General features: G+C 39.2%; 1 protein-coding gene across 2 annotated transcripts; it reads right to left on the bottom strand.

The window, feature by feature from the left end:
• Positions 1 to 8,313: 8,313 nt before the first annotated feature.
• On the bottom strand, positions 8,314 to 41,817 carry LOC135223543 (sorting nexin-6-like). Of its 2 annotated transcripts, XM_064262039.1 has the most exons (9): positions 41,664 to 41,817; positions 41,213 to 41,336; positions 40,771 to 40,975; positions 29,400 to 29,515; positions 28,696 to 28,878; positions 18,310 to 18,327; positions 12,341 to 12,404; positions 10,997 to 11,082; positions 8,314 to 10,125 (listed from the first exon to the last, which is right to left on the bottom strand). In XM_064262039.1, the coding sequence occupies exons 1-9, from the start codon at positions 41,813 to 41,815 to the stop codon at positions 10,075 to 10,077; spliced, it is 999 nt and encodes a 332-aa protein (XP_064118109.1). In that variant the 5' UTR covers positions 41,816 to 41,817; the 3' UTR covers positions 8,314 to 10,074. The 2 variants fall into 2 exon arrangements, with proteins under 2 accessions (XP_064118109.1, XP_064118110.1); XM_064262040.1 differs by lacking the exon at positions 18,310 to 18,327.
• Between the last annotated feature and the right edge of the window lie 25,158 nt (positions 41,818 to 66,975).

The following is a 66,975-nucleotide window of genomic DNA, read 5'->3' as shown; positions in this document are numbered from 1 at the left end:
TCAACCTACATCATTTTTGTACAGTATTCACTACTATAAGGTACTACTGTTTTAGAAGGCGAAGAGATTCACTATCTCAAACATTTTTAAGTTATAGAACCACATATGACAGATTATAAAGATACAGCGAAATTTAATGGGTGTACAATTATAGCTTCACAATACCCTCTGTATCAAAGTATCTGGTAGGAGCTCGCTTCTTCGTGTCTCATACCTACATTCCCAGCCTTTGAGTTCGCATAAGAAATTTTGCCCTATTTCACTACACTATCGAAATATCCAGATAATGGCGGTAGTCTAGACTTTCTATTTATAACTGTTACCTTGCTAACAAGAATGGTTTCACTACGGAGATAAGTATAGAGATTTCGTAGCTATTCAACAATGGCATGTGTGTCTGCTATACTTTTACTACCCTAGCTGGTGGTTATACTGGTTGGTTAAACTGACCTGGACATGTCCGTATAAGTGGCCTTTAGGGTGTGGGAGGAATTTGTGGGGCACTCGGGAGTGCCCTACCAACAAACTACGCTTCCCTAATACAATTAGGTCCAAACGACACTCGCTTACATGAGGTACTACATACGGTCGCTGTATGAAGCAAATCCCTACAGAAGCCAAGTCAGTCCACTTTCAATGGCTTTACTCAAAACCAGCACATTTTAATGTAATTAACTCTCCCAGTTTTAATGCTTTTGAAATAAAAGTCTCAAATGGTCATACATAGTGTCTCGTCGTTATAAATCCCACTATGCATTCCAAAAAGATATCAATTAGTGGAGACTAAAATTTACTTCAAAAGTTTTAGTATACTAATAGAATTCAATAAATTCTACCAGAGCAATATTCCAACGTCAACATTAACCTAATACTAGCATGGTTTCCGTTGTCATTCATTCAGCCAAAAGGGTTGAATATTTTCAACCACTACAAAACTCAAAAAATTAAGTACCAATATCACCTTTAATTAAAGAATATTATGTGGTCTGTAGTTTACGTATTTCACATCTAAAAGTGGCTAGTTTAAACACTGCTTCAATATTCATCTCAGTTAACACAAAAATCAAAGATCCTACAATTTTTCTTTAAATAAAAGTTAGCTTATATCCAAAAACTTGCGTCAGTCCTTTCATTACGTTCAATAAACTGCTGAAAGAAAAATTGAAAACTATATCCGATGACTCATGCCGCTGTCACTCATTTAATTAAAACAATGTGCATGATTAACGTATAGTTACTCATATACTTTAAGATCTCCTTTAACAATCAGACGGCTCGGGTTTTCATTAAATCTACGATACTGATATCAGATAACGATCTCTGAATGTTCGATACCCATTAGAAAGTTTACACAAGCTCGTATAAGAGGGGATACCTAATTTTTTTTTTTTTTTTTTTTTTTTTTTGTTTTTTTTTTTTTTTTTTTTACCGTGATTCCTCCGAATCCATGCATCCGTTAAGCAGGCAATGTCAGGTTTATCTAAAGCAACATTCGAGGACGGAAGTATATTTACTACTTTTCACCAGTGGGGTAAAAAAAATGTTATAAATCAGTATTTAATATTCTAAGTCACATGAAATATGTAGTTCAGCTTAAGTGTTACTAACGTCTAATGATCAGTAAAAAAAAAAAAAAAAAAAAAACAAAGCTTACTCTTAAATTGACTCATTTCTCCAATCCATTTTCCTGTTTTTGACTACACACACTTAAGACATTTACTCCACTTGCTTCCATAATCAACAGGTTTCCATGGATACTTAAAATCCATTAAGGAACAATTGTTCCTTTTCTCACGGGGGTGGGGAAGGGGGATAGGATCGGCGGCAACAGTCCCCTTCTCTACTTCCTGACACGTTCAAGTAATGCTATTTGCATCACTCGCTTCAGCCTCTTTCTGGGACAGGGAGGCACCTCCACAAACCCAGCAACAGGGATTTATTTTCCGAATCTCTACTTAAGGAAAACTACTCAAATACCGTAAAGCCTCAACCAATAAACTCAAGTATCAGAATGTGGGAAGTGGACTGTTTCTATAAAAAGTACGTAGAATGAGTCTACTGCAAAGAAGGTAACCAGCCTAATCCGAGCCACTTCCTCAAAAACCACAACGTATCCTCGATATAAGTTTTCATACTCGAGCCTAATGGTAACAAATGGGGGTCTAATCAAAATGGTTTCGTCGGTTTATTTTCTAACCAGCCATATACTTTAAATAACTTCAGTATAATAACCTCCAGTCTTAAGGATATCATAATTTCCAGAACTTTCCCGAAATTTAAAATTATAAATCCATGCTTATAATCACCCATCTCGGAAGTAATTCATTCTGCATTCCTATTTTTATCCAAGGTGATTGACTGTCAAGAGTCTTCTAATACCTATATTTCAACATGAAAATCTTGTGTTCTGCAATCTCGGTACGGGTTTCAGCAAGCAAAATTCAAGGTTTAATTCAACTTAGTCATTTAGGGCCATCTCAAACCTCGACAAAATTGACAAGACGGGATGACCTGGATTCAGTCAATACCTAGAGCAAGTTCGTCTTACCGATGTCATCTACATTATTTTTGTTTTCGCAACACACTTTGGTCATTTTTTACCCCACCCTTCCCCGCCTTTGTCACGCCTCATAATATGGCCAGACATCCTCTAGAAAATTATGCAACATCTAGTTACCGGCCCCGCCTTGAATTAGTATGTTTCCTTTGTTTAATGCAATAACATATTAAAGTCTGGCCTAATACCTGTTAATTACCTTTAGGTTTTTCTTAATACTTTTATGCATAAAGCAGAGAAGGTCGGAGCTCAGAAAAGGGATGAGTCCGTGATATCCTATGGCATGTAATACAGAGTAGGAAGTTAAGTACAAACAAGGGTTGAATTTGTGGTACTTTTAAAACAATTGTGTAAAAAATTTAATAAGTAAATACCATATTCTCAATATTACTAAGATTTCAAAATCATGTAGAATCTTTACTCTTTTGTCCTCCAATTTTGTTCAAAAAAAAAATGAAAATCCTAAGTAACTTATGGCTGCTCCCCACCTACCACCCACAATGCTCTCATACCACTTCACCTCACCTAAGAAAAAAAAAAAAAAAGTTAAAGCAATTTTTGAACGTGCAATTACCAGTAATTTTGCTTTAAACAAGATTTATACACAAGACATGACTCATGCTAACTTCCATTAATAAATACCAGCTAAAAAAAAAAAAAAAAAAAAAAAAAAAAGCAGGACCACCGGATGGATCACGAGGTTCAGCAGAATGGCCTCCAAAAATGAACCTCGGTACTACTATATATGCTTCATTAGAGCAGTGTTCAGTACCAGCCCCATGGTAATTATGCTAAAACAAATCAATACCTAAACAGTAAATAACTATATGGTAGATCTATATTACTATTCCGCGGCGGCCTAGTTGCGGGGTTTCTAGGCAGTTTTACCTCCTGAACAAGAATTTTTAAGTAATACTTATTCGGACGACTGTAAATAACCCCCAAGGACTCTTTAACACGGCGAAATACATTTAACGCCCCAATTCCTGGTGGCTTTCGTAATCGCGGAATGCTTATATAGAAATACCAACTATATATTTTAGAAAGATATTTGTATCAAGCACATTAGGACTTAGAAGCTTCAATGTCGAGCTGTGGTGTTAAAGCAAATACGTAGTATTCACTTCCTTCGTGAACCTAAAGTCATTAACTCTTAATTTCACAAATATATATCGCTATAGTTGAGAACCTCTTTCACGTGACGCTGTAAACTACATATTACTCAAAATTCGTCTCAAATTCAATACTTTAAACCGCCTACAGTACTTCATGACCATGGAAACTAAAGGAAATTTTAGGTAACCAAACTAGAATATTGTATACTGGAAAAACTGAACAAACTCTGTCTTAACAGAAATTGTAGATAAATCTTAAACTACAGAAAGCAAAATGTCCAGTTATAGCTAATTTACGACAAATGACAATTTTCACGTGTGAACTTGGGCATTCAATAGATACCCTTAAAAAATGGGCAAGAACTTCAGTTCAAACAATGGTCAATAATTGAACACTTGAAGGAACGAAAATTTAACTCGCCGCAATTCACAGTCTCCTATATATCTAGTCTTGTGTTAACCATTCCTGTGGTGATGGTACTAATAGCTACTGAGCTCATAGAATGGTAGCGGCATTAAAGTAAAACTCTACCAAAATTAACTTTAATAGGACATCACCAGATTAAATGTTTAGAACTTAAAATAATTACTATTAAGGCATTATTCGAACACAGTGCCCAAGAATTAGAATATTTATTTAAAAATAATGTTGAGTCACCACTACTAAAGTCAGAAGAGCGAAAACACTTCCCAATCGCTTCCCTTTTACATAAATGAGTACTGAACTTTTCCTGCAAGTTATCTTTTGGAAGCCCAAATTCTTGAAAATCACTCCAGTAAATTACTGTAACTTCGGATAAAACCAGGAAATCACACCTCGCTTGTGTATTATTCCGTAAAGTTACCTAAATAAAATAAATTCAACTCCCCAGTCACCAGAGCAAATTGTTTATCACAAAGGATTCACGTCGCCAAGTTACACCCTACTAAATCTGCACTAACCGGTGGGTTTTACTGTTGGAAGATCCAGCGTCGAAAGCCAAGGATTGCTAAGACCAAAAGTTCAACAAGGCACCAGTGAGAAGACATGAAAACTTTATGACTTGGGATTCCTTAAAGTAAAATTTGCCGTATTTCTCTTATGGCGTGGTCCGCTTTCAAATGAAGCAAATAACGAAATAGACTTTGAATAATGAAAGATCTGTAAAAAGAGAGCTAACTCCATGTTTCCAATAGAAAACTGTAAGGTTTTCAAATTTCTCAAACGTTGGAACATTTTGCAATTTGTCTCCTTTTATGAAAAATATTTTTCAATTATCATACATCACTTTACACTTCCTTTAAGAAAGACACCAGTACGTAAATAAAATACAGTTCTCTTAATTATTTTATCATGAAAATTTGAAAGACTGTGATTATAAATTCATTTCATCACTAAACAAATTTCTATATCATATTGTGCCTTGAATTCTTGATCTATATAGACTGATATCACATCTAATATGGTCATCAATGCAAAATTATTCATATTACTAAGTCACAGCATTTCTGAAGTAAGACGTACCGATTCTTATAATCTTTCTTCGTCTACTAAATATTCCCTGGCTAAGCCAACACTTTTCTCCCTCTCCCTCTTTGTTCTTATTTTCCTCCGATCTGGGCATTTAGGCCGCTATTCCCATTACTTTTTGCAACCAAATGACTGCTTATCTGAATGAGCCATATACCTCATTTGACCCTGGCCCTACAATTGATTACAAGATTCGTTCAGAACAGACATCCTTATGTGCACAAATAAAAACAATGACTTCCTACTCCAATTTTTATAATTCTGTTCTAACTACTCTTCTCTACTTTCCTCTTATAACCAAAATTATATATGAATATCATTCGACTGTGTATTGACAATAGGAAGACGGGAGCCCTGCGTATTTATATAAGTCCGTAATGAAAAGGTAGTCTTTTCAGTTTTCTTGTATATGAAATACATTACAGAAAACTAGGAATGTCTGAAGTTTTATGGATAGCTTACCTATATATGCATTATGTGCTGTCAGTGCATTAATAGTGTTGTATGCGGGGTAGGGGGTTTGAGGGGAGGGTGTCCATGAGAGTAAAGTACCTCCTGCCCACCAGGTTTGAACATGACATTCAAGGTTATGTTAGGTAAAGGTAAGGCTGGTTAGGTTTTATTAATTTTTAAATGTCTTTTACAGAAATGGCTACTAGGTAGGCCTACAGTATCACCGACACAGTGCTCTACATTCGCTGCCATTGATAAGCATATATTATGAAGAGATAATCTTATTTTTATTTGAGAGAGAGGAAATACCAAATACGGATGTGAACGTTTCCACAGTAACGTGGAGGAGCAACATCATCATTTTCAAATATTTGTTTTTGATTTTTGGAATTGGAATTGAAATATAAAATTTAGGCCAAATGCCAAGTGCTAGGATCTATGAGGTCATTAGGCGCTAAAAAGAAAACAGTAAAGGACGTTATAAAGGTATAACAGGATTAAACCCTCGCAGAGGTACAGTTAATTATTGAAAGGGGTTGCAGCTAGGGACCATAGGCACACTGCAAAAGAACCTTTTATGTATATTCTTTTAGGGCCTCTAAATTTCTATTTACCATTCCAGTTTTTCTTCAGATTCCTATTGCTTTGAATAACTTAAGAATTATGGGTCGCATTGATTTAATGTTAATATTTACTGACAACATCAATACTCACTTCCAACAGGTTGTTGTTTCACTCCACTAGGATATGCACAGTAGGACCATTTTTATTTGTCAAGCCTTCAATTTTTTTTAACAAACTTTGTCTCCTAAGGCATTATTGTGATAAAATGTTTATAATGTTAAAAATCTCGCTGGACTTATCATTTGTAAAAAAAAAAAAAAAAAAAAAAAAAAACCCAAGTCAATTGCTCTTGATGTTAGTTATAGAATAGAAAGATGTATAGGATTTAGGGCAGGCACTAGGAACTGAAGTAATTCAGCACTGCAATATTAGTCATATGACTTTGCTTTGGCACAGTCTTGCTAGATGCCTCCTGCAGGGATCATAAAATCCTTAGATCTAAACAGAGGGAACCCTTAATACTCCATAACAACTATTAATGTCAATCTTTCTTCTTTCTAAGCTTTGTCCTTGCAATACTTCATAGAACAGATTGAATAGCAGTACAGTTACCACAGCCAGTACCAAATGTTATTTGCAGCAGCCCCATCTGTGGCTAATGCCTATTTATCTTTGATCTCTGTATAATCTTAACCTCTACTTTCCAAATCCCCTTCATTAGTGAAATATACAGGCCTAAATGCAGACAGATTGACAAAGAGAGAAACAGCAATGTAAGGTCACAAAAATCTTTCAAATCACTTTCAAGAAATCTAAACTGTAACTCAGTAGTCACAAAACCAATTTGTACATATAGCAACCTTTCCTTTAATAGATGTTTTGCCAAAGGGCACTACAGGTTTAACTGCAACATTTCAAACATTTCCCCATATCTAAAATTTGTCTTGGTTTTTTGCACAACATGATTACAAGTTGACTGTAACTGATATACAGTTCCTCACTTGAATACAGTAATGGTGTTGCATCATTTCTTCTATTTAACTTTCAGTAATATGGTACTGTAGAAAGACAAATTAATCATTACTACACTAATTGTATTTAAATCATCATTCACTTCAGTCAATGCTACTCATTCTTCTGTTTGCTTTTATTTCTGACAGTACGGTAATTACATTTCACCTTGGCCTGTGGTAAAATTTGCTGTAAGACCCATTGTCTGCTCTCTTGACTTTTTTTCAATATCCAACAAATGGACACTTCGCATTTTGTTTTAAGTGTAATGTTAACCTTCATTAATTAAACTTTACATTAATTTTCCTTCATGAAAAAATCATGCAAGATAATTGCTGTGACAGAGTAATAATAATAATAAGGACCATGCAGATAAAGTTAAATACTACTCAATGGTACGGTAGCTTGAACAATGTGTTCCTCATTTCTATGGATGACCAATTATCACACTGTGCTTATAACATCTACATTTACAAGTTTTGTATTTCACATGAGAAAGCTCCTGCTTTTTCTAAAAACCATTCAAGCACAACTCAAGTCCTTGCAAATACATTTGTCTTTGCATATAAATTCTATCACATTTGTTTATGCCAATTATATACTAATATTCTCATTTTCCCAGCTTCACAATATGTATCATTCTGGTAACTTATTATTCAGATATTTTGAAGGCAATCAGTCTGCTGAATGGTAATTGGGTACCCAAATTAATCTGGAAACAGTTTGGCATTCATAAAACTACAATTAACCCCACAACTTGATTTCTGAGAAATGAGCAATAACATTTTATTATTGTTTGGATCATTTGATCTTGAGACTCCACTTCTTCATATATTTCGTATGTATTACTTTGGTAAAACAGACATAGGACAAACAAAGGGGTACTTGAAATAATTACATGAACATCTTGGGTAACATAATCAGAGTACAATCTTACATGTACATACATCTGACAAAATCTGCCAGAAAAAAAGCAACAATTATCTCAGAGGGTAAAGAACCTTTAGTATTTATAAAGTCTTGCAAGGTAAAATGTACCATCTGCCATTCTGCCATGACTGCTTCATGCCATTCAAAGTTTTCAAAGGATAATGAAAGCATGATTAAAGAATACCCATGATAATTCATCTTGAAATACCTTAAATCCATCAGTTTTATGTATATCAAAAATCTTAACAAAGTTGGGCAAACATACAGAATATTTATATCAATAAATACTGCTCTTTCAAATTTATTTTCAATCAGTTTCTAACAACATATAATCTGGCCATATAAACAAACCTATAGAGGCACAACAAAAATAATAATCAGTGGTGATAATTAAAAAATACATCATGTCCTGTAAAAGCTACAAAAGATAGGCTTGAATGCTTTCATTCCATCAAGCTCAATACATTGGTCAATCTTCAGACTTAAGATAAAAGGGAACTTATCCAAAAATCCTCACTGTTGAACTAATCCTGCTCAGAATTCTGGGACAAAACAGGGAAATTTCCCACAGAACCTATAGAAAACAATGGAAATGAATTGCATATCGTAAAATCTAGTCACTTGAGCAAAAATGATCTTCTAGAAAAACCTAATATGAAAATTTAATTTAATATAAAAAATATGATGTGAATTAGGAGATGTTAAGTTAACCCCTCGAGAGACGCTCTGTAGAGGATGAGAGAGAGAACAGGTCCCCCAACACTTTACAAAACATATGCCTAATTCAGACATATTCTCTGGGACTTGCAAGGATCATATAGTACAATAGTTATGTAAAATTGTACATATTTTCAAAGTTAAATACCATATCACATATTCATATATACACATCAGATGTACAAGATCTTGTGGGGGAAACACCATAGGAAAATAAATGACGAAGTCGAGTCCTATCTCGAAATGTTACGTACACTTCCAGCAGAAATTTCCATCACAGAAGTCACGTGTTATAAAGTGAAAAGCTACATGGAACTGACCCGACTAGAAGCACTATATGCGGCTCGAGTCTGATGAAAAGGTAGGATGAACTTGCAGAACAGTATACCCTCTTGATAATCCAAAAATGAAAACCAGTGCTTTCATAACTATATTCATATAAAGATATATTTAATATACATATATATATATATTTATAACTTGATTTGCTTTGCTTGCTATTTATTTCCAACCTCATCTGCATTACAAAACAGGAGACGCTGCTTTTCAACCAACAATTAGGCATTTAAAAGATAATTGTAATATCATTAAAGTTTTCCATTTTCTCAGAAGCAAGTATATTTGTATTCCTAACTTTGTCATCACAACATTGAAATCACAGTTGAAATGTTCTATAGTACCCTCATTCTGAAAGAAACAAAAAAGATAAAAAAATATCTAAATGGGTGGAGAAGCATCAAACTTCACATAAGCAACACTGGATCTTTTTTTTCTCTTTGGTGCCAGTTACAAGACAAACCTCTTCTGACATTACCCTGGTTGCAATTTTCCTCTCAACTTTAGCATACATGAAAAGAAACGATGATGAAACAAAAAACTGAAGAACTTCCTGATATTTCACTGGAACTCCATCAATTTAGGTTCTATTTCTATGATTAAGCTTTGCTTCGTATAACATACAAGCACACGACACTTGCTAGATATGTTGACTTTTAAAACAGCCTGTGACGTTCATGCAGCACTGTGATCATAAGACAAAACAGTCTTGGAAGGTGATACCGGAATTGATGATGGCGGTGATGATTGACGGACACTCAGACGATACCCTCTATTTCATGTTTAGATCATAAGCCTATGACAACCAACAACAGTCCAAGTCTTAGTCCGCATGTGACATGATTAAAATTCTCTTGCACTAAAGAAATTATATATTGATGTCACTCTTCCTGTAGAGCTTGTAAACAGTTTTTCAGTAATTGGGCTTGTGCCTGTAAAGCAAATTAAACATTTTCATTGCTTATTTTCACCAAACATACTACTCTGTATTGCTAAAACCACTAGAATATAAGGAAACCTACAACTGTAACTCCCAGAATGGGATAATCAGACTAACTTCATATTACAAATTCGCTATTAAACTGTACTACCTGTATCCGTTTTCATATAATCAAAAAGAAAATAGAAATGGACAAAATTTTAATAATTTATAGCTGTCATAGTTATAAGTTTTTTTTTAAATCAAGGCAAGGCATATTTCTCACGAACTTTTTTTTCAATGAACCAACACATATAGCATTTATCCTTGACTAACTCAATATAATTTCTCAAAATGTCTTTGAATTCAAAGTATATATATGTACTGTTCAGAATTATATTCTGAACTTCACCAGTCAAAATACTTTTTACAACAAACTAACCACACCAATAACAAACTTGGTAACATTCCATTACAATTTAACCCAGGTTTCAAATAAGCAAAAATGTATCCAGAAATTAATTTAAAAATACAAAATTTATTGCTAAAATTACACAGTTGCAATGCTGTTACAGTAAACCTAGTGCAAGATCAAATATTATTAGACATTGCTGTTATCAAGCATTAAATTGGGAACTAATCTAAGCTATTGCTATCTAAGAATTTGGGAAGCTGCAGAGATGACAACAGGAAAGAAAAATGTGACCAACACTTCCATTCTCTTTCTTCACTAAGGAATAGTATAGCTTCTATTAAAAACTTTTATTTCTACTACAAACCTTTATGTTAAAACTGCTAGATTAATCCTTTGCATGTTATACAATCTTGAGGGAAGAGATAGTAATATAAAACATGCACAACTAAACATTAACAAGAAAACATACCTTTGCATGTTTTAATTCCAACTCTGCTAGTTCTATCAGGTTTTTCCTGAAAGCCGCTACACGTCGTCCCTTAAAGTCAACAAGTTCTAGGGATGAAAATAAAGTTGCTAAATTACTGGTAAGAAATGTTGGTTTAATCTAATAACAACATAAATGTTAAACCCTTGTTTTGGAGGATTATAGTATAACTAATGAGAAAGAGAGGGATGGACTTAGAGGCTACACATATTGAGTATCTGACATCCCAAAGGCTGAGATGGTTTGGACCTGGAGTGAGAAAGTGAGAGGAGCATCTAATAAGATTAGTAGTAGACATGGACACAACAGAAAGGGAACCAGAAGATAATGAAGATAAGTATTACTGACTCGGCATGAAATTCTAATATAACATATGCAAGTTTACCATAAAAAAAGTTAATGTGCTTTTCCTAAACCGTTAGATATCATGATCCGATAATTTGCACTGTACTACGTACAAATATCCATGGCTAAATAATTTGATTCAAGACAATTTTGGTATAAGATTCATATCTGCTCCACTTAATCTGAGATCTATTTTTCTCATGTCTAATGAATTGTTTATACCTAGTTTATGCAAAGCAATATTAACAAATAAAACAAAAAGGTATGACCCTGACTAGTTTTGTCCTAGTATTCAGACTTTTTAGTCTTCCTGAAAATGTATGAATAAAAAATCAGTCAGATCACACCTTTGGTTTCACTTTCTTCTTTGTGGTGCTTTGCATTTAAAATTACCAGTTCCTCTGAGACATAGACAAAGTACACAACATTGAACAATCATGTCTGGGTTTGACTCTTGAATAGCATGAGATTTTCAAGTTTGACTCAACTTTCCAGAGTCTAAGGGTACTTTACACTAATATTTTTTTTTCTTTTGTTCATTTCACTCCCATCTGTTTTTGGTCTCTTTTCAGACACTGATTTCACAATTCTTGACTTAATAATTTAGTTTATGCTGCTGCTGTTAATTTTGTATCCTGAGAATGATTTCTAACAGGTGATTACAAATTTTGACATCCTTGATACTTTGGACAATTTTAGTAGTGCTAAACGTCATCTACTGGGCTACAACCTAAGTTAAATATACCCATAAAATTTATGGCTTTATGGATATAAATTTAAAGTTATCTCACTGGGATTTCAACATTCCTACGCTCCAATGCATGATAGTGGAATAGGGGTACAATACACACAATCATGGAACCTGAACAGAGAACAAATATTTTCTACTTTATGGCTGAGAAAATATGACACCACCATGATTTTATTCCTGATTAAGTGGCAAAAAAAAAAAAAAAAACTGAAAACTGTAACGTAACAAACCTTCTTTGGCTTTGTTGGTGATGAGTTCAAACTTTTCACAGGCATTCTGCTGCGCTAATTCCGCCTGAAAAGATAAAAACACAATTGGTCAGCATAATTTGCACAGTTGTATAAACCACTTATCCAAAACAAAATACCATTGTGCACTCAATAGCAAGAAACCAAATACTATACTATATATAAACAAATTCTCCATAGGGTACACTATGTCAGTCAAATTTAGGGAAAAATTATGTTTTATCCACAAAAAGCACTTTTCATTCATAGAGAGAGTAAAACCAATACCAGGTTCAATTACTTTATTCCCCATTAAGCAAACTGCCATCACCCAAACAAAATGAAGGAAACCGCACCAAAGCAAGATAAATGCAGCCACTCTAATTTGCTTACTATTCATCGTCATGAAATTTCTTATTCTCAAACCATGCAGTAATTAAAAGCAAACTTATGGTTAAGGTCAAAGGTCAAATTACCTCTTTAGCAGACATCAGCAAAGGCAGTCTCTATGCTTAGAAGCTGAAACCCCTTAACAAATTCACCATTTATTGCTCACCTAACTTGATTGCCACTTTTGATCCTACCCCTATAACTACATATTTAGTATGGTCAGAACATCTGTAAATCAACTACTTTATGCCATGGGGAGACATACAATTCAAACATTACAAAAAGAAAAAGTACAGTATGATACATTAGTTCAAATGAACCAGTGGTATTAAAAAGATAAATTTGAAAGAAAACTCCAAAGAATTTTATTTTCCTGATTCTTCTAACACTTACGAATGTGCACTCCCTGACTGAGTCCTCGTGAGCCTAAAGACCAAAAGGGAGGGTGAGCTGGTCAGAGAAAAACCTCAAAATCAGGAAGATACAACAAAAAATATACTTCATATTTATATGGAAACAGCATTTATACATACTGCATTAATAGAAATATGTCTATCATTTCGAACACTAAACAAGACCAGGAAATATGACCATACTTCTAGATTGAAGACTTTAAAATCAAACACAACTGTTTTTAATACTCTTACAAAAGAAGATCGTTTACAGCCCAGGGTTTCTAGTTACAAATTGAAAATAAAGTTTTTCATATTCCATAATTGAGTTCAAAATTGACTTAATCATATACTTGAATTTCCTTCTTTTGTTTAAGTCACATTAAACATCATAAAAAATGCTACTGATTACCTGATGACAGAACATGCAAAAGAGTTTTCCTCTCGACTAGCTTCAATTCATGGTCCAAATGTAAAAAATTAACAAAACAAGGTCTTAAGAAAACAATATCATTTCTTACACAGCTACGTAACAATTACCAATATTTTTATATCATCAGTTGCCTTTTCTTTCTACTCTTTTATTTTCCAGTTGTTTTGTTAAAACCTCCACTACCTGCTATAAGGTTTTGTACTTAAGTTACGCAATTTTTCAGTCCTACAGAAATGTTCAATTACAACACAGACTCTTCTGATTGGTGATAAACTCTCCTGACACCATGTGCCACACTTTCTAGTGCCATGATCCTAAATTATTTCAAAGTCTGACCCAACTTAAACTTCAGTCAAGCTAACTTAGCCTTTATATCACAATACAAGTTTTACCAACCATAAGAACACTATAATTAGGAATCAGATGCTACGATGTTGTGATAAATTACAGCAAAAGGGGACAAGATAAGGATGAAAGGGAAATGGAGATGAATGGGACATATCATTCGGTTCATCACCTAAACAACAACAACAATTACAACAATAATAAGAAGAAACACCAGCTACCTTGCAGTAATAAGTGGTATGAACACAAACCCGAGGGCATGATAGAAAATGATCAAGCAAAGATCCTCTAAGACTATGGTATCAGAACAAGGAGAATACCATTTGAGTGCCAACTGGGCTCCTGACAGCACCAGATAACTTGGAAGACCCGACCCATTTGGATGATAACTGAGAAGGGAGGCTGGCTATGACGGGAGATTTTTTGAATGGAAATAAAAGTACAGGAAAGGCAGAATTTCACAAAGACTCTTAGCTTTGTATAGCTTTGGAGGCAACTAAGATGAGGTACTGTACAATGTACATTTTAAAGTGGTTAGTAATTTCACATTACACAACTGAAATATCTGCACAAACCTTCATCTGTTGTAAAAATAAATTATATGAAAGTGCTTTGCATTGTTAACATGCAAAGTGATGCATATCATTTTGTGCATATTTAAGTCAAACAAAGAATTCATTCAACTTACCTTGGTGAGCAACTATTCAGTTCAATCCTTAAAAATCCTGTGCTAGGTCACAACTTGTTGATCCAGAAACAAACTTTTATTTGCCTCATAACAAGTGTTTTATCCTAAGACACATCATATCCCAACCTAGATTACTGGACAACAACACTTAAATTCTTTTATACATTACATAATATGCCCAATGATCTATCTAAGGATATAAAAACACTAAAATAATTCATTGTCATATCTGACATATTAGGCAATGACTGAAAACAAAAAAATACCCATGAATAAGGCAAGAATAACAAAATATATGAAAAAAAGATGCTTCTACAAAGATTTCTTCTCAAAATTGAAAAAGAAATATGTAAAGAACCATAGCTCCAATAGTCCAGTAAGGCATGTATGTGATGCTGTTAAATTACACCTTCACCTCATCTATAACAGTACACAACACACTTCTCTACAAAAACTACAATATGCCCCCAAGATCACATAGACATCTATTTTTCATTAAGTCAGTTCACCTAGAGGATATACATATAGGCATCTATTATGTCAAACTAACATTTTTGTACAAGAATATTCATCAAATCTATTAATATGGATCTAGAATCACTCATAGAAAACAAAAGAATGTGCCTGCAAAAACAGAATACTACAATGTGCTTCATTTCATGCAAGACACTGGAAACAAATTGTAACATGATAAGGCTTTGTAATCTATGCACTTCATGAAGAAAAGGAGACATTTTTCTCATAAAAACAGCAAATAATACGTAAAATTAAAAATCTAGAATGTGAAATGCAGTGGGCCTTGGTTTAAAATGCTTATAAAATAAAGCAGAAATGTTTGGCATTCATCCATAAAGCAGTTAGCTCTACTCAAAACCAAAAAACATATACAACTTTAAAACTGCCATGTTTAGGTAAGAAATGCTACTCAATAAAAAAAATTAAAGATAACCAAATAATTAAGCTGCAGCAACCTCCTCCCTCAAATTATAAAAAAGCAGTCCAAATTTCTGACTGCATAGTTGAGATAACAACCAATACTTCTTTAATGATATTAAAATTTTACTGATATTTAAATCTCACACCACAGTGACCCAAACTACTTGATTTACACCTTAAAACTAGACTTTACCATCCATTACATAGCAGCTTTAAGTGGAAAACCTTTTTCCTCTATCCAGAATACTAAAGTGTGCTGATTTACCAGGCTGCTCCTACACTGGTTTTCAATCACTTAAGAACCAGCCCGAGAAGAGTCTACTTAAGACTCAGAGGTCTGGAAAAACTACGCCCTATTAATAATAATGCCAACATCACAGAAATATAACTTTGCTAAGAAAGTACAGCTAAACTACATACTAATTTTTGCCAGGAGGAGGCCTAAAGAAGTTCTAAAAGACTAAATAATTACCAGTGTACAGGTAATGTTCGGCTAATTCTTGTTATTTTGACAGATAAATACACCACAGTAGAGTCAATAGCTTGTACTAAAAGGAATATGTCATCAAGCTTTCTCAACTAGTTTTAAGACATGGACTAAATCTCTCACAAATGATTTGTATCATAAATGATATATATGAATGTATCAAAGTCCTGCCTGCCTTAAAGAACAAACACAAAGATCAGTAACATTAACAAAAAATTTTCTTTAAATAGTGTCAACACTGTAAAACTGCATGAATGAATGTGCCTTACTACAACAGTATTTGCAAAAACTAGGCAACAATATAATTGCTCAACATATTTGCATTCCAATTTATAAAAAAGTCTATCATACTGCTTAACAATTGGTCACATACAAATATAATAAAGCTACACCACCTTACGTCATATGTGCTGTTGAGTTTCATGAAAAGGAAAACCTGAAGCATCAACACTATTCATATATCATAGGACACTTAGTTGTGCTAAAAACACAACAACTTCAAGTATTGAGCTTCTCAATAGTACACCTCATCAAAAAGTGTTGTGTCCCTATAAGAATTACGACAAAGTCTCTACAACATTTCTTCATACTTCTTACTGCTGTAGTATTTATCCATTCCCTTTGGTCTTGTCCCATCATCTCAACCAACAACTTCTCTGTCTGGCACCAGTCTTTGCCCTTCCATTCAGAATAAAAAATATTTCTGCACTCATGGGGATTAAATAAGACGTGAAAAATGGAGCAACGTAAAATTAAAAAGAAGTTAGAAACTATTCTTAACTGAAAGGCGAACATTGAAGGCAGGTACAACTACAGATGTCAGACAGCTAGGTGGGAGATGACCAATGAGAATAGATGAAACGCAACATCAATAAAAAGCAATACACATGAGGTGAACAGATGGGGGACTAAAGAAATGCAATAAACACCATTAAGCATTATCTCCATTTTAACACTAAGGCGCACTATTCCCAACAGGGTATAATCCCCAAGCAACTTACCTTCAGAGGTTAAGTGGTAAAATAAATTTCATAGCTGAAGTTTTAGGACAGCACTAAAGGCAATCATTTAGTTACTGCCCTGTATTTCAAAGTACAAGTAAGTTTAGTAGGAAAAAAATGCAGTGTTTGGTATTAGAGCATGTTTGCAGAATTATATATGTATATTTTTTTAGCATGCACCTGATGAATAGACTTCCTATCTCAAAACTGAATACTATTACAAAAGCAAACTAGACTGACATGTTAAAATATCCTGCTCTCATAAAACTGGTCCACAGGTTTATTCTTAAATGGAAAATATTTTTAATATATTACAGCTTCTTATAAATCATTTCTTAGGGGACTTTTGTCTGATGTTTCACTTGTTGGTGCAGATCATAAGCAAAAAATATGTTACTGCTAATGTCACCTTGCATCATCCATACTTCAAGATATGCTCCATGTGACTGGCCACCAAGTAATTAGGATGTATTCAATTATATGACAATAACAGTACTACAAAGTAGTGTTTATTTACAATGATGAATGTTGCAACTCTACCACGGGTTCTGTCTCTCTCTGTTTACAGTTATTAGAGCCAACATTCTACATGGGAGGAAACAGTCTCCAGACTATTCTAAAACTTACTGTTTCTGTATCTACAAGCTTTTTCTGTGAAGACATAAAAATCCAAGACTTTTTCATCATCTGTCCAAACAACAGCAAAAGCTCCTGTTCTATAACCCAATGGTAAGTATAAAATCAAGTAATATTACTCTCAAATACAATGTAGAATATTGAGATTTTCTTTGACATGATTATATTTACAACAATTATTTTAACTGTTTAATATCTGGCACAAAATCATTAAGACAAAAGGCTTTGCATGTTTATATCAACAGTTTATTTCACAATATTTATAAACTGTCAAGCAGGTTCTCCCAAGAATGATGTGCATGCAACCTCTACTACCCTAGTAACTATGGACATCTATGCCCCTAACTAATCAACCGGCTAATGGAATATGCTTTGCAGGAACTTCATGCAAAAGGCAATGTCTTGCTTCACATTAATCGCATGGTCGAGCAAGAGAGTTACAAGCACTACATCTACTCATTTCATATTTGCATGCTCTTGATTAATAATATAAGATATGCAAAAGATGGAACATTTGCTAATGAGTTCCCTAAACTAGTCTATCACTTCAAGTAATATCAGCTTCACATCACATTCCTAGAACATCTTGGGCCGTGGCATTACAGGGAGATTTCATAAAAGAAAAAAAAAAAACTGGAGAAGCCTCACCAAGTTGCATACTTACATCAGCAACGTCCACAGGCTGACGGAGAATGGAGGGGGAAACAAGAAGGTGGTTAGTTAACATACAAATGAACAAAAGACAATCACCATCACCGCAATTTATAGAAACAATGGCTCAAAACCCTTTGCACAAAAAAGCAAGCTATAAAACACAAGGATCAATCAACTGTGAGTATGAATCAATGTTATTGTGCCTAAAAACAATCATTAATCTACAGAAAATTAATTATATTCACTTATGCTAACAGCACACAATAAAGTCATTAGGATATTTTTAGAACGTAATGTATAGCAGAACAAAAGCATTAACATTATTATTATTATCATTATTATTATTATATTATTATGTAAAAACCCACACCAAACAACAACTACATTGTTAAAACACTTCCAAGAAACAAACTCTACACAATTTTGCATTATCAAGCTATACTGTACATGGCCCCAGCAGTATTTTCAAAACAACTCCAAAAAATTATGGGACTCCTCACTCATGTTAATTCATCCAGTTTACACCATATGTATAAATAAAAACAGCATCCTGCCTACTCAATACAACATACAGACATATATTTGTGGTCAAAAAGTTGAATCATGGTTAACAAGGGTATTTAAAAATGAGCAAAATTATCATTAAAAGGAGAAACTAATCGATAACTCTCCAAGATTGCTAGCAAACATTCATTTTGTTCAAGAAGAATGTTTTCCCAGGCCTCAAATAGAGATGACATGAAAATTTCCTTGTAGTACTTCTAGTTCATTTGATTTATGGTTATAGCTTAATCACCACATGGAGCTGACAATCAGGACATAAAGAACTGGATGAGAGGAAAGGATGGCACATGGCATGAAATTTACGAAGGTATTAGTCTATTGAAAATTAACAAATAAGAAAACATTGTACCATAAAGAATAACAAAATGGTAAATAGAGACAAAATGATAAAACTTATACAAAAAGTAGAAATTTACCAAGCAGTTCAGCAACAACGGTACTCTCTAAATAGGACAAAAGATACAAAGTGCTGCAGTGCAACAAAAATATGTTAACTATAACTGGTTCACTTAAGGTAGATTCTTGGTTGAGCCCTACGCCTACGAGACGTTAGTTTGGCGGCCGCTGATTGGCTGGGAGCTGCCTACCTCCTGGTACCAGCCAATCAGCAGCCACCAAACAAACGTCTCGTAAGAATAAGGCTCATCCGAGAATCTACCTTAAGTGAATCAGTTAGACAGTTCTCATCCACTGAAACAGATAAAGAAAGAGCTGACCAACAGCAGCTCTACCTCAAGCCTTCTACAGGTTTGAAATGTGTCAATAATAATATCTATATATATTTTACTCTAATCCTAATCCATTCACAGTACTGTAGTATTGTATTAACAATTTCCACCTACAACTGATCAAGCCAAACTCATCCAGTACACCGTCTGTGTATGCGTGAGAATACAGAGAGGGGAAATTTTGTCCTGAAATCATATTTCACTAACAAAGGGGTTGGCATATGTGAGAATGACACTCTCATAAGTCATACTAAATACCCTACTTCTCTACAACCCTACCATTTAAGGATAAAAATTAATACAGAGAGAGAAGAAATTTGACACTGAAATCATATTTGGCTAACAAAAGGGTTGGCACGTGTGAGAATGACACGTGAGAATGACACTTTCATGAGTCGTCATGAATACCCTGCTTCTTTACAGCCCTACCATTTAAGGATAAAAACTAAGATTTAATGATAAAAACTATGTCAATGTTAGTTTACATAAATAAGATTTTATATTCCAGAAGAGAAATGCTTGCCTATGGGATGCATACAGTGGACCCCCTGTATTCGCGTTCTCTGGATTCGCGGACTCACACATTCGCGGATTTCTCTCAGGAACGTTTCCCTGCTTTATTCGCGGAAAATTCGCACATTCGCAGTATTTTTCTATGAAAAGTATCCACAAATTCCAGGTTTTTTTTTTTAAATTCATCATAAAATGCACTTTTTGTGATAAAACTATTAAAAAAAACCAAGTATAAACATTTTTAGTCTGTTTTTCTTGAGTTTTAACTAACAAAATAGGATGTTTTTAGCATTTTTAAAGGAGTTCCAAACATTCGCGGGTTCTAACTATTCAAGGGGGGGGGTGTCTGGTAAGCATCCCCCGCGAATACAGGGGACCACTGTATACCTAAAAATCTTCTGTAGATTCAGAAAAACATTCTTTTAATACTAAATTGGCCCTAGAGGATATGTCTGGCTATACTTTAGTTTAATATCCTATGTTACTAAAGTAAAAAATAAAAAGTATGCGTACCTAAGATACTCTTACTGCTTTTGCTCATAGAGGCAGTCCCTGCTCATTGGTGGACTCGGTTAATGGCGATCCAGTTTTATGGCACTTGCCTAGCACCATAAATTTGGCAATTTATGGCACCATAAATTCAGCCCAAGTTTCACAGTGCTGATAACAGAGTTATGGCATCATAACATACCTAACAGAGTTCCTATTACCCAGTTATTGGGGCCATTCACTGAAACTTGGCACCATAAGCGCCATAATCCCGGTTAATGGCGGTTTTCGCTTACCAGCATCCCACCGAGAACTGAAGCCCCGCCAAAAGCCTGGGACTGCCTGTACAAGAATTTGAACTTGACGGGAAGAGTACGAAAAATGTGACAAATTTTAAACCAATTTGTATTTTTCATAACCAACAAACCTTCGGTCTTAACATTAGGATAATACGAGCACCAAGCTGGAAACCGGTAGAATTAAAATTAAACCTGTGAGATCCAAGGACTATTGGTATCTATACCAGGTCACGGGGCATGCATTACCCAGAATGCCCTTCGCGTCCCATGACCCGCCAGTTACTTTTCTATCGCCTTTAAGATAGGACGTGATTACTTTCTATCTGTTTTAAAGCCGGTTTCTATAGTTTGCCCAATTTTATTCATTTTCACTTTTTAAATTTCTTTTGCTGTGTGTTCTCAGAGTGGGTGTGATCTGTAAGGTGTGTAAATATACTGCTTTAACTCAGAATGCAGGGTTACCTTTTAAAAAATAAAAAGATCCATGCAGTAAGCAGAGATGAGTTAGCTCCTCAACAATGCCTATAGCACAACATTGGACTCAGAATACCAAATTGACAAAAAATCCCTAATCCAAAGACTGCAAAAGAATACCAAATTGACAAAAAAATCTCTAGTTCCAAGTCTGCAAAAGATTACCAAATTGACAAAAAAATCTTTAATTCCAAGTCTACAAAATGCATCTTTTTAAGTACTACTGTATAATATACTGGAAAGTACCTCACTACATTGAACTGTTTAGCTGTGGAAATTAAAAAGCCTCATTTAATAGAACACACCACATCAGAGAAGGCCTATCAAAGTAAGATTACCTGACCTAAGGCCTTAAAAGACCATGAATACCAGTAATTAGATTTTGCACTCAAAATCATGAATTTCAGTTGCACCACAATAATAAACGATCACTTAAAACTCAATTGATAGGTTTCTTCTTTTTAACTTCTTACTGAAAACAAAAGTGATAGGATACTTAATACTGGTGCTGCGTACTGACAAGAGAGTCAGCTCTTACCTTTCATCTCTGAAGACATAGCCAGCACTTCCATGACACTAGAATCTTTCTACTTAATAACTTTCCAAATGCTTGCATAATATGGCTGTAAGCTTATCAATAAAACTACGTGAGTCCAAAAATAAAATACTGAAGTACTATAGCAAAATCTACACAGTAGCAGAGCAATAACATGGTTAAGCTAGCTAACAGTCTCACATGAGCACAAGGTATTTAAATAATTTCTATAATACTAATGCATTCATACAAAAATAAAAATTCAATATACCAATCATAAGAACTTTAAAAAACATGGGTACAATACTTGACCATGGGCTATGAAAAAGATGAAGTGTCTAAAAATGACATTTTTATGATAAAATAAAGTTTCATATATACTTCCCAAAATAATTACATAGCTACAGTTTCAACTCGCACAGCAGCTTAAACTAAAAAATTCGCAGGTAACTTCAAAGTTTAGGCCAGGTGACCAGTCCTGTCTACTAACAGGAATACAAGGAACGAATTAACAGACCTCATTCTTTTTATGCCTTATGTCCATTGGAGGGGAAGAGGGAGGGTTCCAATCATGTGATCACTGGTAAGTATATATAAAACTTTATCATAAAAATGTCATTTTTATATAAGTAACTTACCAAGTAATTACATAGATCATTCCCACATTGAGAGGAGGTGGAATACATGGACATATTCTACTACAAAACATCAAGTTCCAAAACATTAAGTCACATAATGAATTTGAAATAGAAAAGTTGCTAACTTTGAATAGAATGCTTGTCGTTCCTTAGTTAAGAGAGCCTGCAGTAGAAAACTGCCTCTGTTTGATACTTAACCTGTAGTGGCATGGCAGTAATGTTGTGGAGCTCCTCTAGTCTACATAAGTGGGAGCTTTGCAGCAAAGAAGAAGTCCAATGGCTAGCAAAGCATCACTGGAAGTTTTGCAGTGAAGAAGATAACCGATGACTAGCAAAGCATCAAAAAGTGCCCTTACCCTGGGCGCAGTACCGCAACAAAAACAACCAGACAACAGTCACCTACACTAAAATAAAAACCATGGCCCATCCACTGACAGTGGTGGGTGCTCCAATTGCAGTGTACCCTCCAGCTCCCCAAAAGCTCAGCACTTTACTACAAGGTGAAGAGAAATTAAGAGAAAATCCTATGTTTCCTTCCTTGATACCAGGCCAGTTACTAATAATCGCAATTACTAATACAGTAATCGCAATGATCAGCAAAATTTTTAACACTTGTTTTAACTTTCCTCAAGTAGTAAGAAGCGAAGATTGATTACACTTCCAGTAAGTCATTGTAGACTGGACATAAGGGACGTATATTTCCTGAAGGCTAATGAGGTAGAAGCTGTTCTGACGTCTTTAGCTCCCACTTAAAAGTAGGCCAAATGCTCTCCTGAAAGTAAGAGTGGTCTCGGAAACCAAGTCCAGTCATGAGGGAGGACAATGCGTTCTTAAACAGAGGGCAAAAACGGTATTGCCAGAACACTGAAGGTTATGAATGGCCCTCTGTTCTGATCCTGCTCAGGGAATACTCAAAAACTCCAACTAAATAGAGCTCTATCCTCTTCACCAAGGATGCAGAGAGAGTTGGCGCCAGACGACTGGAAGCTGGAGCTAGGTACTGAGTGTTCCGAGCTAGAGCTAGGCTGTAGGTGGTGCCAGATGAGCTGTCTGCCAGGTAAGCTCATTGGTCAGGAGCTGGCAAGCACTCCTAGGTGCTCAGGGCTTGAGCTGGTGGCAGGCAAGTTGGAAGTCAGCTCGGGAGCTTATGGGCACTCATGGGAACCCAGAGCACTGTTTCCAGCTGTCAAGAATGTCTTCTCTTCTGTTAAGTTCTCGAGATACGGAGAACAGATCTATGTAATGGTAGGGTCCTTGTTCTTGGTTAAAAAAATCCCTGGGTAAACGAGCAAACTGCATTAGACATAGCTCTATAATCCTAAGAGGAATATGAAAGATTCTAGACCACCTCTGATGAAAGGAGCAATACTACCATTGAGTCATATGAAAGGGGCAATACTGCCATTGAGTCATAAGTGTACCAGAAGAAGAGACAAATTCTGAGACACTTGATTTGGAACATCGTTCACTTAGATTGGTAGACTGAGCTTGAAGATGACGTCTGCATCTTTCAAATGCCTCTTGTAGCACCTCTGAAAAAGCCCCTCCTTCCTGACAACCATCCAGACAGCCCAAAGCCTGTCCAAGCAAGAGCAGACTACCCTTGATCATACAGTGCATCATTGACTGATGGCGGGGGATCAGTTCCAGCGGCGCGCTGTAAGTCACTTTTTTGCCAATATCAGCACTTTAACAGTAACTCAAGTTTTGGTGCTGTTAGATTGATGGCTATTCTTGTCGTTAGCATCGTCACCTGCACTTATGGCGCTGCAAAAACATCAAGTTCAAGCACTGTACAACGCTGTTAATGTCACTGAAAAAGTGCCATAAGATCAAATTGCCATAAGTCAAGGCCACACTGTATCTATAGAAGTGACGTTGTTTGAGAGGGTATGAATAGTGTTAGAATTCTTGGAGTTCACAATCAACCGTAGCAAGATCGGGAACCATAAATTATGTTTCAGAACAGGGATATGAGGGACGTTGTAACATTCCAACAAGTCTAAAAATGTTCAGCCCTTCCATGACCATGTCGAAAAGTGGAAGAGCGTAGAGGTTCATGTTGGAACGATCTTGCAGTATGGTGTCTGTTGCCCATGATAGAAGGTTCCCTTAAGGTGGCAAACAGGCTGCCCCATAGATACCACATAACCCTACAGATCAAGGGATACAGTCTACTCGGGAGTATAAGAGTTTCTGATGGTTCAGATCGTCTGCCAGAAATTCCAGTTGGACTAAAAAAAAGTTCAGTTCAAGGTCCGACTGAAAACTGGGTCTTGGGAAAAACAGTGGAGTCCAGCGAAGATTCCCTGTCCCTCTTGGTCTTGTGAGAAAGGCTGAAGTTCATGGCCAGCAAAGTAGACAAAAGTAAGCGGAGCGAAGACTCGAGAAAAGGCTTATGCTGTGGAGGTCAAAGCCTAAAATATCCAAACTGGAAGACCTTTTCTCATATGACAGGTCCGAGATACTCTTTGGAGTCTGTATGTGAACATGGAAAGAAGTATCCTACATATCCAAGAACTCCATCCAATTGCCCTGGATAATGGACAGCAGGATATCTGACCTGTTGATCAGAACTTGGAAAGTCCATAAGAGAGACAAAAACCTGGCCATGGGATAGCAGTGATCTTGAACAAAACCAGGTGTGATGACGACTTCTTCAGTCAAACACAATGTTCTATATATAAAATAAAAAAAAGTCTAAGAAAGAGAATTAGGCATTCAGTGGTAGGAGACTAGTATGGCTAGATAGGGTTGAGCGCTCTGGAACAGGCATCGGGCACTCTAGGATCAGAACCAAGAGCTCTGAAGTTGATTTCAGGCACTCGGGAATAAGCGCCACTAGTGAGAGGGTTCATGGCGCTTTCTCTCCTGCTTAGAACCCAAGTAAGGTCTTTCAACAAATGAATGCTCAGGAGGGAAGATATTGTCATTCCAAATGAAATCAGACTGAGGAAGAGATTTATGGAACCACAGCAAATCCTGTAGGAAGGCTGCCTTGCAGCCTTCTGCTGCTGGATGGGAGGTGGGAAACGGCATCCATTATCTATGTGTTTTTCAGAGGCCAAGAAAAAAAAGACGTCATGGTGCCTAAAGTCTGCAACAGAAACTTCGGAACTGGGTAAAATCTCCCATATACAGTTATCTAATTGATTAACGTCTCGGTAGAAACTGTGTCTCCAGACAACTCATCCACTACATGTTCCGAATAAACAGACAAAGTGGGTAAGAAATTATTGGACTTTCTGAAAGTACCTGTGATTTTCTTTGTAGATGGCTGAAGGTGATGATAAGAGGGCCGTAAGTGACTGTCTCTCTCTCCCAGTACAAAAAGAGCACCAAAGTTTCCTTCTTATAATCCCAAAAAAGGAGTGGAAATCAAAATACTATCTCAACTGTCCTTATCCATAACTACATTTCTAAACTTGCTTTATTCACGTTATCGTCTCACCAGTTATAATAAATTGCCCAAGCAAAAACATGACTGAGTCCTCAAAAATATTGGCTACAGATATTTACCTAAAACTAGTTAAAATTGAAAACTGTGACTGAATGTATGATAGCTTTGAAAAATCAACCATTCTTCAGCATATATTTTAAAAGTAGCTTTTGCTCTTCATGCTAGGCTGCCTAAGTTATCTCTGCTCAAGTAAACAGTCTACAGCCAAGCTTCTACATATATCATTAGTTGCATATTTTCTACTTACTAAGTAGAAATCAAGGATATAGTTAATGGACTTGATTGCAAATTTGCTACTGTAGCAAATCATGAACTTGAACCAGATCTTAATAACAAAACAATAAGATACTGACCCTAATTGTTATAAGCTTGAAGGTTACTCGAAACCAGCAATAATACATCACCAAAATCCAGTTAGATAACTGACAAATGATGAAAAAAGCTGCCACAAATATCCGATGTTTATCGAGGATGGCAGAAACAGAATGAGGCTGCCTGCTAATCATTTCTGGGACATATTCCCGTTAATGAGAGGGACTGGTCACGTAAACGTAACTTTGAAGTGTTTCCGGCAAATTTCTAAATCTAAGCTACCATGTTATTACTTTGTAAGTTACTCATATAAAAGCACTCATTTTTTATACCTATATAAGAATTGAGAATCAGCTATGTTAAAAGGAGCCATCAATTTATCTTTGTTTGATATTCCAAGTAAAATGTGAGTAAAAATAGAATATTTGAAAAGGTCAAACAGCAGTAAGTATTAATACCACTCACCAACCCTTTCCAAATGCCTTACATACTTTTCAGTTAAAAGGGTTTAAGGTATAAGGATCAGAAAACAAAAAATGCTCGATGCACGCATAACCAATTATTTTAGCTAACAGCAAAAAGTAAAAAATATGGAGAAATTTTTGTTTTTTAGCTGAAATGTTAGTACATAGCAAAATAGAACATATACTATTATCCCAGCACCTTTCACTTGTCTCATAATCCAAAATAAAAATTCTAGGTATTATTACAGGTATAATCTCCTGTCCACTTTACAACACTCATCTTCATCAGGATAACAAGATCAGTTGTTACCATCAGCAGCATACAAAGAAAAATTCTAAGGACTAACGCTAAAACTATCTAAAATTGACTTGTGGTTTCATTAACTACTTCAGAATAATAGTGATAACGATAATGATATTTAATAAAACAGCATCATCGTATATTGATAAAACCACACCACCAAACTTTAATCAACTTGAGAAGTACCCAGAACTAACTAAAATAACCATTCTTCCCTATTCCCATTCTTCAGCACAGCACAGCACACAGCACAGCACAGCACAGCACAGTGCACTTGCACACACACACACACACACAAAGAGAGAGAGAGAGAGAGAGAGAGAGAAGAGAGAGGCGAGAGAGAGAGAGAGAGAGAGAGAGAGAGAGAGAGAGAGAGGTCTCTCTAGCTCCTTCAGCTTTCAAGCCACAGCAAGCTTTCAAGAGAAAGGTCAAACTTTCAAAAGCAAGATGGTAAAACATATACACAATGCATAATGATTAAAAAAAATATGCCGTTGCACTTTCTACAACAAAAGAAGACAAGCATTCTGAGATTATTCTAATACTGTAATTGTCCCTTACTGACCCCATCCAACTTTTCTGGAAGAACATTCTTAACAATAAAATCTACACACAGCCAAGAAATCTACTTTCATACACATCTATGCATGATGGTATATTCGACAATACAGGACAAGTTGCAATGACAAGTCAGCATGGCAAACACACACACACATACACTGATGAACAAACAAACAAACAATCTCCATGCACATCAATGCATGACGGTCCTACTTTCTACCGACGACTGAAATCCCTTCAATTGCATAGGAGCTGTGATAACAAAGTCAAGTGTAACAGACACACTGGAAGACAATCTCCCTTGATGCATACCTACACATGATAGTCAGCATTAAACTGAGTTCAACATAAATCCCTCCATTTATGTAGGAGTTGTGATGACAAGCAAAGTGTGACACACTGACAGAAACAGATGCTACAGGCATTCCCCAGCTATCAGCACACTCGGTTATCGGCGATCCAGTTTTATGGCGCTTGTCTATTGTCTAGTGCCATAAAATTGGCAATTTATGGCATCATAACAGGCCGAGTTCCAGTTATCGGTGCCATAAGGATCCTTATGGGGCCCTAAGGGTGCTTATGGCTCCGATAACCGGTTAACAGCACCATAAGCGCCATTATGGTGCCATAAATCGCCGAGTTTCAGTAAATGGCAGTTTTCACTTATTGGCACACCCCCGGGAACTGCCTGTATATGGAAAAGCTAGTCCTTCCTACTTTGTCATGAGTGGATTAAACTGACCATGGGTATAGCTTAAGTGACAATAAAGTAGCATAAAAAAGGTTTAAAAGCAAATGACCGCCACCCTACACCAACAGGTTGCAAATCATGGCATATTAACTACATACTGTAATATGAAAAGGGCCAGTTGTCATTCAAGGCACTTAACCATGAAACTGCGAGCTTTAAATAACACAAAACTACACTTTTGAAATTTTACATAATAGTCTACTTTATAAAAAGCAAGCTTTTCTATGTATCAACCATCTTGTATGCTTATCTTCTACAAACAAAGCAATCAACATTAAACTTAACACAATTATTTCTTTCTACTCACTGCATGAACATCTTTGTTCTTTGCTCGTGCTCTGTCTAGATTTTTGTTGGCTTGCTCATAATTGGCTAGGCATCGAAGTCGGCGATATAAAAGATCTTTCGCTGCGCTCCCATCTCTCACATAGTATCTCAGAGTATCTGATAATTTCAGATCTTCATCCGAAGACACTCGTCCTTCCACTTTCTGTTGAAAAGTATGCAATGACCATGATGATGTCTTTAAGGACAAACTTACATTTCAATCATAAGAAACAGGTCCCAACAAAATGCAATTAAATAATTTCAGTTGGCATTACATTTATGTAAATGACATTGAAGTCAGAAAATGTATGCCTTACACTGAATGCTTACAATTCGACAAATAGAAAGGAATGAAATATAAAATGCAGGCCAAAGGCCAAGCACTGGGACATATAACATCATTCAGCACTGTAAGGGAGGGGAAATTGAGAGTAAAAAGGTTTTAAAGGTGTAACGTACAGAAAACCTCGTGGTTGCACCATGAAACACCTGTTAGGGGAAGGTGGAAAGTAAGATGGAATAGAGAATATGAACAGAGGTACAGTACAAGGAATGAAAGAGGTTGCAAGTAATGCCTATAGTGCAGCACGTAAGGTGCTCAGTGACAGCACTACTTCCCTAAAGGGCAATTCAACAAATGCAGAAGCCATTACAAGAAAGGTGTATTCACATCTTTTCACTTACTCTGGCCTTTTCAAATGTATCAGCTACTTTATTGATAAATTTTTCTAATCTTGGGCCTTCAATCGTTCCTAACTGTGAAAGCCCTGTGGACAGCTTGATATATGAATCTGCAACACCTGGAATATCAAACAGAGCTTAGTTTTAACATATCTGCCAAGAAATTGAATTTGATAATTATGGGAATGAAGGTATTCTAAAGAAGCTAACATTTTAAAAGTCACAACAAATCTGAGAACAACTGGAACTTAAATATTTTGGCTCTATTATCTGGTACTTTAAAAAAACCTAAGTGGCATTTTCAAGAGAACACTCCTCTCTGCACATTCTGTTCATTTAAGTAGCAAAATAAACCAAGGAATCTATAAAATATACATTTTCATAATAAAATTTACTATTTGGATACTTACCTACTGTTAAATTTAGCTATATCTCCTCGCCGATTAGGCAAGTCGGCATTCAAGCAAAAAATCGAATGGCTGCCCAGATGACTGTCTAGTTTACCTATTCTTCACCAGGTGTGTTTCGAATGTTTTAGCTCTTGTCAGAATTCTCCTTGACAGCCCACTAAGTTGTGGGGAGGCAGGGTGGGTCTACTTTAACAGTAGGTAAGTATCCAAATAATAAATTTTATTATTAAAATTTATATTATTTGAGATGAATCTTACTTACTATTAAATTTAGCTGATTCCCACATTAAGAAGTGGATGGTGGGTAGTGCAGCTAGACAAAATTCTGCTCAGCCATTCGAGCTAAAGGTTTCTCGCACGAACCCAAAACATTCTCATCTGATCTGGAATCCTTGGTGGATTTTACTACCACCAGAAGTTGGATTCCATTCAGGGAGCAAGGCTCTCATACATATGCAGCAAAGAGCAGCCTTGTGGAGAAAACCGCTTCAATTCAGCCAGAATGAAATGCAAGCAGTATGAAGGACCCCTGTGCCTGGGTCCAAAAGCCCTATAAAATGATAGTCACTTAAAATAAATACATTTACAAAATAAAGGTATGCTCCTATACAAAATTTGTACCTTCATGCTCCCCAAAATATTAAAACCCCGGATTTAAACAAACAAGCCTAAAGAATTGCTCTTTTTTCAGTTCAGGAAAAGACTACCCACTACTACTAGTAATGGATTAAGGGCTTCACTGTTTCCAAACACAATTCTGTATACTTAGGGTAGTGAGTGGGTAAAAACCGAATTGTACTTCTATTGTTTCACATCAATCCTATTCTGGAGCGACAAATTGACTTAACACTAAATGAAGTTGCAACTGCTGCTCACATTATGAATGTTTACCTTCAATAAAGGTAGAAGATATGGAGCTAGTTCTCAGGCACTAGCCCATCCAATACATCACAGAGGACCTTGTGTTCCTTGACAAAGTTTCTAAAATTCACAACACAAAAGGTTAACTTTGCCTCTTCCAAGCTTAACCTTCACAAATACATTCTAGGTTTTCTAAACCACAAAACAAAGTTAACTTTGCCTTCAAGTTTAACCTTTGGTAAAGGCGTTATAAGTTCCTAAAATTTACAACACAAAAGGTTAACTTTGCCTCTTCCAGGCTTAACCTTCACAAATACATTCTAGGTTTTCTAAGACCACAAAATAAAAAAGTTAACTTTGCCTTCAAGCTTAACCACTGGCAGAGACAGCTAGGTTTTGTAAAATCACAAAACAAAAGGTTGATTTTTGCCTCTTCCAGGCTTAACCTTTGACAATGCCATCTATGTTTCTTAAAACCAAAGGTTAACTTTGCCTCTTCCAGCATTTACCTTTGACAAAGATGTTCAAGGTTTCTAAAAGGATGATAAAAATGTTCTAGGTTTAACCTTTAAATTTAAATGTCCCAACAGGATAGAGAAGTTCCTCTTCTTCCCCACTAGGGGGTTACATTAGAATTTTTACAGGGCACTGTAAAGCATAGCCTTAACATCACCCTCAGCTCTAATGCAGAAAGCTAAAATAGCATTCCCTTTCCACCAGCTTAAAGAAGGGTGCTGACAAATTTACTTATTAACCACTGCTAGTGCTAAATAAAAGGTTTTACAGTAAATTCAGATAAATTTAGACCCGCATCTCAATTCCAGAGAGAAGCTGATAGAGATGAAGGGGGTCCAATCTCAACACCTTAGAGTGCTGTTCCTCAGCAAGATCTAAAAGTACTTGATGCAATACCGAGGAAAGTATGTATGGAACGATAACTTTGGAAGTAGACAGTGAAAAGCCTTATCTCCTCTAAACAGAAAACACTGACATCTACAAGGTTCCAGGTGCTGAAAATTCCTCTAGAATGGCACCCTCAGCAATACACAGACCACTGCTTCTGACCCTAGGCCATGGCAGTTTTAAATTGAGGACAGATCCTATGATAACTTGAAAACCTTTTTATTGGGAGGGGAGATTCTAACATCTCCAAGCAGTTAAGGAGATGCCTAAGTTAATGGAAGTGTATAGAATAGTGTAGTAGAGTCGATTTCTTCTCAACAGAAGAATGAGACATCTACCGAGAGCATTGGAATTCTGAAAATCATTTGCCCTGAGGCTACACAGGCTCTACAGGAGACGCTAAGCAATTCTTGAACTTGAAATTGCTCAATAGTATTCAGAGTAGATACAAGGGGCAGGCCTATGAGTTTGAATTAGGCCAAATTTAAGGAAATATCCAGTGCTCAAGTCTGAGGGCCAACAAAGTATTAGTAATCATTTGGATGTCCCTGTCCATCTACATTTTAGTAAGTCTAAATAAGTGCTCCGTAAATCCACACCAAGTGCCAACTTACGGATGTAAAGGCCCTTGTTGGCAGTTTGTTTTTCCTGAATCCCCAATTGCTAAAACACTGTCCTTCCACAGAATGAATGAATCAAACCAATATGTTGTTTCATTTCACTCAAAGCAGCAAACTTCCCACAAAGACTTTGTTTCTGACCGGGAATACACCTGCTAAACATCCTGATGTCTTTCCACTGCCCTGACATCTAAAAAGTTTTACCAGGTGTAGTGTTGACCATTCTGATACATGAAAGTGTAATGACACTAGTTAAAACTCTGTGTTGCAAGACAGAAGGAAAAGACCAAAACCTGGACTTAGGTTAAAGAACAAAACAGACAATTCTTGGTTACAGAGTCCCTCCTACAGTCCTGGAGCCAAAGTTGGTTCTGGATTACTTACAAATTTAATTAACTTTATTTGTAAGTCGTAATTCTTACACTGAAACTGTACATTAACTGAGCCATGACTATCTGAAAATATCCCATGAGGCCATGTTTCCTAATGAGGAAAAGCCCTTACCATATAGGAAGTTTCCTTCAGGCCTAAAATTCTTCAAGCACCACATGCCCATTCATCTTGACCGACAAGAATGCATAATTAAGTATCATCCCCACACTACTAGATAAGAATGGGGATATAGAGAATTAACAATATAATGCATAGAAATTGTGCCAGAAAAGCAATGTGATGGGATCACAAGCTAAAAAAACAAGTGGTAAACATCCCCCCCCCCACCCCTGCATTAACCTAATCAATCCAGCTGCCCAACTCACACCAGTCACACTTTCCTCTTTACACTACAGCATACACGCAGGACAATTGACCTAAACCTATACAAAAACAAAAAAAAACAAAAAAAAACACAAAACACATGTACTTACCAACTCCAGATACTCCAAGGCTATGCTGTGCTGTCTGCCGGTCGAGGTCACGGATATACCAACAACAACAAGACCACAGCCAAGAACCACAACCCACAACACAACACCCAAGGACCACAACCCACAACTCAACAACACAACAACAAAAGAGGAACACAACCACAGCCCAAGACCACTGCACAAACAATCACCAACAACACAAAAAAAAACAACAACACAAAAAGGCAACACACACACCCACTAACAACATCAAGGAATCACAACAGGCCCCAAGGAATCACAACAGGCCCCCAGCAATGACAACAACCCTCAAAAACTCACAACCACACCAAGAAACCACAACAGCCCCCCCCCCACAACAACAACGACAACCTCAACCACAACAATCACATACAACCCTCAGGAACTCAAAAGCACAACAAATCCAACAATACAGGCACAACCACTCCAAAGCAAACAACACCTAACTAACAACAAATCAATAAAATAAATCAATAACACAAAACTCAACTGACTTCCAGTGCCTTCAATATACTGCTCCCGACACTATTAACTGTCACCAGCTCTCACCAAAGACTGACCAAAAACACTCACTCAAAACACAGAACTCTGATCTCTAACAGCAGACAACCCAGAACTCACCAACAGCCAATACAGTCGTTAACCATCCAACCACCAATTACTCTCTCTCTCTCTCTCTCTCTCTCTCTCTCTCTCTCTCTCTCACAGACGTTGTCAAATGGAACTCCACAACTCCTCCATACTTCCTTCCCCGTTACATTTGACAACGTCTCCTTAAACTCACAACACCCACACTAAATAGCCTTCTGCAACTCCCATGGATGCTCGGACGCAGGTCCCCTGGATCTTGTTTGAGGGCCCTCATACACACACTCAGTTACATCGCCATCAACTTCTCCCAGACCACTTCCAGTCAGACTCCCATTACCATCTCCCTCACTACCATCCTCCCAGATCCCATTCACTATCTCATCTACCCCTTCCAACTCTTGTCCGAATATCTCTCGAGACTCTGCCACCAAATCACTTACCTCATTTACACTCCTGCCAAACTCCCGAAGAGACTCATTCATATTGCCAACTGTACATCCCTACCACCTGATTCCCTTCCCGGTGAAACTTCAATAAACCTTGACAATTCAAACCCACTCACGCTATATGTATTATTCCTCCCCTCAAAGTCATCTGTATTACACGCCTTATCCACCATTTTTATCATGCAGTTCACATGTCTCCCTTTCATTCCCTTTCCTTACCTCCTTCTGCTTTCTTCCGTACTCAACCAAGACTAACTGCTGATCTCCCAGACCCATTTGCTCACTGATGCTTGGCTCACATTTATTCACTTTCAACCACTCACTCATCACATTCTCCTGAACATACTGTCGCATACTAGAGGACCCACCCAACTGAATCCCCTTAACACCTAGTTTCCCGAATTCCCAACCTGACTCATCCTCCTTTGCCTACACACACTCACCACATGACCTTCCATTCCATATTCAACACACTTCGCACGAGGCTCCTTACACATCCTAGCATAATGCCCATTCTTTCTCCAGTTGCCGCAAACTATGTTCATACAGGTACCCCGACATTCACTAGCGATGTGCCCTGCCTGTCCACACCTATAACATTTAATATCCCTATCTTTCTTACACTCACTCACCAAATGCCCCGTTTGCCCACACCCGAAGCATGCTCGTAACGCCCACCGACATTCATTCTTCCTGTGTCCTGGCTTACCACATCTATAACACTGCAGCTCTTGCTCACAACTAACCTACTCTTCCAACACTCGCACTTCTATATCTTTTAGGGCTAACTACACTCACATTACTTGCCCTAACGCTCCTATCTACCACTTGCTCTGCCATTTGCCTCAGCCCTTCCAAAACTGCCTCCCTATAGCTTTTAAACTCAGGTACAACCTCAGCTACTTCAGTCCTAACACTAGCATTCCTACTCTCTTTCATATACCTATCTAACTCGTAATCTTCTACTATTTCTAAAATGTCATTCCACGTCAACCTTTCATTCGTCCATCGCATTTTCTTCTTACGTTTCAGATTCATAAACTCGTATACACTCTCTGGTACAGTAGCCAACAGCTTTCGCACTAACTCCTTACACTCATTTATGTTTCTAACCTACAGACATACATTGACAACGACTCACCAACATTCATTCTTGCCTCTTCAAAATCTTGCTTTCTCCTATATCTAACGCTACTCTTTATCCTCTTTGCCTGTTCTACAATCCTGGCTTTCAAACTCATACGGCACATTCCCTACACTCATCATCACCCCATACATACTCAACAAAAATCCCGTCAAAAAGCAACCTAACTCTCTTGCCCCGACTCTCTTGTTATCCCCATACTTTGCCTCACAATACCTCTCATATTCCTTAAAAAAGTCCCCTATGTCCCTACTACCATATTCCTCGTATTGTGCACATCAGGGTACCTCTCTCATATACACAGCCTTTCGTACTTCCTGCTCACTCTCAACTCTCACTTTCACTACTTCCATTCTGACCCTTCTTTCCCTCTTCCGAATACAAAGAATCCACTTCCATACTCACATCCATACTCTTGACAACGTTCTTCTTACCCTTCTTTCTACCTACCTGTTTCCACTCACCGCTATCTAAATCACTCTCAGCCCTTTCCTCAATGTATTCAGTCCTAGTCTCATCCTGTCCGTCACCCTTACTAACCTTCTTTCCCTTAGTCTTCTTCTTTTCCTCAGCCCCCTTCTTATTCTTGTCCTCAGGTTTATCCTTATCCTGTGTCTTCCCCTTCTTTCCCTTACCTACAACCAAATCACCTTCGTCACTCGTACTCTCATCCACTCGCTCTTTCACTTTCTTTACCACTCCTGGCCCGTCACAAGACCCAGTAGGCCTACCTCCTACAGCTCCCTCTCCCATGAATCCATTCATCATTTCCTGCATCATCTCTTGCACTGCATTCATCATTACCCCAAAATTTTTTCCATTTTCTCAACCATTCTCTCTTCTGCTCCTTTCACCTCTTCTTTTATTTCCACTTTCGCACTCCTTAGCATTCCTCTCATTTCCTCTAACTCACTCTTCAGCTCCTCACACTCTACCCTCAACCTATCATTCTCCACTTCCAACCTTCCCTTAGCTTCCCTCGTCAACCTCAGCTCCTCCTTTAGCCTCTCTATCTCCTTCGACCCTTCCATCCTCACTTTCTCTACCAATCACACAACTCACTACCCTAATCGTCCTGCAGCTGCCACACCAACAGTCCCTGTTCGGGCGCCAAAATATAATGTGGCAGGATCACAAGCTAAAAAAACAAGTGGCAAAATCAACCCCCCCTCCCCCCCCCAACATTAACCTAATCAATCCAGCTGCCCCCAGTCACACTTTCCTCTTCACTACAGCATACACGCAGGACAATCGACCTACATCTAAACAAAAACAAAGAAAAAACAAATACAAAACACATGTACTTACCAACTCCAGATACTCCAGGTCTATGCTGTGCTGTCTGCCGGTCGAGGTCACGGAGATACCAACAACAAGACCACAGCCAAGAACCACAACCCACAACTCAACAACACAACAACAAAAATCGCAACAGGCCCCCAGCAACGACAACAACCCTCAACAACTCACAACCACACCAAGAAACCACAACAGCCCCCCAACAACAACGACAACCCTCAACCACACCAATCACATACAACCCTCAGGAACTCAAAAGCACAACAAATCCAACAATACAGGCACAACCACTCCAAAGCAAACAACACCTAACTAACAACAAATCAATAAAATAAATCAATAACACAAAACTCAACTGACTTCCAGTGCCTTCATATACTGCTCCCGACACTATTGACTGTCACCAGCTCTCACCAAAGACTGACCAAAAACACTCACTCAAAACACAGAACTCTGATCTCTAACAGCAGACAACCCAGAACTCACCAACAGCCAATGCAGTCATTAACCATCCAACCACCAATTTCTCTCTCCTCTCTCGCTCTCCTTCTCTCTCTATCTCTTCTCACAAACAAGTCACAAACACAGACGTTGTCAAATGGAACTCCATAACTCCTCCATAGCAACAGGTCCTTGGCCTTTGGAATACTGTTGACAGAGTTGGCCAACTTGAATCACTGACTCGGTAGAAGTGTCTTGCTTCTGAAGTAGACACCATCCACCAATGGGCAACAAATCCCTGACATAACTTATAGAAAGCTGCACACTAACCCAAACAAAATGGACAGAACAGCAATACCTTGTTGTAAAAACATCTTGAAGGAACTTGCATGACTGTGGATGTATTGGTAAGTGGCATACATTCTGCACATGTACCACAAGTCTGACCGTTCTTTGGAAAGGTACTAAATCCATGCTAGAGAACCAACAAGTATGTGGGCAGACACTTCCTGTTATTCAGTCTCCAAACGTCCAAGAATATCTCCTATTACTTATGGAACTCATCCTAAAGAATTATCCTTGGACCATCATTCCCTATATATATAATCTCCTACTAAAAAGAGACTTATGAGAGATTTCTACTGAAGACAAAGGAAGCTATAAGAGGGAGATTAAACCAGTGGAGGACAACCAAATAGAATCATAACTGCCCTTCATCGTCTCCACCATGTTAGGAGGTTCCAACTGTCCATATCCCAGAGCCTGAGTCTGCACTTATCCCCAAAAGGTATAAAACAAGACTACCAATATATAATCCCTTATTGCCTTAAACCAGGCTGCATAATCAGACAGGAAGCAAAAGTGTTCTCACTTCTTCCAAAACGGGTGAGTAAAGCTCATATGAGGACATTACCCTGTAGCATCAGAAATGAGTTACTTGTTTTCCTCACTAAAAAGTCCCGCTGGCGACAAACCCTGAAACTGGCTTCACAAACTCGCTGGGTTGGTGTCTCCACCTCTCTAAGCAGTCGCAGAGACGAGACAACATAGCTAAAAGGTAATAACTCAAGCTAGAGTGAAAATCCATCAGCATGTCTGTCAGTCTCGAGTTCATTTCCCCATATTAAAGAGAAAGAAAGCAAACTCCTTCTAAAGACGGTTAAAGGACCAATAAGCATTTGTACAGCAAGCGGCGGTCTTCGGCTCTCCACGACTTTAAAAGATACAAGACGAAAAGGCAAGGCAGACCCAAAGGGAGATTTGTGCATCCGAGGACGAGAAAAGTTACGAAATGCTCTCTCATAGGAGAAAGCATTGGTTCTCTTCTCCAATATTTAGAGGGCACCCAAATACGCTAAGACAATTAAGACATATTCTCTATGTGGCCTCTTTCCTCAACAAAATGAGGTTACAGCCAGGCATAGTGTTGCAACAAACACCGACCAGCCCAAATGAGTTCCTCCAACTCCATTCAAACTCTTCTTCTGTCAGCGGGCAATGGGAGGAGACAGCTGCCGACAGGAGGTAAACAAAAGAGCTTAAAGGACTGCTCTTTCTCTGCAACTCTTGGTGACAAAAACAACACTTGTCGATAAGAGGTGACAGCAGCTGAGTGCTGTATCGCATCCACCACGACTCAATGAGAGGAAGACAGTTTTAAGCAACTCAGGAATCAGCCAAGTCCGCACGAGTCAACTGCATCCACACAAGTCAACACTCAACAATGTCCGCAGTCCGCACAAGTCGACTGAGGGAAAGAGATCGTGGAGGTGGAGGGAGAGGAGTTACAACGACACTCCCGCCTTGTCCGAAAGCGATCGTACATACTTGAAAGTATCCTGTATGAAACTTTGTTAGAAAGCTCTGAAGCTAGAATAATATCTAACTTGGTGAGAACTTTAGATATTACAGACACTGTAGACTTGAAAGAGAAACATTAATCGAGGCAATAGTAAGAGATTTGCCGATAGCTGAAGAGAAGCAAGCAAAGAACGAACACAAGCATTACGAAGAAAAAGGAATAAGAACGAACACAAGCATTACGAAGAAAAAGGAATAAGAACGAACAGCATTACAAAGAAAAAGGAATAAGAACGAACAGTTACGAAGAAAAAGGAATAAGAACGAACACAAGCATTACGAAGAAAAAGGAATAAGAACGAACACAAGCATTACGAAGAAAAAGGAATAAGAACGAACACAAGCATTACGAAGAAAAAGGAATAAGAACGAACACAAGCATTACGAAGAAAAAGGAATATGCTAGCAGAGAAGAATTTAGAATAACCAAAACATGAGAGATAAACAGTCGACTGGACTGCGTCAACATATCTAAATGAGCATTATCATCTCAATAAAATGTCTATACCTATATTATATATTATTAAACCTACGCATGGTAACACCTCAAACTGAGTGTTGAAGACGACAGAATGTGCCTATGGAGCGAGCATTAACGCTTAGCGAAATGGTCCTTACGTGAACGCTTTCATGGTCCTTAGGCGATCTCTTTAACGGTCCTTTGGCGAACGCTTTAAATGTGATTCAGACCATGAAAAGGGCGAAGTAGGTATTGGAGGGCACAGAACCCCATTGTCCCGAGAACCAACCCAGTTCCCTGGCAGCGGACACTACCAACTGTTGCAGGGCAGTCCTAGGCTTGGGCTATGTCCAGACAAGGGCACCAACACCTTACTTCTAACAGGGAACACAAAAATGAGCACACACTATGGAGGGATTCGGAATGATCCCATCTCGAACTCAGTTCAACTTGTATTAGAACTAAAAATACGTTTAGTGTTATGTTCTAACTTCTTGTTACGCTTCTCCTGAACCGAATGGGGGCAGAAGGTGGAGCTACAAAGGAAGTCAATACCAACCTACTAAAATGCCTAGTCCAATTAGGGATAGCCTGACATTTTGTTTGTTTGTTTGTATGGTGTTTTTACGTTGCAAGGAACCAGTGGTTATTCAGCAACAGGACCAACGGCTTTACGTGACTTCCGAACCACGTCGAGAGTGAACTTCTATCACCAGAAATACACATCTCTCACTCCTCAATGGAACGGCCGAGAATCAAACCCGCAACCACTGAGGTGAGAAGCAACCACCAAACCAACCACGCCACTGAGGCGCTTATATATAGCCTGACATGTTCAAGTCCTGACCTAAATAATTGCTTTTGCAATCTATTAGTTTTCCATCTTTCGTATATCTGATATATTCAGGCATTAATTTCTCTGAATAATTCTAGTAGTTCCAAGATCACACTCTGTACCCTTACTAGTACAAATCGAATGTTGATCAACTTCATATTTCAACATCCTGGTTACACCAAATACATTCCTACATAGCCTGATGGTATTGGTTTTGCTTCCAATGGAAGATATCCCAGGAAAATTAAAATACAATACCATAAACAGGTGTAAAACAGCCACACTTCATAGAATACCAACAATCGCCCAACTGCAATGGTGGCAAGGAGAATTCTGCCAAGAGCTAAAACATTCGAAACACACCTGGTGGAGAACAGGTAAACTAGACAGTCATCTGGGCAGCCATTCAATTTTTTATTTGAATGCCGACTCACCTAATCAGCAGGGAGATATAGCTAAATTTAACAGTAGGTAAGATTCATCTCAAATAATGTCTTACACATTAAACCACATAGAAATGAGACAGTGATCTATCAAGTTTCCAATATACCTTTGCTCCATCTATTGGCAATGAGACACGGTTAATTAATACATAGCATTTCTGGAAAGTGTCTTACTTTTATGTGCTTGTGTCATCTTATCAGCTTTGATAGTGGTGTCTTTGATTGCAGTGTGGTATTCTAAAAGGAAGCCTTTCTCCTTTTCAAAGTAGTCATCCACGTCCTTCTGTGTCGCTGCCAACAACAGTTCGTCTGTGGACTTATTAAAACTCTTAAAAAGACCTTCTACTTTCTCCTTCTTGTTTTTAGTTCTGACAGAAAGCTGCAAAGAATAAATTATATTATAGTGTTAACAGTCAAAATCTTTGCTAAAAACATATATCAGAACTCTCAATACCTGATGACTTTGCTACAAGGCAATGTAAATATTATCAATGTCAAGCTCACCAGAAATTAATGGAATATTGCATCGTATAGTACTTAGTCACCACATCTTTTGTTGCATGTAAAACTAAAGGCACTATCAAAATGCTTACAAGAACAAAAACTAAGCACTTACATCTTGTTCATATTCCAAAAACACCTTAAAGTTGTGATCAGTTCTAAAGACGGAATGTTGTGCTAATCTTGTAAGAAATACTTCATGCATCGCTACAGTCTTCTTAAAAGTTGCTAGATATTCACTGCAATGGTAGAAATGTACATCAAAAAAGATATATTTCAAGTTGCCAGTAAATAATGGAATACACTTGATAACTGAAAGACAAATTCAGTATTCAAACACATTAAGGATAATTCTTTTATTTTTCTTTTACTATCACCCCAACTAGAACCAGGAAAGATCGCTCATGCTAATCACAATGAACTCATTAAATAGTAATAAAGGTAAAAACACTGCACAGTACAAAAATCCATCATAGTTCTCCGAATCACAAAGACATTACTATGCATAGTACGTATAAAACTTTTAAAATGTAACTATTATATTAAGCACATGACACAGTGCTTACGCCTCTAATTCCTGCTTCATCTTGTTGAATTCTTCTTTGGTCATACTCCCTTCCCCTTCTCCCAACTTCTGTAACTTTTCCCGAGAGGCATCAAAGTCAGGACGTGGAGGTGGCGGTGGTATCTGCAAGAGAGGAAAAGATGCCTTTAACATTGTGCTCAAAGGACAAGACTTTTAGTCATTGCAAAACCAACAACTGATGGCTGCTATGGCCAAAGTTGATCCCTTTTTGTAGTGACTACACAGCTAGTACTTCAAGAAAAAAATATCCAAATTAAAATACAATAACTACTTAATAATAATGATACTACAAAGTTTCAATACATACCCTAAATTTTTTTATTCAATATGCTGAGAATGGAAATATATGTGGGAACTAAGAGTTTTGCAACAGAAAATTAATTGATATCAATGATAATATTCTACTACTCAAAATGAATCAGTAACCTGTTTGAGATGTTAATGGAATACCAAAAAATGGCACCATGAAGATTTTGTCAAAGTCTTCGCATACTTTTTAAGACATGGTCAGTTTCTGCACTACAGTAAATCATTCAGGGGTCAGACAAAACCACCCCATAATTTTTTATGAAAATGTTTTAAGCAGATGTAACATACTGTAATTGGTTGCTTTTGTTAAGCAACCCTCCTTTTTTTTGGGGGGGGGGGGGGGGGGGGGGGGGGTTGAGTGTACAGGCGAGGAAATGTGAGTAACTTTACAGCGTAAAACTTAAAGAAGCCTTGAGCCAACATGAGCTGAGCTAGAACAAGCAAACTAAAGTAGGGAGATGCAACATGCTAATTAGGGGCCAAGAAAGGGACTTGAGAAGCTTATATAGCAACATGCAAGCTTACAGGGAGAATAAAGAAGAGTACAAGATCAAAAGAGATGGAAAAGCAGGAGAGTACCAACTAGACATGGGTTGCAACTGAAGGCAGCTTTTTTTTCTTCATGAGTTTTTTCTGATGAATTCTTATCAACCTCATGAAAACATACTACTATTAATTAAAAATTACTCATAGTAGCATGAGTCTTGAAACAGGGAAACAAATCCACAGTTATCTATGGGTACCTACGTATATTAAAAAATAAATCTCTCCAGATGAACCCTATTCATATGGAACAAGCTGACTTAAAAAATCACAATTTTGAACTAAATTGTATTTTTCCTAACTATACAAACCTGAGGTCCTTTACATAAGCAATTACTACTCAGCACCAGCTGGACCGGTCGTAAGATTTCTAACAAGGTACAGTGGTACCTCGAGATATGAAATTAATCCGTTCCGAGGCGGCCTTCGTATAATGAGTTTTTCGTATCTTGGAACACATTTTACATGTAAAATGGCTAAAAACAATTAAATACTACAACAATTTGGACCATTCAATACCTAAATTAAGACTAAAAATGGAATTTTTATTCTAAAATTAATATTAATAATACTTACCTGTATAATTTATCTAGCCCTAAATCCCCAAAAACCGCACCAAAATTTACCACATTGGCAACCCTGTTACCTCCTATTCTGTCCGCCAGTTGGCAACACTGTCGTTGACAGATACAAAAACCTTCCCTCAAATCAGTTGTGATAGGCAGATCGTGGGGTAGGATGGGTGGGACTAGATAAATTATACAGGTAAGTATTATTAATATTAATTTTAGAATAAAAATTCCATATTAATAAACATTACCTTAATATAATTTATCTAGCCCGATTAACCACATTGAAAAGGAGGAGGGAATCTGAATACAATTTCCCCTTCGTACAGAATAGGAGAAAACAAACAAAGAAATATATATCATAGGCAGTCAAAACTCAACCCAAGGTCTAAGATACTAACAACTCAAAGTCTCCTACCATAATGCCACCAAACTGCGGTAGCAAAGGACAAGGAGTAAGTGCATAGTCAGTCCGTCTGTACTAAAGTCAGGTGACCGACCAGGTGACCAGTCAGACGAATTGCGGACAGCAAGGCTGCACTATTCTTTCCCTAAAGGATGAGTGTCTGGACTGTCTGGGCGATTCAAAGCTAAGCAAACCTTGGGGGTGTATCAACGCAACCCGACGTCGCCAGCAACGAATCGGCTCATGAGCAACTCCTAACTCGAGCTTTCTGGTGCCAAGAGAAAGGAGCGCAGAGCAAAAAGGCGATTCAGTCCCGAAGGACGAATGCCTGACAGTCCAACCTGGTCTCATGTTACACGATCATCGGGGGTGTATCAACGCAACCGACTTCGTCAACAAGAAACTCAGGGCTACTAAATGTCGCCTGATCTCACACGAGTGTCTGACTCCGAGAAAACAGGTGAGACAAAAAGTAGATGGTGAGCGAGTCACCAGATGACAGCAGACGATCCATCGACTAATTCCCTGTCCAGGACAGTGGAAGAAGCAGGAGTTGTCAGGACAAGCGAACCAGTGGCTAGTCCTAGGTCAGCATCGACTCTGGGAGAAGCGTAGTCGCCAGTGCCGACAACCCAGTGGCTGGAACCATTTCACACTGACAATGGAAGCAGCATGAGTTGCCAAGCAGTCAGTCCTTGTCATCAACAACACCTAAATACCAAACTGCCTAATTCCCATTATAACTACGTCAAAAACTGCCATGGGTTATAATACAAAAACAAAAAATATATACAACAAAACAAAAATTAATGAATAATATACAGGTAGCAACCAAACGTAAAACAGGAAGACTACCTAATTCTCCTGTCTGACGACCTGTCCTGCCATCACCAACGGGCCCAAAGAACGAAGGTTGCCTAGAACTAGAGAAATATCCCTCAAGTAAAAAGAGGCAAAAACAGAATTAGAACACCTTGGCGACTGAGACGTTCTTCATAAAAGCTACTGATGTAGCAACTGCTCTAATACTGTGTGCTCTCGGCGTCTGGTCTTCCCCAGCAGCCGAACCACCAGTTTTAACAATCAGATCTCTGAGAAAAAAGGATACACCATTCTTTGAAATAGGTCTCTTGACATTTCGGTGTGAAACAAACAGATGACGGGAACGACCCTGAATGTCCTTTGTGCGGCGTAAATAACATGAGAGCGCCCTAACAGGGCAAAGAACTAATTTCTCATTTAAATTACCAACAAAGTCGACCAGCGACTTCAGTACGAAAGACCTGGGAATGGGATTATCAGACGATTCAGTCTTTGCGACAAATTCAGGAAGGTATGACAAAATCATGTCTTGTCCAGATCTGGCAACCAGAAAAGAGAGTGCTTGCAGTTCACCCACCCTCTTGGCTGTAGCCAGTGAGACAAGGAAGAGTGTCTTAGAAGAGAGGTCCCTAAATTTGGCAGAATTCAGAGGCTCAAACGGAGGGAACCTTAAGGCTTGAAGGACTTTGTTAACGTCCCATGTCGGAGGCGAACACTGCGGCCTGGGTCGAGATAGGGAAAAAGATCGAAGTAAATCTCTAATGACATAAGATGAAGAGATCTCAGGGAGCCTTGCCTTAAAAACATAGGAAAGCATAGACCTATAACCCTTAATGCACGAAGGTGACAGGGCCCTGTCATGATGTAAATGAACTAAAAACTCCGCTACTTTCGGTAAGGAAGGTCTAGAAATTGAATGTCCTTGAGACTTACACCAACGTCTGTAAACCAACCATTTAGCCTGATAATTTACTCTGGTTGATTGCCGTCTGGCAAGAGCCAACTGTCGCGCCACTCTGGAGGAGAACCCTTCGTGCTTGGAGAACCTCCTGACAGTATCCAGGCATGAAGATGAAGCATGTGGAGCCTCTGATGGAACCGATGAAAATGGGGTTGTTTGAGAAGATCTGGTCTCTCTGGCAGGCGAATGGGGGGTTCCACCGGTGCTTCCAGAAGGTCGGGAAACCACTCCTTCTGTGGCCAGAAGGGGGCGATCAAGGTGAGATCCAGACGCTTGGTTGCCCTCACTTTGTTGAGGACTGACCTCACCAGAGAGAACGAAGGAAAAGCATAGGCTTGAAGTCCCTCCCAGTCCTGCAAAAGAGAGTCTGTCCCGGCACTCTAAGGAGTCTGGTAAGGGGCGAAGAATATCTGGCACCGAAAATTCAGTGGGGAGGCAAACAGATCGACTGTGACAGGCCATTTCTTCCTGAGGCTGTCGAAGACTTCCTGGCAAAGTGTCCACTCCGACCCTTGAACTTCGTTCGGTCTCGACAAGGCGTCTGCTAAGACGTTGTGATGGCCCAGGATAAACTGAGGGACCAACGTAATCCCCCTGTCTTCTGCCCAACACAGGATTGATCGGGCTTCTTGAGTGAGAAGATCCGACTGTGTGCCGCCTTGGTTTCTCAAGTACGAGACTGCTGTGGTGTTGTCGACAAAGATCGCGACAACTGACTCCAACAGTTGTTCCTGAAATGAAAGAAGGCCTAGGTACACTGCCCTCTCAGTTCCCCCTCCAATTTATTTGACATGACCTCCCTCCTCCTCTAACCAAAGGCCCGAAGCGGCTTCGGAGCCCAGGTGTGCGCCCCAACCTTGATCCGAGGCGTCTGACCAAAACATTAGGTCCGGAGGAACCGAAAGAAGAGATGTCCCTGACTTGAGGCGGTGAACTTGCATCCACCAACGGAGATCCTTCCGACATTGTGGAGAAGAGGTGACTATCGTGTCCTCGGACACGAAATCCCATGACTGGCGAAGTGTCGACTGAAGGGACCTCATTCTGAGACGACCTCCGGGAACCAGTTGGATGAGGGATGACAAATGGCCCAGGAGAGACCTCCAAAGAGAAACTGGCTGTGTTACGGAGGACAAAAATTCTTCGATCAGACTCAGAAGCTTGTCTATCCGTTTCTGAGCGGGAGAAGCCCTCAAAATCTGGGAATTCAAAACAATCCCCAGATAAGTCATGATCTGGCAAGGGATTAGATTGGACTTGTCGAAGTTGACACGAATGCCCAACTCGACACAAAGAGACAGAACTATCTCCCTCGACCGGAGACATTTCTCTAGAGATTCGGCCTGGACTAGCCAATCGTCCAGATACCGAAGCATCCTTACATTTAACTGATGCAGAATAGCTGAAACAGGAGCCATCACCCGAGAAAAGACCTGTGGAGCAGTGGTGAGGCCGAAACAAAGGGTCTTGAACTGGAAAACTCCCGAGTCCGTGAAAAACCGAAGGTAAGTCTGCTTCTTGGATGGATGGGGATTTGCAGATAAGCATCCTGCAGTCGATGGAAATCATCCAGTCCCCCCTCCTGACGGATGAAAGAACAGTCTGGACCGTCTCCATCCTGAACTTGGACTTTAGAATGAACTTGTTCAAAACCGAAAGATCTATGATGGGGCGCCAGGCACCCGAGGCCTTTAGAACTACAAACATCCGAGAGTAAAACCCGGGAGAAGGAAGAGCTCGCTCTATGGCATCCTTCTCCAAGAGGGCCGAAAGCTCCTTCTTCAAGGCTTGACCCCTGATTGAGTGAGGGGAATAACTGCTGAACTCGAGAGGACGATTGGAAAGTGGAGGTCTGGAAACAAAAGGGATCTCGTAACCTTCCTTCAGGACCTCCACCACCCAAGCATCCACCGTTCTCCCCTGCCAAGCTGACCAATGGCGGGAGAGACAAGCTCCTACTGCGGTCTCCAGGCGAGGTGATGACTCCTACTTCCGAAAATTCTTACGCAGAGACAAGGAAGAAGAAGAAGAAGGTCCTCCTGGAGGTTGAGCTCTTTCTCTGCCCTTAGAGCCACGCCAAGAACCTCTCCCGCGTTTCAAAGGGTGAGCACCAGAGGATGAAGTAGAGGCACCAGCAACCTGAGATGTACTCTGGAAAAAAGAGCCAGAAGGAGGTTGTTGGGCTGGAGCAGAAGGTACAGATCTGGTCCTAAACTTATGCTTACTCCTTGAAGGAACGGGAGGAAGACCAGAGGAAAAAGCTCTTGATAAGGCCCAGTGAGCTTGGGAAGAGGCATCACCTTGATGTTCCTTCAAAACCTCAGAAAGCACAGAAATATCGAAAAGGAAATCGCTCCAAAAGGAGAAGAGGACAACAGACGGGTTCTCTGAATCTCCGATACAGAGGAGGGTAACTGCGATAAATACAGGTTACGCCTTAGAGAAACAAGAAAGGCCTGCATTGAAGCAGCAAGCTCGTTCTGATGTACAGAAGCGATTGAAATGGATGAGCAGAATTTCTCAAAAAGAGGAGCATCAGGAGGAACAAACCCGGAGTCCTTGATATACATTAAAAGCCCTCCGAGGACCCACATATTGAAGGATTGAGCTTCTTGTAAGGAGTTCATAACAGACTCCATAGCAATAAAATCTTCAATTGAGACAGAGACCGAACGCCTTAGATGCAAGGGTTGACTTGAAAGTCGGACAAAATCAGAATTTGGCTTGGGGGGTCGAGAGAATGAAGAATCATCCGCCACCTGGTAAACTCCTCTCCGGTGTCGTAGAAGAGAAGAGAGCTTCCTCTTCCCTTCCCCGATCACCTTCGAAAGTTTAGCGGCAACGTCCGCCCTCACTCTTGCGAACCTCTGGGCAAAGGGAAAACGTAAAAATTCCTGTGACCGGGAAGGACCGTCAAGAAAAATCCCTTCTGTAATACAACGAGGCGGAGGCTGCTTCTGCTCTTTAGGCCTCGCCTGAGGAAGAAAACTCAAAATTAAATCAAAAAGTTTCTTGAATTCTACATCATGACATCCATTCGAGAAACATCAATATCACACGAATCCGCGTCATCATCATCATCATCGTCAGATCCTAACTTAGAAACTTCCCCTGAAGTAAAATCCTGACGACTAGCTATCTTAGGTCTGACACTAATATCCCTCCCCCCTTCTCCTAAATAAGCGCCCTTTGGCACTGTTACGGGACTAACAGGGGACACGTTGGGTAAAGATTCGTTAGGCACCTGCCCGGACCGGATCCCCCCTAGGCCTTCGCCACGACGGGGTTCACAAGCCGGGGTATCTGTCGCACCGTTACCCATGGTGCTGTCGACAGGTACCTGACGAGGAGCTGAAAATGAATCTAAAAGAGTGTTAGACATTCTAGTAAAGGCTTCTTGAAAATTCTCTGACAGATTGTTAAACTTAGCTGAAATATCGCTATCTAGACTAAGCTGTAATTTCTTAAAATTCTGTTTCCAGGTAGTTTTCATTGCCAAAATCTTTGAATCTACATCAGAAATAACTTCACTAATTACCGGTTGTACAGGGGGCAAAGCATCAATTAATTCGGAATCGGAGTCGTACGATAGCGAAACCGAAGAGCCAGAACCATGAGCGCCCAAGTCAAAGAATTCGTTAGATACAGTTCTAGCAATCGATTTCTTTTTCTCCTTAACCGATCTTTTACGCTGCAAGATTGTTTGGCGTTTCATATAAGCAGTCATATCCTCGTCAGACCAGGGCTTACATACATCACAACGAGAAGTCAAGTCACAAACCTGTCCACGACAAGAGCTACAAATGTCATGGGGTTCATACTCCCTGCTACTCATCCTTGTCCCACAAACCGGGCAGTTCCTGATGTTGCTGGCAGAAGGAAGCATCGTAATTTCTTGGCAATCCATTGTAGAATTGGACAGGTCAGTAGTTCCGGGTCGCGCAAAAGTTCGTAATTTAAGATAAGAACCACAACAGAAATCAAAGTTAATTCACTATTTCGTGATGTAATGCGTGAGTGGTAATTCACATAAAGTCTCATTTAACAAATAATGAAAGCTTTAAAGGCACAAAAATGTTTAAGGAAATTTATAAAGAGCGGCCGTGATGTAAACAACACGGGCGCTCGTTAACAACTGATTTGAGGGAAGGTTTTTGTATCTGTCAACGACAGTGTTGCCAACTGGCGGACAGAATAGGAGGTAACAGGGTTGCCAATGTGGTAAATTTTGGTGCGGTTTTTGGGGATTTAGGGCTAGATAAATTATATTAAGGTAATGTTTATTAATATGCAAAACCTGTAAATAAAGTGTATATTAGTGTACAAGAAATATTATTACTGTAACGTAAAATGTGGCAGCTTACCTTTCGAGTGAGGCTATCTCCGAAAGTGGCAGCAGAGGAGGAGGAGGACAAACGGCAGATAACGTATGTACGTACATACACTTAACTTTACGAAAACACACAAAAAATTTAGAGAAAACTAAAAAAATAAAATTTACGAAACACATTAACAAAACTGTAACACTTAACTTACAAAAATCTAAAAATTAAATTTTTTTTTCTTTTTTTTAATTTTTAACTTTTTTTTTTTTTTACTTTTACGTAAGCTTTTTTTTTCACAGAATTTCAACTTCATCACCACTTTCAACGTTCTGTTTTTCATCACTTGGTTCTTCCTTTTTGCTTTCAACTTTCTGTTTTTTATCACTTGGTTCTTCCTTTTTGCTTACTCCCGCTAATGCTGAAGGCCTCCACATCACTGGAAGCTTCTCCTTCAACACTTTGTGGGCCTTGAAGGCTCGAGGAGTCTCGGAGTGATACACCAGTAGGGGCTTCACCTTGCAATCCCCACTGGCGTTCGAACAAAGTGCGAGCGTAAGCCTGTCTTTCATAGGCTTATGTCCGGGTAGCTTCTTCTCTTCCTTCGTGATGTATGTCCGACAAGGCATTTTTTTCCAAAAAAGGCCAGTCTCATCACAGTTGAAGACTTGCTGAGAACTGTAGCCTTCCTTGGTCATCATCTCGTCGAACATCTTTTTAAAGGCTTCAGCCGCTTTCGTGTCCGAGCTGGCAGCCTCCCCATGACGCACCACCGAATGGATGCCAGTCCGTTTACGGAATTTCTCGAACCCGCCATGCAAAGCCTTGAACTCTGGGGTTGGCGTTGAAGTCCCTTCCCCTCCGTCGTCTTCCACCTGTGCAATCAAATCGCTGAAAATAGCACTGGCCTTGTGAGCAATTGCCGTCTCTGTTACTGTATCGCCAGCGATTTCTTTGTCTTTTATCCAGACGAGGAGCAGCCGTTCCATCTCGTCGTGCACATGGCTCCTCTTGCTGGACAAAATAGTGATGCCCTTCGACGGCGTAGTTGCTTTGATGGCATCCTTCTGTTTAAGGATGGTGCCTATTGTCGACAGATTACGGCCGTATTCCTTTGCGATCACACTCAATCGCATACCAGCTTCGTACTTCTTTATGATCTCCATCTTTGTCTCCAGAGACAGCATGCGCTTCTTTCCGTGAATTTCAACTTTCTTGGGACCCATGATTACGTTAATCTTGTACGTTAATTTACGTAACGTTACACAACACAGTCTTCGCACAACACGATAATATGTACTGCAACGAAATCACTAACGAATTTACGTTACTAAACGAAATCGTTGGACCGAACGAATGCCGATTGCGTACAGTAAAGTTTCGGGTGCGGAGTGGCCGAGCTAAGGCACGCCAACACGTACGTATAGAAGATGCATGATGGGAGGGATGCTGTCCAATTAGAGAGAAGGATCTCATGGCTTGGCTAGCATCAGGAACCAATGGGAGAGCAGGAGGATGGTGGCGAGTCTACTATAACTAAGATGGCGGCGTGCGGCGCGAGTTTCAAAATTGCTATGGGGCGAATCTAGGACTTTCAGAAACCTTTCGTATCTTGAAAACTTTTCGTATGTAGAGCAGTAAAAATTTTCGTGTTAGCTTTCGTATCCCGAGTTTTTCGTAAGTTGAGCCTTTCATATCTCGAGGTACTACTTTAGTTTGTTAGTAACTGTTTGTCCGATGGTCGGGAGTCCTGCCCGACTGGAGGTAAACATATCACTTTGCTTTAGGCCCAGGAACAGAGTGAGGGGTGGCATGAGGTGGGAATATGTGTAAAGGACCTCAGGTTTGTATAGTTAGGAAAAATACAATTTAATTTAAAATTGTGATTTGTTCCTACACGTAATACAAACCCTCGGTCCTTTACATAAGGAAGACTCACTAATTGGTGGGCGGAATCTGAGTCTTGTGAACAGACTGGTGTTCGCCCAACCTGAGTTCCTTCCCTGGTCGTAAGAGCAAAGGGGGGAAACCTAGCCTCTGTCCAACTGATCGGAGTGTGCACTGCAAGATCAGTGGTCAGACCTCTGGACCAATTCATAAGAGGGAGGCAAGCGTGCCTCTTATGAATAGCAGGCAAGAACTAGGTCCTACATAAGAGCCAAATATAAAGTCTTGGGTTTGTCTCTCACTGGTGTCCGCTTCCCCCCTTGTTAAGGAAGGGACGGATAAACGCTTCTATCCCTAACGAAAGGGACAGAATGGACCTCGGTCACGTAACTTACCTGCATCATCATCCTGTCCAGCGTAGTGACGACGGCTACCCTCTGCCTGCAGGGAGAGGGAAGAAAAAGAGGAGGAAGAGCAGCCAGTCACTCTCATTCACTCTCCATTCCTGCAGTTTCACAAGGACGAGATGCTACCTTGTCTGGTAAAGGAGCTGGGTAAGCTACACAACTTGTTGAGCAGCCACCACGGGTCCCAAGGAAAAAGTGTCCAAGGACCTGTGGGCAATATCCCGAAGGTAGAAGGAGGTGAAGGTGGTCTGGTTGGCCCAAAAACCTCCCTTCAGTACCTGTGCCACGGAAAAGTTCTTGCAGAATGCAAGGGTTGGACCAATACCTCTGACTTCGTGAGCTCTCAGACGAGGGGTACTGGTGTCGGCACTCCTGTCTGAGTCATACACCTTCCGGATTACCTCACAAAGCCAGAAAAAAACAGTGTTCTTGGAAACTTCTTTCTTGGTAACCCTGGTGCTAACGAAGAGGCGTCGACACTCAGGCCTGAGGTGTCGAGTTTTCTTCAGATAGCGCCGTAGCACCCTCATAGGACAAAGCAGCATCTCATCCACATCATTGTTGGTGAAGTCTTCCAGGGAGGAGATCGTGAAGGACTCGAACCTGGCGTCAGGGACCAAAGGGTTCTGAGTCTTCACTACGAAGTCTGGGACGAAATAGAGCGTAACTGATCCCCATCCCCTCGAGTGATTAACATCGAAGGAAACACCGTGGCGTTCTCCTACTCTCTTCGACAATGCCAGGGCCAGCAGAAAGACGGTCTTCAGGGTCAGATTCCTGTCTGACGACTCTCGGAGCAGCTTGTAGGGTCTGCGAGTCAAGCTCCTAAGGATGAGAGTCACATCCCACCCCGGGGGCCTGAGTTCACAGGGTGGGTAAGACCTCTCGAACCTCCTCAATAGGAGTGATATTTCCATGGGAGTGGAAATGTCGACTCCTCGCAGTTTAAGGACTAGGGCCTGGGAGGCTCTGTAACCTTTAACTGCGAAGACAGAGAGAAGCTTCTCTTGGCGAAGAAAGACGAGGAAAACCACTTTCCCTGGTATACTGCTGCAGAGGACTGTCTGAGGTAACCAGCCATCTCTGTTGCTGCTCGGCGAGAGAAGCCTCTCGCTCACAAGATATGGTGGATAACCGCCAGCCATGAAGACACAGGGACTGAACCGCTTGGTGGTACAGTTCCACGTGCAGTTGGCACAGTAGGTTGTGCCAAGGGGGAATCTCTTGCAGTGCCTCGGAGAGAAGAGCCAGCAGGTCCGGATACCAAATGGCCTGGGGCCATTTGGGTGCCACCAGAATCATCTGAAGATTGCTGGTGATCAACACTCTGCTGATCACCTTGCGCATCATGCAAAACAGGGTAAAGGCGTACACTACGAGGTTGTCCCACGGGTGCTGGAACGCGTCCTCTGCAGCTACCCATGGGTCCGGCACAACTGAGAAGAAAACCTGGAGTTTTCTGTTGTGCCAGGTGGCGAACAGATCCACCACTGGACGCCCCCCCAGGTCGAAGAGCCTTTCCGCCACATCTGGGTGTGAAGACCATTTGGTCCCAATCACCTGATTCTGGTAGATGAGCTTGTCTGCCACTACATTCCTCTTGCCTGGAATGTATCTGGCTGACAGCTCTACCGAGTGAGCTACGGCCTACTCGTGCACCTGCTTTGTCAACTGGTGCAACGGGAGGGACACTAGGCCCCCCTGTTTGTTGACGTATGCCACTACCGTGATGTTGTCGCTCATCAACACCACTGGGTGTCCCATCAGTTGTTCCCAGAACTCTTGGAGTGTGAGGAACACAGCCTTGAGTTCCAGGAAGTTGATGTGAAGGTGCCTGTCGTGATGGTTCCACTCCTGCAACCAGCAACTCTTCCAGGCGTGCGCCCCAACCCTCGGTCGATGCGTCTGAGAACAGCAGCAACTCCGGAGGGGGAGTGCGCAAGGGCACTCCTTGGATCCCGTGCCTGTGACCAGCACTCCTTGGATCCCGTGCCTGTGACCAGCACTCCTTTAGTCTCCACTGAAGAGACCTCAGGTGAAGACGCCCGCGAACGAATCGGTTCAAGGGAGAGAGATCTATCACCGGTCTCCAGCCCCCCAAAGACTTCTCCACTAGGAAGAGTCGGCTGTAGAAACCCAGCGACTGATCTCGTACGATCTCCACAGCTCGTTTGTTCAGCATGGTCTTGACTTCTTCTTGAAGTGCTACGTCCCTGGCAGAACCAGGAACGTACGTCTGAAGATGGACCGGGTGCGCAGTGAGGGGTGGCCGCGACTCGAAGGGTAGTAGGTATCCCTCCCGAAGAACATCCACTACCCAGGTCTCGGCTCCATAGCGCTGCAAAGTTGCCCAATGGCTCGCCATCTGGTGGGCGAGGTAGGAGATGGCCCTACCTCCAGACTGGCAAAGTCTCCTGAACGCCGAGTCTTCCTCGGGAACAATAGCTCCCGAGGAGGCTGCGACTCTGGACACTGTGAGGGATCACAGGTCCAGCCAGGAGACTGCCTGGAAGGCTGCCATGGCAGTCGCTTCCAGTGCCGATGTCTCTTACTGTGAAAACCAGAGGTTCTCAGCCAGCAGGTGATGGAGAGGCACACCTGGAGTTAGCCTAGCTATCTCCGGGTCAACCTGCTTGGTAGGCAACGGGTCCACTGATGGCACGTAGAAACGCCGCTGGTGAGGCAGAGGAGGGGGAAGCAGCTTGTCCGACCTGCTGGCCCTAAGCGAACCCTCCTGTCCGGAGACAAGAGCATCCACCTGGCCCAGCACACCGTCGGCCAAGGTGGACCACGGTAAACCCACCGTCACTCTGGGTTCTTTTTTGGGTCCCCAGAACGACTCCAACCTCGATGGAGGTTCGGACGGAGCAACCACCGATCCTTCCCCGAGGTCGTTGTGCTGACGAATCAGCGCGATGACCTCTGCGAAGGACCTCTGTATCTCGGGAGTGATTGCATCCTGAGGCGATGGACCGTCAGATCCGTCCAGGCCGATCACCTCTCGAGACACTCTTCCTTCAGGAGAAAGAACCTCGCCAGACCCCTCGTGGTCTCCTCCAACCACTTGGGCATACAACCTGCTAGGTCCAAGGACCGAGCCAGGGTCGTAAGCTCTCGTGGAGGGACCGCTCCTCACGGTCACCCCTGCTCACCTCGCTCCTCCCGGTGTAGCCTGAGGAAGTTGAAGGGACAGGTGAGGTAGACCTGACGCTCCTACCCTGCCTACCAGCGGAGCCGGTGGGCTGGGAGGACTGCAGGCGACTGCCAACCAGCGGTGGCGATCGAGCTGCAGGTCTGGACCAGCAGTCTCCATGAGGAGAAGCGCTGGACTGAGAATGGTAGCATCGGTCTCGTGCGTCAGGAGAACTGCTACCAGTCGTGCAAGCCGTCCAGTCCCGGCGGGAGCAATGGTCAGGTGACTAGTAGTGTTCACTGACGCAGTGAGAGCGAGCCACGTCCTCTCGACGTACCACGGTACCTGGTCCAGCCGAAGCTGGACCTGGTGACCGGGGGTACCTCTTCCTAGCCTCAACTCGTGGATGGTCTGGTGGGACCGTCACGTCAACCCTGGGAACCGGGGGATCGCCACGAGAGCGATTGCCGGCCTGGCAAGAGTCACCTGAGCAACTCTTGCCAGTCTTCCGCTCCATGCCTGGGTCCTGACAGTGAGCAGGCTAAACGGTCTGGACCCTGGCTGCACAGTCACTGGTAGGTGACCGTACACTCGGTGACGCTTGCGAGCGAGCGGCCGAGATGGTTTCTGGGCCGGAGGTGGAACCTCTGGAGCCAGGAGCAGAGGTACCAGCGGTAGCTAGCACCCCTACGGTCCCCATCTTCTTCTTCCCTGGGGAAGAAGAGACGGTCCCCATTCCCGAAGGAACGGGAGGACCAGCGGATGACCCACCTGTCCCACCGGAGTGGGACAGACCCTTAGAAGTCTCTGTGCGAGACTTCTTGGGGGGGGGGGGGGGGGGCCAGGCCACCTTCTCCTTCCTCGGCTGTGGGGCCTTGGAAGTTGAAGGGGAAGAGGCAGCAGAAGACGACGACGAAGAAGACGACGGAGAAGACGACGACACCTTCCTCTTCTTCCTGGACTTCTTCATCAGCTTCCTCAGGACAACCGACAGGTCCTCCATCCAGGACGGAGCTGGGGCAGTTACAGTAGCAACACGGCCCAACTGCACCTGTCCTGAGGAACCTGCGGAAGGAGCAGCACAACCACGGGCAGGAACGGAGACAGCAGGAACAGGCACAGGAACCGGTGGGCGGTCAAGAGGGGAGCTCTTCGGGCATTCAAAGTCAGGGGCCGGGGCGAGGACAGCAAAACCAGGAGGCAGAGGAACTATCTCCCGCGGCACAAACGTCAGCGGGGCTTGTACAGCGGCTGAGGGTTCACCGAAGTCACATGATGTGTGTACAACAGGTGCGGCGGTGCGGCATACCCTGGTATTGTAATGGTGGTGGTGGACACCGTCACCGCCCCATGGGTCACTGGGGCCACAGCCAGATGTTGCAACAGCCCCCTGGATACTGGGAGTGCCCGGAAGACTCAACAAGCACCAAACCTGCTGGAGGTTTCCACCCGTGGCGGCAGACACACCTGGGGAAGCAACAGCCAGGTTAATGGGGGGGGGGGGGGGGGGGGGAGATCCCACCCTGAACGGACAGAAGACCCCGAGTACAGTTCCAGATCTGGGTGTCGCGCTCCTTCCTCTGCACTCGACAGATCGAACAAAGAGGCGGAACAAGACACATCCCCCGAAGAGGAGAGAGCCATACACGGGACCTGGCTAGGAGGGAGGAAGGAAGACGACGTGTCAGTCCCCAGAGGTTTCGAGGGAGAGCTTTCCAACGACACCTTGGCGACTTTGCATGGCTTCCTCCTCTTCTCAAAGAGCTCCCACTGCTCCTCCGACCAGGAAACACAAAAATCACATGGCATGGCCCGCGAGCACTCACGCCCTTGGCACCGTATACACAATACATGAGGGTCCACAGAGTCAGTGGACCTAGACCCCAAACTTACAGCCCTCCACACCAGGGCACACTCTCCGGCTGGATGGGGGCTTCTCATCTTCGTGGGCTTGCGTGATTAGCGATGCAAACCACATAAAAACAACAACAAAAACAATAAGTACTTACAGTGCACACACACTAGTAATACACAAGGAAAAGCGTCGAAAATAACAGCTAGTTGTTGATTCAACGAATATCTCACGACGATGGCAGGCAGAGAGGCGAACACACGTGTACATCCGACAGCGGCCGTAAGCAAAGTGATATGTTTACCTCCCGTCGGGCGGGACTCCCGACCATCGGCCAAGCAGTTACTACCGAACTACCTTGTTAGAAATCTTACGACCGGTCCAGCTGGTGCTGAATAGTAATTCCTTATGTAAAGGACCGAGGGCTTGTATTACATGTCGGAACAAATCAAGCTTCCAAACAATATGGTGTTCAGAAGAAGGAAGTAAACAGAAGGTAATGGGAAATAAAAAGAGAAGAGATCACTTATTCAAAAAGAAAATAAATTACAAATTAATAAATAGAAAAAATTTAACTTTTTAAAATACAAGGAGAATTGCAATAGGGTAGCAATGCATTAAAAAAACATGTCTGCCTTTGCATCTTCACAGTAGATTTTGAGCCACATCGATACCCGAGTTTTTGAGTGAACTTGTGGAAGAGGATTTTACTTTTATGAAAGAATTTTATAGTATAGCAGTCATTGGTAGCATGCATTATGAGATATGTTTTTATCAGTTAATGGCAGCCCTTTAAAGAAGATTATTGTTAAGTACATCTTGCAAGGTAGATATTTGATACACTTAATACCATCAAATAGTACATATACGTATAGGGATATTAAATCTTTTCACCTGGTTTTAATGCTTTGGGTTTATACCCTATAAGACCTGCTTTGCTAAGTTGCAATGCTGTTGTCTTGTGGAAGACTGTTTAATCTAAGGGATAAGGGTCTCCTTTGAAAGACAGGGACAGCTGTAGACTCATTAGGATGAACAAAGTCTGTTTTATATAGGCTAGGTAAGCAAAGTCGCGTCAGAAGCTATCGTGGCCCCAGTCTTTAATTTTCCTGATTCATCTTGCAGTAAGATAAATCAGGACAAGGATCTAGGCATGCACACGTGAGGCCCCTTAGTGATGGTCATTAGGGGATAATAGTAATTTGGTTCTGGTTAGGTAACCAAGTATAGTATGCTCATCATTAGCAATAATGCTTTCACCTTAAGAAGGCATATTTCTTGTAAAAAAAAGAAAGCATAGGCTTTTCAGTATAATCAGGATATGCACATGTGCAAAACTCTCATGCTTATTTTCATTCGCTTTGAGGAAGGGAGCATAGTTGAGAATTGCTCTGTTAATTGCTGCTGTGGCTCTTACACATATGACTGAGAAGTTTGCAACATGAAACTGTACCTCACTTTCATGGTTTAATGTGTAATTGTTGAACATTGTAAAAGGTCAAGCATATTTGTAGTCTATAGGCAAACCAATTCTGTAAAGTACTAAGACAGTTCTGTGCTCAGTTTCATTTCACAGTGAAATTAACTGTTCTAGAGTGCTAAGACCTCTTGATTACTGGCTTTGTTTTGATCCAACTATATTTAGATTTTATGCTTCAGGACGGAATGGAAGAAGTTCTTCATAGTGAAACTAATGGAACAAAGGTTAGTTTTTCAGTGTTTATGTTTATGTACTTGTATAATTGCTATTCATACATGAGTTAATGATAGAGTGGAATTACTTGTATGCTTCTAAGGAAATTTTAAATTTGGAAATACTTTTATCTTCAATGTTAAGTTAGGAAAAGATAAACATATATATAATTATATATATATATAGAATATCTATTATATACATATATATATATATATGTATATATTTTAATATTGATATATAATATATATATTATATTATATATATATATTGTATATATATATATATATATATTATATATATACATATATAAAGTATTATATAATATAAATATGTATATTTATATATTTATATATATTATATAGATATATTATATATATAATAATACTTATAGATATTATATAAGAAGTATATATAATATATATATATCTATATATATATAATATATATATATATATATATATATATATATATGTATATATATATATATCTATATATATATATATATATATCTATCTTATATATATATATATATCTATATTTTATATCTATATATATATATCTTATATTATATAATGTGATATATATATATTATATATATATATATATATGTATATATATATATATATATATATATATATATATATATATATATATATATATATATATATATAATATATGTACTTATAAACTTACACACACACATATAAATATATAAATATATATTTATATATGTAAACCGAATAGGAATATTCTAGTTTATGATAATTTCGTCCTCTCGTGGGTTCGAACCACCGCCCAGCAGACAGAGAAGTATTTAGTGAGTATCCCAAATTCCCAACAATGGTGTTCGTGACATTAAGGGATATTCATTAGAAAAGTTTCTGTGATCCACCCAAACACAACCCGTGGCCCACCCACCATTGGGAAGGGTAGACATTGTAGGGTAAGAATTCCTTGAATGAGGTTTAGCTTATCTATATTGATTGATTGATGAGGTTGCCTAGCGTCAAAGACACTAGGCGGTATCAGAGAGCCTTTGCTCCCTGACGCCATGCGAGTTCGACAGCTTCCAAATAATATTGTGTGATATAATTAACCATCATAATTAAAATTATGATCATTAAAAATATTCTTAAGAAACACAGCGCTTACAAGATTACTTATCTGGGTAATATCTGTAACAGCTCGGATAAGAGAATATTATGCTAAATTATGAGAATCTGCTTATCAGTGATATTTTCAATACTTGTATTAGAAAGAAATATTATGTATACTATAGAGAAAAGTTAATATTCCTTTAATAGACCACTAATTGATCTTTAAATGAATATTTAAGGTATTAATCAACCTACTTTCTTAAGGAGAACGGAATGATTGAGGTGAGAAACTTCTCCCAGAGTTCCGGAGTCATTGCAAGTCTCTTTGGCAATATGATGACGTCACAGGTACTTCAAGATCCCTTGAAATGATGTGGTTGCCCATATGAATATATTTGGTTCATGAAAATCCTTGAAACCGTTTTTCCATTGATAATAATAATATTTGGCCTGAAAGAAAGCTTGAATATAAAACATAACACAGATCAACTGTTACAGATTTACTGAAATTGTTATATATATTACATGAAATGATTCAGTCTTTCAAAATAGAAAACAAATGTTCCTTAGTCATCCACAGGATGACGCTCATTCCGACTCGTGGATTGTCCGAAGTAAAGAGCCTCGGGACTTCCATTTGTTATGGAGCCGATTTCAGGCTCCGTATCATTTGGTGTCCAGAGAGTTGCTTTCGGCACAGAATTCCTAAGAGGGAGACCCCGCGTGGTGGGTCAAAATCCCCCTCTTAGGAATCGCCGAATGAGGACTACCTCTCGGTTTGGGGTTCCAAGACAGGACAGGTTTCTGATTCTGACGTCCTGCGGCAATACAGGAGTCCAGATTCCTTTTTTTTTCTTATTATTCTTCTTCTTCTTCTTCTCAGCTAAATCCATAGTCTGAGTGGTTATTATTATCAGTCTCCTTAGGCTTGTTCTTTATGAATAAGGATTTGTCTCCTGATTCCTGAATAATAATAAGATCATAGGCATGAAAATCTCATCTGTCTATTTCAGCCGTCAATTCTGTATTAATATTGTTGCTATATTTTCTGAACTATTTTTCTTATGGACCTCACCAACAATTATCTAAAAGAGATACTTTCTGGAAAACTTTCGTCCCTAATAAGTTCTTCTCTCAGACACTAATCGCCTGTGATTCTTTTTGCATTCGATACAAAACTTTTTCCAAATAATATTTATATTCCTAGTTATCTGTGTAGGCCTATGAGAACACATAAACAAAAGGAGAAGGAAAGGCGAAATGTTGCTGGTGGATTATGATGTAAAATATCTTTGAATTTTCCTTTAATAAACTGTATATTTATTTTATAATTGTAATTTTTAGTGAGTTCCAGTTTTGGAGATTTGGTGTACGGGTTCTTCTGTGTTCTATTAGGATTTCTCAGTCTTTGAAACGTTTCACATTTTGTCTTTTGAATGTATTTTCTTATAGGTTATATAATATAACCTTACTTTACTTTATAAAACATTCTTTTTTTTAAAGTATCATTGCTTTATAATACAGATAGAATAGAATAACCGACCTTCTTTTAGGATCAAGAAATAATTCTTGTTCTCTTGAAAGTACTCTGTTGAAATATAAGTAAAAATATTATTTATGAAATATGATAAATAAATAAACATTCGTTCATCTGAAGATATGGCCATTATATAAAAATAGACGTGATCTTCCGTTAAGTGCGAAAGCATCCTCTAACAGAAAAAAATTCTATAACTTTTAATGTAGTGTAGTTCTATTACGTGCCGATGAACAATGACAACATAAGATCTCATTCTTATGCAGTTATACTTAAGGCCTGTTTAGAGAAGTCTGGTGTAGATAAACTTGTACAGTTAACTTAGTTGAAGAATCAATTCATAATACTTAAAAGCAATTTACAGTATAAGGTTTCATCCAGAAAATTAACCATAAGAAAAATGTTATTTTGGAAAGATATGAAGTAGAAAAAGAAGAAAAGGTTTAATTAGAGAAGAATGAAATTATGTATTTAAATATATAATAGTTGTTCGTTTTTGAACTAGTTTTTTCCTGCTTTTTTTAGCTTTTTTGTAAGGCTTGAAATTAAATCCTAGACATAGACCGGTTGAATTGTTCTCTATAAATGTAATTTATTTTTTGTCGTTAATAAAGACGTGGTCAGGAGAGATTTATGAGACTCAATTTCGACTAAGTTAGTCTAGTTTATTTAGACAATTTTATTTTTTACTTTTAATTACTGATAAGTTTTTTTTATTTTTAGATCACCGGTTCAGGTTTTTTTTAATTAGTGGTTTAAAAATAAAAACATTTATATTGACTCCATATAAAATGGGATGGGAAGCCGTCAGCTCAAAAAGGAAAAAAAGAAGAAGTTTGTCTTGGTTTTTCAAAGTCAGATTCATAATAGTCAGGAGAGAAGCGATCAGTGAAACGTCCAAAGGTTGAATGAAACATGACAACAACAAAATTGGACCACACAATTGATATTCAAAAAAGGAATAAAACTTAAAGTGAAAACATTGCACAAAAATGATAAAACGAAATGACTGGTGAATCTTCCCTCTACTGAAATTAAGAATTACGAAATGATAATAATAGCTGTATAAATCAATTCATAAGGAAATCTTTCACGCAAAAATAGGAATATTGGCAAAAGTAACAAAATATAAAACATGAATAACTATTAATATATTTATGAGGAGACAGCAAAAACAAAATGTAGAAAGAAATTTAACGAATTGAAGGAAACAAGAGAAGAAAAACATTGAGAATAAATAAGGAATTGCTTCCCCACAGAAGCAAAAGCAGACACCAATTCCATTGGAGACGACAATAAAAGTTGACCAACCTTCAATTCCGCGACCTTCGGCCGCCGTTCCTACCTACAACACGGTAGTCCGGAATTCCCAGTTCCTCTCACCCACAAATTCCTTCCCGCCTGAAGGGGAATGGGACACAGGAGTGCTCTCTCTCTCTCTCTCTCTCTCTCTCTCTCTCTCTCTCTCTCTCTCTCTCTCTCTCCCACACACACACAAACTCTTATCGAGCTGTATGATATATTATAATATATGTTATTTGGAATACCTATATATCTATCGACCTCACTATATTTTTATCTGTACATCTATCTATCTTTTTCTTCCAATTTTCCTTGACATTTAATATAAGGGAAGGTGGGATTCTAATTCCCTCAAGTATTTATAGTTTCATAACCAATACTATAGAGAAAACTCTCTCTCTCTCTCTCTCTCTCTCTCTCTCTCTCTCTCTCTCTCTCTCTCTCTCTCTCTCTCTCTCTCTCTGTCTATTTAACATGCAAGGGGTAAGAGGTTGTAGACTTAATGGTGAAAGACAACTGAAGGGGCAGTAAATGTTTAGTGGCAACACAACTTCTTGGTAATTGTCCCTGGAAAATCAAAGGTAATTACTTCAGCACTGGAGACTAATGTCAAAGCAGTAACGTCCGTTAACCGTTAATGCGGAGTTCAATATTAACAAAGGGCCAAGGAGAATCCTACAAGATAACTGTAATTCCTCAATCACGGAAGCCAACCATAGGGAAAAATAGGTGGAGATAATGATTGCTGTTATGGTTGGGATGTTGGCATTAACGAGGACATAACTAAGACAATTTTCGTTGATATCTTATAGGAATTGGTCTGTTTCTTCCCTCTAATGAATTTCCTCTGATTCCAGAGCATGTTAAGTGTTCTACGTGGGGTCTGTTTTGGGTATCTGGAACATTTTAATTACTGGCCCTTTTTTGGCTTCGTATTATCAGGTGGAATTGTGTTGGAAGTCAGTCCCTGATTATTATTATTATTTATTATAAGCAAGAGTCAACTCTAATGGGAAAACCTGAATCCCACGATCTCAGTGGTTCCATTGTAGAAAATAACAAATACACAATCGAATTTCTTATCAACATATATGAAAATCAATTCATTCTGAGGAAGAGCGAATTTGACAGAGGACATTTGCACCTTAATGCATATATATGAATCATGGTGATGTGATAAGACTCATATATATAGATATATATATATATATATATATATATATATATATATATATATATATATATATATATATCTATGTATATATATATGCTTATATATATACATATATATGTATATTTGGTATATATATCTATATATATATATATATATATATATATATATATATATATATATATATAAAACTATTAAGCTATTTTTCATTTTACATTTCTTAGACTGAGTGACGGAGGTAGATACAACCATGGATAACGACTCAGAGGATATAAGATGGATTGCCCGAATCCAGACTATAACCTTCAGAGACGACAGGGGTGCTGGCACATCCTTCATTTTACGTTCCTGGAGAGCTAAATACATTTAAAGAGATGAATCCTCTGTTAAAAAAAACTGGAACAAAAATCCATATGATTTTCATCGCGAAAAGAGTGAGAATCTTGGAAGGCCTGAAGTCCTTTCTCAGGAGTCAAAAGACATCATAGCTGAGGCAGTGGGTAGACCAAGAAAGACTTTAAGTAAATTGGGAAGGGTAGACCTTACAGGGTAAGATGCCCTTGAATAAGGTTTATGTTCTGTTTATTGACTGATTGATGAGGTTGCCTAGCGTCAAAGACGCTAGGCGGCATCAGAGATGCCATGCGACTTCAACAGCTTTCCAAATAATATTGTGTGATATAATTAACCATCATAATTAAAATTATGATCACTAAAAGTATTTTTGTGAAACACGTCGCTTCCACGAGTACTTATTTGGATCCTAATTTTCAAAAACCCGATAGGAGAAAGTTATGCTAATAAATGAGAAACTGCTTACCAGTGATATTTTCATTACTTATATTAGACAGAAATGTTATTCATGCTTCAAATAAAACTTAACATCCCTTTAATACACGAATAATTGAGTTTTAAATGAATATTCAAGGGATCCTTCAACCCTCAGTCTTAAGGAGACTGGGATGAGTGAGGTGAGAAACTTCTCCCAGAGTTCCGGAGTCATTGTAAGTCTCTTTGGCAACATGGTGACATCAGAGAGGCTTCGGGACTCGAAAGGATGTGGTTATCGGTATGGATGTCTTTGGTTCTTAAAAATCCTTTAAAACACTTTTACACTTATAATGATGTCTGGTCCTTCATTTGTTCCTTTGTCTCTCGTGTCTTCTTGATCGCCGTCCCATCTTCCTCTCTCTGGCCTTCCTCGTCTTCGTATCCCTAACTCTTATAGTTCAATTAGTGGTGTATTTAAAGAATGCTAAATTTTTATTTAAACCATAGATAACATTTCTTTCTAATACAATTAATGAAAATATCACTGGTAAGCAGTGTCTCATAAATTAGCATAATTTTCTCATATCGATATTTTATGAAAATATAACCCAAATAAGTACTCGTGGAAGCACTGTCTTAGGAATATTTTTAATGATCATAATTTTAATTATGATGGTTAATTATATCACACAATATTATTTGGAAAGCTGTCAAAGTGGCGTGGCATCAGGGAGCAAAGACTCTCTGATGCCGCCTAGTGTCTTTGACGCTAGGCAACCTCATCAATCAATCATAGTAATGGGTAGGGAAGTATATTCATCTCTGGAAAATTCTTCTTTTTCTTCTGACTGACACTTTCATTTCCAGGTGACCACGGAAGCCTTTTCCCTCGCCACTTGACCAACATGATGATTAAATTATTGTTTTTCTTTGGTGGTTTATAATTTGCAAGGAAAGGCATGAATCTTGATGTTTGTCTGATTAAATTAGTGTGGTGGAGTAATTTTGGATTTAATGGGAATCGTTATCATATTTCTTGAAACTTAATTTGATTCGGGTTCTATTAGTTTTCTATAAAATAAAACTGTTATATATGCCGGTTCTGATCTAAGAAACTACAGAGGCTAGATGGCTGCAAATTGGTAATTTGATCATCTACCCGCCATTCTTCAAACATACCAAATTGCAAACTTCTAGCCTCAGTAGTTTCTATTATATGTCAATCAAAGTTAGCCATGGATCGCGCATCTGGCAACGCTTTCCGGGGGCAAGGGACACACCCTCACTCAACCGCATCTGGTGAGCAACTGAAGAGCTGCCGGTTTAGACCCTGTTCACAAGGCGGTTTCCGCCTCTTCTGAACAGGGTTTTATTACAGGTGATGGTTTTATTCTGTAGTATATGTTGCACAGAAAACGCGATTGCGCCGAAGAAACTTCTGCGCATTTTTTACTTGTTTGTTATCAAGTCGATTTTGCTCATTTTACATTTGTCATTTTACTTTCTTTTATTTTCTAATCAGGTCGATGCTATTTGACTACAACCTTTCCAACGAAAACATTTGAATGTAAGTTTATCATACCAGTTTTAACGTCCGCATTTATAGACTTCTGTTTTTTAATTAAAAAAAAAAAAACATATAATCTCACTGCAAATGAACGAATGACTCTCAAGTCTAAAAAGACTGACTGTTTTTCAAATCAACAAGTTCCTCATATTTCATTCGCATTTGTTTTTGTTTCAATTGCAAGTAAAATGGAGAAGCTTGGAAGCAATTATGCTGATTTTTGAGCTCTGGAGGCTTACGTACGTGATTATGTAAACCAAATAAACTCATAAACTGACCTGATAAGCCTGAAAGCAACCATGTAGAAGTTATTAGAATATATATATATATATATATATATATATATATATATATATATATATATATATAGGACACACACACACACACACATATATATATATATATATATATATATATGTATATACACGCACACACACACCCATATAATATATATATAAATATGATATTATATATATATATAATATATATATTATATATATATATATACTATATATATATTTTATAATATAGATAGATATTATAATATAGGTGTGTGTGTGTGTGGTGCTGTGTGTGTGTGCGTGTTATTATATTATATACATATATATATATTATTATATATATATATATATAGATATATATATTTATTATATAATAATATATATATATATATATGTGTGTGTGTGTGTGTGTGTGTCCGTATATATATATATATATATATATATATATATATATATATATATATATATATATATATGCGTGTGTGTGTGTGTGTGTGTGTGTGTGTTGTGTCTGTGCGTGTATATATATATATATATATATATATATATATATATATATATATATATATATATATATATATTCTAATAACGTCTACATGGTTGCTTTCAGGCTTATCAGGTCAGTTTATGAGTTTATTTGGTTTACATAATCACGTACG

The sequence above is a fragment of the Macrobrachium nipponense genome, chromosome 10 (assembly GCF_015104395.2).
Source record: "Macrobrachium nipponense isolate FS-2020 chromosome 10, ASM1510439v2, whole genome shotgun sequence".
NCBI classification, from domain to species: domain Eukaryota; kingdom Metazoa; phylum Arthropoda; class Malacostraca; order Decapoda; family Palaemonidae; genus Macrobrachium; species Macrobrachium nipponense.
Note: the sequence above shows the minus strand (reverse complement) of the source record. Positions and strands in the feature narration are given on the sequence as shown.

Excerpts from the sequence above, each read along its gene's own strand:
- LOC135223543 (XM_064262039.1), bottom strand. The coding sequence starts at position 41,815 with ATGTTAAAGGCATCTTTTCCTCTCTTGCAGATACCACCGCCACCTCCA. Across the intron at positions 40,976-41,212 it reads TTTTGGAATATGAACAAGAT|CTTTCTGTCAGAACTAAAAA; the intron begins GTAAGTGCTTAG and ends TATTCTTTGCAG. Across the intron at positions 28,879-29,399 it reads ATACATTTGAAAAGGCCAGA|AAAGTGGAAGGACGAGTGTC; the intron begins GTAAGTGAAAAG and ends ACTTTTCAACAG.